This window comes from Mycena indigotica (genome assembly GCF_014461135.1).
Source record: "Mycena indigotica strain 171206Taipei chromosome Unknown Mind.scaff0012, whole genome shotgun sequence".
Lineage (NCBI taxonomy): Eukaryota > Fungi > Basidiomycota > Agaricomycetes > Agaricales > Mycenaceae > Mycena > Mycena indigotica.
In genome coordinates this window covers 2503606-2570718 of record NW_023503011.1, presented here as the reverse complement: position 1 = coordinate 2570718, position 67113 = coordinate 2503606, and the positions used below count along the sequence as shown (strand labels likewise).

The 67113-nt window shown below is 50.6% G+C and overlaps 6 protein-coding genes across 6 annotated transcripts; 2 read left to right on the top strand and 4 right to left on the bottom strand.

Moving 5' to 3' along the window:
• Window positions 1–9973: 9973 nt before the first annotated feature.
• MIND_01249000 (C2H2-type domain-containing protein) lies at window positions 9974–13153 on the bottom strand (the record flags this gene model as incomplete). Its single annotated transcript, XM_037368975.1, has 8 exons — window positions 9974–10590; window positions 10635–11266; window positions 11314–11489; window positions 11538–11676; window positions 11730–11958; window positions 12096–12213; window positions 12258–12763; window positions 12811–13153. 8 exons carry the CDS (start codon window positions 13151–13153, stop codon window positions 9974–9976), a joined length of 2760 nt encoding a protein of 919 aa, XP_037214943.1.
• Window positions 13154–16186: 3033 nt separating this feature from the next.
• Window positions 16187–17711, bottom strand: MIND_01248900 (p-loop containing nucleoside triphosphate hydrolase protein; the record flags this gene model as incomplete). Its single annotated transcript, XM_037368974.1, has 3 exons — window positions 16187–16612; window positions 16660–17033; window positions 17705–17711. 3 exons carry the CDS (start codon window positions 17709–17711, stop codon window positions 16187–16189), a joined length of 807 nt encoding a protein of 268 aa, XP_037214942.1.
• A 1116-nt stretch (window positions 17712–18827) lies between these two features.
• MIND_01248800 (DEAD domain-containing protein) lies at window positions 18828–19274 on the bottom strand (the record flags this gene model as incomplete). Its single annotated transcript, XM_037368973.1, has 2 exons — window positions 18828–18926; window positions 18975–19274. The coding sequence occupies 2 exons, from the start codon at window positions 19272–19274 to the stop codon at window positions 18828–18830; spliced, it is 399 nt and encodes a 132-aa protein (XP_037214941.1).
• A 1552-nt stretch (window positions 19275–20826) lies between these two features.
• MIND_01248700 (Thymine dioxygenase) lies at window positions 20827–22212 on the top strand (the record flags this gene model as incomplete). Its single annotated transcript, XM_037368972.1, has 9 exons — window positions 20827–21012; window positions 21061–21309; window positions 21361–21485; window positions 21540–21678; window positions 21730–21787; window positions 21836–21933; window positions 21978–21989; window positions 22039–22119; window positions 22171–22212. 9 exons carry the CDS (start codon window positions 20827–20829, stop codon window positions 22210–22212), a joined length of 990 nt encoding a protein of 329 aa, XP_037214940.1.
• A 5537-nt stretch (window positions 22213–27749) lies between these two features.
• On the top strand, window positions 27750–29054 carry MIND_01248600 (uncharacterized protein; the record flags this gene model as incomplete). Its single annotated transcript, XM_037368971.1, has 5 exons — window positions 27750–27850; window positions 27903–28104; window positions 28151–28540; window positions 28587–28644; window positions 28690–29054. 5 exons carry the CDS (start codon window positions 27750–27752, stop codon window positions 29052–29054), a joined length of 1116 nt encoding a protein of 371 aa, XP_037214939.1.
• Window positions 29055–38010: 8956 nt separating this feature from the next.
• MIND_01248400 (uncharacterized protein) lies at window positions 38011–39885 on the bottom strand (the record flags this gene model as incomplete). Its single annotated transcript, XM_037368970.1, has 6 exons — window positions 38011–38632; window positions 38840–38954; window positions 39001–39223; window positions 39281–39363; window positions 39415–39489; window positions 39525–39885. 6 exons carry the CDS (start codon window positions 39883–39885, stop codon window positions 38011–38013), a joined length of 1479 nt encoding a protein of 492 aa, XP_037214938.1.
• Window positions 39886–67113: the final 27228 nt, after the last annotated feature.

The window sequence follows — 67113 nt, the reverse complement described above, 5'->3', positions numbered from 1 at the left end:
GGAGACTTGTGCAGTACAGCAGCGAAGCGTCGGTCGAGCGCCTTCAGCGAACAAGCCCGCGGTATCTGACATTGGACCGACTGCCAGTGCATGCATGGAATGGTGGGCCGCTGGTCGAAACTATTCGGAGAACTACTAGCTGAGTTCCAGTTCAAGCTTTGTTACTTGACTTACAAGGAAGGGCTTTGCTGATGATATCCGAGGAGAAAGTCTGCCGGACGCTTGCCCCCCTCTGCACTGCTCCACATCCAGCCAGCCAGCCAACACGTTCAAGGTCCGAGATCATGGAGCCCTGGTCGCAGCCTAACTTTGACAGCACCTATTCAAAAGATATGCCGATTGATACACCTTTCTGTCTCTCTGGACGCGCCTCGTTGCGCGTGCGATGATGCCGCTCGTATCTTCTCACTCATCGATCCGACCGGGTCTCCGTGCCGACACAGCCTTGCGCTCTTTGCTTCCCCATCCCATCGATCGTCCCCTGCGCACTAGCAAGATCTTCACTAGCAATGTCTTCTACCACCAGCGACCCCAAGCAAGTGCAAGTGCACGACCCGGGCGAGCCGGCGCCGGCGGAGGTCGTCGTCCGGCGTTCGTTCTTGTACGTCGAACCTCGATAACACGGATGCGGGCTGATTTCCCTGACGCACGCCCAGCAGCGGCCTCAAGAGCTCATTCTTCGCGAAAAGCAAGAACACCGTCGTCCAGGGCGGGACGTTCATCGTCGACAATCGCACCTTCTTTACGATACCGCTGCGCAAGCCCAAGATCGGTGCGTGCTGCTGCCTGCGTCCATTATCTAGTTGATCTATGTTCATGCAGACAAGAAGTTTAATATCGAGGTATGCGGCTCCTTTGTGTCGCCTACTAGCTCATCACATATTCGCCGTCTAGGAAGTCGAACAGTCCCGCGTCGAGCTGTTCAGAGAGATAATCGTTCGGAAGCGGACGCGCTTGCATTGGGCACATTTTGATGGACATGCTGTCGTCATAAGGGTGTTCGAAGGTCCACGTCGCGCTGCGGTGAAGGTGTGTCTAGCTCCCATACGGTTATTGACACACGTTGAGCTGTGTTCTAGCGCAGGGACCGGGACATCGAACTCAATGCAGATCTCTTGTACGCCGCTTGCTCCGAATATAATATCAGTACTGACGCTATCAGCCATCCCAACCATCTGCGTATCATCGCAGCCTCGAAGAAGAATTCCTCCATGCCATTCGTGATTTATCAAGGAGGTCCCAGTTGCCTGCACAAAAAGCTGAAATGAAGTACTGATCTATTCCTAGATCTTAGAACGAATGCTGTTCATAAAGTTACACAATTCCTGCGCGGGGATCTTGGAAAGACACTAATTGCTTGCTGCACCCTGGTATGATTCCAGTATTTCCATCGTACTTAGCTGATGCTTTATTTTCTCAGGCCCTTGATATGCTGGTAGGTACATTTAGCAAAAACAATGCTGATCTTTTGAGTGATGATCTACCAGTCTGCTGTTCAATATTTATATAGTAAACCTTCTATTTTTATAGCTCTGTGCCCAGCAGTAAGTCTATTCCTTCAGTCCTTGTATTTCATACATTCAATCACTTTAGAACATTGATGTCTTATTGGATGTCTTTGGCAATATCAGACTGTCATTGACAGCAGGAGCTACTGAGCGTCATGATTTCTGGTTTCGGCGTAGAGCTGCAACAATCAGACGCAAACCTGAAATCATTATCTTTGACTCCTTGATGTATCGAGTAAGAATATTGCAAGTCTTGATGTAAAAGTTATTGAGGAAACATTTAGGTTTTTCAACAAGCACATGCTGAAGTATATGGTATGTGCTTGGTAATTCAGCAGTAGCCACACCTACATATCTCAGGTGACTGCATGGCAAAGGATGGTATCCGATTCGAGTACTTCCAAGGCTACCTTTTTTCAAAGAAATTATTCAAGCCCAGATTTCCACCAAGCAGGCTACTTCCCCGTGCGGGTCTCAGGAGAACCATTGAATGGGCTTGTACCCAACCATCGTGGTCTTTTGAAGATATAAAAAATGGCTTACATGCACAGATATCTCGATTCCGACAGAATATATCTCATGACACATTTGTATTCTCCCATCATGCATGGGTTGATGATGGACATCCTGTTCATCAGTGCCCCACATATCATCGGGAGGAACTCTATATTGCTCCCGATTTTAGACACACAGAAATGATCACAGAGGATATCCCTGCCATGAATGAACGGTGTGTTGTATGTCGTCAAGTAGTTAATTTGCCCCAGCATGCTCCACGTATGTTATCTTCTTTGACTAGGCAATGTTGAAACAATCTCCTTAGGTGATAGCTTACCTCCTATCACTGAAATTTCGATTACAACCCCTTATCTTGATGATTATTTCATATCTCATGAGAATGGCTGGACAGATGACCTGGCACATCAATATCCTTTTGGCAGGATCCCTCAAGAGGAAGAGGAGGAGGCTTGGGAGAACTATGTTTATGTGGTCAAAACACACCGGGGTCTAGAGAGTAAGGAATCTCATGCAGCATGGAGAGCAAGATGTTCAGATCCACAAAAGGTTTTTCCAAAGATTCGTTGGATAGCATAGTATATGAGAAGTCTTTGTTGATGTGGTCCTGTTAACTTGAACTTGAGCTGATAAGTAATACACAAATTTGTAAGGGTCCACCTGCTAGGGTGCCAACTGTATACTGGTTGTATGCACCTGCTGACCTAGAGCACAAAAAGCCTGAGCAGTGTCACAGGCTCTGTCCCAAGGTGATTGTTGTGAGGGTCATGACAGATTGGTGATTATGCAGGTGAAAGAGGCTGCGGGCAATAGTCAGGATGGGTCAGAGCATCCCAGGGGCGCCAGTCAGACACACCTCTGACGTGCTCACATGGTACATATTGAGACGCTGCCCTTGAATGGGGGGCATTGTCACACTTTGGGTTGTGCCCAATGCATGACCACATGCCTACTCTCTTTGTTTACCACTCCTTGAAAGGCAACACAAGGCGGTCTTGTTTGCACCTCTTTGAGCACCCAAATATCCTCCTTTGTGTGAATAGTGGGTAGAGTGGATATATATATATATTATATGATGGTGATTAAAATACCATATTGAGGTAATGATACTCTGAAAGGCCTTCCTGGTGGTACTCACATCATGGATACAGATCAAGTGGTTATAGAGATAGAAGCTTATTAGTTGGACATCGGCTAGTGATTAGACAGTTCCAATACTGCTATAGAGCTGCCACTATACATTACTTGATAAAAGTTGTCTGTGTAGTCAAAATAGAGAACTGTCATTTTGTGACGATTTGTGACATTCTTTAATGATTATGGAAATTTCCTTTTTTTTTTTGGAAATTTATCATATATATTGCTCTATATTATAACCATATGACATAGTCACTAAAACTACCAACTCAACATCTATCAACAAAGTTCCTTTTTGGGATGCTGTGTCACCCATCACATGGTGTGACTCTGGGAGACTTAGTCTGAATAGCCTACATTGTATTATTTACCTTTATTGACCCCCTGCATTTTGGACTTGGTACAAATTTTGCCTTATAGTTCGACTTTATTCACCCCCTCTCCCTAACAATTATTCACCTCAGTGCATATTCTGAAAATACTGAGCCTTGTCAATGGCACCCCGGCAGGTTGCCACTGATAACTCAGAGTGTTTTGTGGGCTAAACAGGTGGTGTATTATGGTATGCTAACTGATACTAGTGATCTCAGACAAGGCCGCCGACAAACACCAATCCATTCACGTCATGTCTTCTCCAACCACCAATCGATACACCCCCCACCCGCAAATCCCCCCTAGCCCTGGTTTTCATTGGTGCGGACATCATCAACAGGCCAGCCAATCCCTCTGCTCCCCTCATAAGCTGGCATGGCCATTCCAGCGCTGCTCAGCGCGCCAAAAGCACCCCTGCCAAGCTCCGGGCCTTATCCACATAAGTATTACAACCAACCAACCTTGCTAAGCGCCACATCAAGCAGGAACTTGGTGTCACTGGCAGCTGAGACAGATAATCCCATCTCTTGAAGTGCGGAGAGAATGGTATGCCGGACACATTCCACATCCAGCCCGGGCTTAGAGTCGGAGGATGGAGCCGTGGCCGCTGGCACACAATGGTCAATTTGAAACGGCGCCACTGGAATATGCCCTGGGGACAGGGCTTGAGCAGCACATCCTTCTTTGGCGGATGCGGAACAAGTATCGGCTGGGTGCGCCACAGCGAGGGAAATGCTGGGAGCAGCAGGCTTAGACCACATTGAGCTGGTACTGTACGCAGGGAGATGTTGGGATTCAAACGCCGCTGTCGATCGCGAATGGCTTAAAAACCCACGAGATGACTCCACTGTGGCCAACATAAACACCGTCTTAGGTGGCCACACAACAGAAACCTAGAATATTCCAATGACTGTCAACCCAGTCATTATACATGACTGCGACGCACCTATAGAGCCCACACACACAGTACACTTCGTGGCGCCACTCATCTCCAAAGCTCTCAGGACATCGTCTTGTGTTGTTTGTCTTGAAGGCACACTAGGACTGTCAGTGGCCAAATGAAATGGCATAAGAAGAAAATCCTATATGAACGACTTGCACGACGTCAAATGCAGAAGAGTTCACTGGCAAGGTTGTCCCCATCAGTCAAGAAGTCCGAGGATGTGCCAGTGTGAACTAACACAGCATTCAGGACTCCAGTGATGGGATGAAATATGTGAAAGCTGACGAGGAGTCATGGTGGTGAGTTACCAGTGCGCAGATTTACACGGGCCGGACTCACCGTAAGAGTACACCCACAATCAGCACTACTTGCCATTGGCGCCAGGTGCACTGGCACCGTCTTTCGATCGCAGGGAGCCTTCGATCCTCCTGTGAGCATGTACGAGACGGTAAGGACCGTAAGGTGTCCGCTCATGGCGGTTCAGGACAAGCTGGGAGTTTGTGGGGCATCAACGGGAATCGACAGTTTATTGTTCTTTCTCCGGGGCAAACAACGGAGTGAGATTTAAAATCACACGCGTACACACAACAAATTTGGTCGACACCCCTTCCGTTGTCACATCCACCGCTGCCAATCACTGTCGAGCCGGGTATCCAGCCCATTTCGCGTGGCTCTGTTCTCCACCTAGGGGACCACACCGGGGAAGTGATATAGTGCCGCATGCCATGCAGTGTTGTCGACCAGTCACAATGCCGGCGGGCAGAGAATCGGTGTGTGTAATTCATTCGGCGTTTGCGATGGGGAGAGGGTGCGGCAGCAAGGGTTAAAGTTGGTATCGAAGCACTCTGCTTGTGCTACCGCCGGCGGAAAGAGGAGCCAGCGGCGGGCGGGCCAGTCGCAAGACTACTGTAAGTGGAACGGCCCGTGGTGGAATCGGAAGCGGGGGGTCAATGTGAGCGGATTCAGCGGAAGGGATGCACTTGGCAGCAGGACGCCATCTCCGTGCGCGGAAGGGGTGAGTTCGCGTATGCCAGAGAGGACAAGCTCGCACGAGCCTCGGCGCGTTGTTGTTTGGGTGAGGGAGATAGAGTGTTGGAGCCGATGGGGGTATGTGAGAGGTGGGGATAATGTCAGCTTGCCGGAGACAAAGCATGGAGGGTCTGTGAATCGTTGTTTGCGGAGAGCTGGCGTTGGCAGCAAAGAGTATCTTTGCGCTGTTTGCGTATGATTACGGTGCAGGCAGGACGAGTACACGCACCATATCCGGGTGTTAGAGCTTCACAGCAGTTTGCAGTCGGTCGTCATGCATTTCCTCTGCCAACCTGCACCCACGGGATCCCCCCACATCGTGTTCCGAGGAGCGTTGGCTGTGTCCTCTCGGGTTTGAGTCGTCGACTAGGCTCGGTCCAGCCCCTACTTTCGGAAACACCTTCAGTAGGGGCTGGTACAACTTAGGCGTGGGTTGGCGTGGTGCGGGAGCAATGAGAAGTTTAGCCTTTTTTAGTAGTGTTGATCCGATGACCCGCGCGCTGTCACAGCATGAGTAATCAACATCGCGTCCCGTAACACCACGTCCCACGACGCGTTCTTCGCGATGGATGGGCCTGTGAAGATGTTTACACCCGAGAACCCGCCAACCAAGCGCAAACGACGTGCCAACGGGTCTGCACCAGCCACCACCAACGAAAATCGGCCTCCTCTTGTGTCAGTTTCCCGGAACATGCCTCTGGGGTCAACACCAGCATCAACGGCTCCACCACGCGATCCCGAGGTGCAGCAGCTGGCTGATGCCATCGACATTCTTAAGCAAAATGGCTACTCGACCGTGTTCAAGTTCTTCGACGCCTACCTTGGCTCGACAGAACAGCAACAGAAAGCCGCCGCCACGCGAATGATCAATGACCACGGAAAGCAGCTGTTGGACCACCTCTATGCACGCCGTCCAGAGCTTGTCGAGGAATGGATGTCGACGGTAACCCATGCCAAACTTGAGGCAGAGGTAAAGGACCTGGCAGAGACACTCCGCCCAAGGTATGGCGAGCGGGTAACCAACCTGCTGCACGACTTCAATCTGGACGGGCTGCTTGCTGATGCAGAACGTGTTGCGCCAACTCTGTTTGCTGGACTACGCAGTGCTGGTGCCATGCCTGCTGATCTACGTGGGCAAGATTCTCAGAAGGAGTATCGAGCGGCAAGTGTCTCCGAGTCTGCTCAGAGAGGTGTCCCAATTGACATGCCTTGCAGATTCTTGGTATGATTCTCTCGATGATCTGCTACTCCAGCAACGAGAAGGCGTCAAACATGCGACTCACAATGTCCATTTTCCTCCTGGCATCGTCTGCAACACGTGGCCTCTTTGCTGCAGGACATCATGCCGGAATCTGTTTGTCATACACTGCGACAATCCAGAAAACCAAGGACCTCGGACAGGAACGTCTCCGACATATCCTCCACATCGTCCGGACAAGCGCTGTCATGATCATTTGAGACAACCTGAATATCGCGTTCAAGGTGTCGCAGCAGTGTGCCGACTCGAAGGACCATTTCGACAATGGCACGACCGTTACAATGATTCCCATGTTTGGGGTCAAACCGGGTGACCTTCCCCTCGAGCTACTCTCCCCGTTGAAGACCGCGACACCAAATTTCGAGTTCCGACTCGACCTGGACTATCTGCCCACACCAGAGACCTCCAAGGCACTGCAAGAGGCGCACATCTGGCACCTTGTCGACATCATTATGACTCACTTTCCGCATCTGCGTGGGCGGTTTGCGTCGCTCCTGACCCAACCACCCACGGACGTCTTTATTCCCGTCCACAAGACCGAGCAGTTCCCGCTGCCAGCGATGGAAACAGACGAGTCCACCATTGATGGTACTATCCAGGCGCTTGAGACGATCTGCAAGGTGCTAGGACTCGACGAGGTGGCGGCAATTGTGAGGCATGGAGTTCTGTTTGGGGCAGGGGATCTATTGTCTCTAGAGCTGTTGCTCAAGGTTTGTCTTCATTTGCCTTGCAAAACCAGACTGAGTCCTTTGCAGGCTTCTGGTAGTCGACGCGAGAGCTCTGACATAATTGAGAACCTCAGTCGCTACATCAAAGGTAGCCTGGGCCTCTTTCATACGAAAATGGCGGGTTTCCGATGCGTTGGAAACGAGTACTGGGGCAAGCCTAATAGTGCCTCGCCGTGGTCATTATGGCGTATCAACACACTGCTCGGCCGGAAGACGATAACAGCTGGCTGGCAGGCCAAGAAGTTGCCGCCGTTTCGACCCATCACCGAGCTGGTGCTGGACATTGCCCTTCCAGCCAACATTCTGGACGCATTTCGGCTCTACTGCAACACATCTTCTATTGAAAAGTGGGCCGAGGACGTCACCTCCTTCTCTGATATCACCAATCTCGCACATACCGTCTACCGCAAGCTCTGCTCAGCACGCGAGACGGCTCGTCTCCGTGCCCTACCGGATCACCAGCGCGATGTGCCATTGGAGAATATCATACTCTTCAATCGTGACGCCCTCACTATGCGCGTTCTCCGTACTGCTGTTAAGGCCGGCCATATTGGCATGGTGGTGACTGTTCTGCACCACTGGATGGTCATGTTTCGCGGCTCAGGCAAGATGCCGAAGTATGCAGCCGCCCTCTTCCATGTGCTCATTGACCTGAAGACTATGCACCCGAAATTGCGGTCAGTCCTCGGTGTAACGCGTCCGATCGCCCACTGATACTGTCAAGGCACGCTTTCCTCATGAATTGGCTGGTTAATCTCAGCGGGAAGCCATATGGATTTAAGGAACTGGACTTGTTGCAAGAACACCAGAACTTCTGGCTCAAAGTATGACTATTTTGACGCTCGAACAAGGCTCACATATGCGTGACAGATCATCTACGCGGCGAAAGGTGTAAATCGCAGCTGGAAATGGCTTGGGATGATTTCCGTGTCCATCTTTGCGCTGCGGGACACCATCCGGACAGTCCAACAGGATTTTAACACGTCATACAACAGCAAGAAACACACCAATCCCTCTCTCGAGAAGGATCTGACCGCCGTGCGTGGATATCTCGCCCAGCACACGATTCAAACATACACTCCCCCGCCGACCGGGGAACGATTCCGCCACGCCAGCACGCGACCTGATAGCCGAGGGTGTCAAGTACGCCAACGCTGCCAATCCGCTGCGTGAATTCCGCGCAGATCGACGCAAGGCGCGTAATCTGGGCTTCCCAGCACCAGCGGTGCCACAATCGAGCGCCGCACCGGTTGCTGACGCGTACGAGAGTGAATCAGACGACTCACCTGAGCAGCAACATGGCGGCGAACTCGAGAATGAGTTTGAGGAGATTGAGTTAGAGGACTTGGCGCTGGATGAGGAAGAGTTCCCAACAACGGTGGACCCGCAGATATACGTGGATGCAGTCAGTAGTATTATTGCGACAATGGTTTAGAGCAAGCTATCTATTTCAAGTTCTTACTTTTGCGTGGCCGACCTCTCGTTTTGGTTCCGCGGGATTGATCTGCGCGGGTCACACGCGTCGCTGTTGATCCTCGACCACCACGATCACTGCTGCTCCCGCCACCACGGTTCATCGCCGTAGAGCCTCCCCGACTTGTACCCCGCCCTCGCTTCGAACCCGGAGTTGCGTAGAAGGAGGACACGGGGAACGCCTCTCTGAAGGCGGAAATCGGGTCCAAGGGCGTCAAAAGCGGCGTAGATTTCAGTCAACTTGGTGAGCAACATGCTCCCAGCCTCTGATATCGGGCGTCCCTGAACATCTCTATAGCCCAGGTGCCAACGCGTGCACCCGCGTAGCACTTCAGCTGACTCGATTCGCTCGCCGAATTGAGCAATCTGCTCAATCACATCGTCACCAAGCATTACCTCCCCAGCAATCCCCTCAATGTCTGGATACAAATGCTGCGCCAGGACGGGTCGCCATGCCTTCAGGTCTCGACGCAGCATGTAAACGAGGCGATCTGGCTGCGTTTTCTTGCGACCCCGCTTCAAATTTGGTATTCGCTCTAGCGCGATCTTTTCGATGGGAAAGAGGTCCGGGGTGCAGCGGGAGCAGCATCGTTGGTTGGGATGCCGTTGCCAGAGGGTGTTAACACCAGTCTGGAGTTGTTCTGACACTGGTGAGCCCCGCCACTCCATGTTTGTGATGCACTTGCTAACCTTTCGTCTCGTTCTCAAAGAACTCATCCCAAATCTTAGCCAAGCACTCGGATCCCGATGTAAACCGCGTCAAAAAGCGTGTTTCGTGCTCGCTACAATCATTCTTTCCCCGCCGACCCCGTTTTTTGGACCTTGACTGTTTGGAAACGGCACTATCTTCCTCCCCGTCGCTCTCATGCATCAGGAAAACTAAATTTTTCTGGGAGGTCTGGGGGGTCTGGCAGACCTGGACAATCTAGTCCCAGACTGGCCAGAAAATTACCTAGTACTAGGTGTTCCAGACATTCCCCCAGAGCAAACACCAGATAAAGAATGAACATTAAAATGCAATCTCATTAGCATGTGCATCTATATACTTATTAACATGAAATGAAAGAAAGGAATCAAGAGAGTCAGTATAGCGGAGGTCATGAGGAATATTACGTTCCCCAAACACAGGAATAAGATGGGCCGCGCAAAGAATAGTGTCCAAGTGCTCAATGGTAATGAAGTGAGACCCGTACCGGATGTCCGGTTCAACAATCCACATTCCCGTCTCTGGGTCGGGTCGGGTGCCCACCTTTTTAAACCACCGCACCAATGCACAAGGATGATAGACACCATTGTAGGTGAATGAGAAGAGCAGTCGGATACGAACAACACTCATGCCAGAAAAGCCAGGAGCATCATCTTCCACAATGAAGGCACAGTCACGACGTGGACCATGCTTTCGCCATGAGGGTGTACACCGTATACGCTCTCGTTTCATTCCACGGATACCAGAGGGATCACTCGGGGAATAGAAACTGGCAGTTGCGGAATGAAAGACGGAGAGGTGTTCGATATCGTCTAGGTTGGCGTTGGCATCAAGATTGAGGTAGGTTCGGAGGAGGTCGGAAAGCTGAGGAACATTGATATGAACACCAAGATCAACTGGATCAGAGGGGTAGGAACGCTCTATACCTTGATTAGTAATCACAAGCATGTTAGTCAGAACGGACCTCGTGTACGGGCAAGGACAACCGCACCCTCAACCCGTGGCCCATCAATGGCCTCTTCATCTGCATCGTCATCCACATTGATCTTATCCGGGAGAGCAGGAAACTGGGGACGTAGCATCCCACGCTCCTCAAAGTCGACACGGGCAGCAGCCAACTTGTCGAGCCGTTGGTTCGTAAGCAGCATTTGACCCAAGGCTTCGAACCGACTTGAGCAACGCCATGGTTTCTTGACCGCGGTTATGTGACGTGATTCAGTAATTGAAGAACAGACGCCATACGGCGCACCAAATCGTTTAATATCCCAGCAGTAGTGCAGGATAGAGTGCTGACGGGGTAATGAAAATCCCTCGGGGCGAACACCTGCTGTGCGGAAGAACTCGCGTCGCTTATGGAAGGTGGAAACCGCAGCATCAATTGAATCGAGGGTGTCTTCATCGAAGTCTTGTCGACGGACCAAATAGCAGAAATCCAGAAAGCTACTAAGCGTCTGGATAATTTCGGGCGGGACCAGACCCTTTAGTGCGGGAAGATAGACCTTCATTAGCGCTTTTGAGTCATCGCCAGTCCACTGCTTGAATCGTCGACCTTGCTTAAAGCGCCGAAGGCCGCCGAATGCCGGAACAGCAGCAATCCTATCAACCTTAGATAGTGTCCGGACTCGAGGTGTGGGAAACTTTACCGTCGATCAATCTCATCAAGGATTTTTTCTGCCTCGGCCTTCTCATGAGTCAGAGACAAATACTCCCCCACCCACTCGACCAGATGGTCCTTGAATGTGCCTTTGATCAATTGGTGAAGAAGGTCGGGCGAAAGCATCTCATGGATATCGGCTCGCAGAAACTCAGTCGTAAATGGCTACAAAGTCTAAGTGGATGACGATCAAATGGAATAGCAAGCCCGTACAATAACATCAGTGTTGATACCATAGTTTTCCCAAAGCGTCTTCGCATCACCGTCAAAGGCTGTGATTAGCTCCTCTGTACTCTCGTATGTTCGCGCTGTTGATATTGACCCATCGAGATCGTGTGCGGGAGCGGTACATCTATACATCACTGTTAATCTGGATAGACAATGACTTGAAGCAAATATACGTACTTGGTACACCAGCCTTGGACGATACCAGCTAGCAAAACTTGCTCCGGGTAGTCGGCGATGAATGGCCCGAAGTCATAAATGACACGGCGAAAGTGGCCATCGGGGCAGCGACGAACGACAGGGTTGGTCATTCCGGGCTTAAGCGATGAGAGAACGGCTGCCCAAGATGCATGGTACAGCTGGCGCTTGAACGTTCGGAAGGCTGGATCATTGTCGTACTTTCGATCGCCTGTCAGATATCAGTAAGAGCGAGGACAAAAAAAAAGCAGCGTCAGACTTTTGGGGATTGCAAGAAAAATGAAAGGGACAACCCCATTGCGATGCCCTCGACGGAGAGTACTGTGCTCGTTACCAAGGCCCATATACCCTGGATGGTATTCGACATTGCCGGTGGACACCGAGACAGTCGTCTTGTCCGCGCCAAAAGAACAGCGGGCAGATCATCGCTCCCCGCAGTTGAGTTATCTGCCTTGTAAATTTCGTCCTGGAGAGATTTAATACAATGGAAGTCATGAAAAGATTGCTCACCGAATGCGACCATGCGAAGTTGGCAGACATGAAGTCTGACCAGCGCCGTTTATTCTCTGGGTTGATCTCGATGTAGGGAGCATAGTCGAAGAGCCCGTTGAAGTCCGGGTTATCAAGGAGATTCTTGACAACAACTTTGGGGTCGCGGTACCATATTTCATAAGAGCGTCGGGCCCACTCGGGAGCATCAGCGGCAGTGGAGACAGGGTCGGTGACGAGGCACTTCCAAGGAGCGTCGCCCAACGTTGTTGCGTCAATCGTTTCATAGAGATGGTCGGCATTCGCGAATGGAGCAGGTTCGTCGGACTTGAGCTTATCCAACGCCCAAATCTCCAGCAGCTCGTCGATGTTGGAGCCTGAGATCTGAGCCTTGCGGAAAGCGAAGTCCGCAAGGCGGAACTGGACTAGGTCTTCGTACGGGTCCCATTCGTCCAGCGCAAGATCGTGTCGTGGCTGTGGTGGTTCCCCTGCGGGAAGATATACACCATTCTCATCGCACGGACGGCCTATCAAGCATGAGAAGTCGTCTTGGTCAGAGGCAGCTACAACGCACCAGTAAGAAATGGGTGATAGATACGGCGCCAGTGGTTCTCAGGCCCATTTCCCTCTGCAACGCTAGCAGGTGGGGTCGAAGAATGTGGCTCCCAAGCAGGCATTGGGCTGTCGCGCAAGGGAGATGGTTGTGAGCTCGATCCATTGCTAGGGGAAGGATTGTCGAAGGGCATTGTCGATGGCCCAGCGATTTCGGTCGGATTGTCGTGATAAGCACGAACGTGGCGAGTAAGGCCTGACGCGGTCTTGAATGTCCGCCCGCAGCCAGGAAACTGGCACGGTAAGTCCGGGATAGTCTTGCGATTGCCCCGCCGAGGCGATTTGGGCTTTGAAGCTCGAGGCATGTGTTGGTGGGTGGACTAGACAGGCTGGGGCTACGCCCCAGCTTCAAATATTGTTTCACAATTTTTTGCAGACTGAATATGCCAATTTTATTCATGAGTTTATGAAATATCAAGGTCTACATGCCCTCTATACTGATATTACAGCCAAGAACAACATCACAAATAGCCTTAGATTGGACTTGTTTATGGTACTTGATGTAAAATCTTGATTTTACAGCTTTATGTCCCAATTAGACTTTACAGCTTTTCTTACCAAATTAGGGTTTCAACAGCAGTGGTCCCAAAAGTGGAAATGTGGAGTAAATAAATTGCTAAAACTGATGCCAAACATGTGCATACATTCACACGACATCTGCTTAATATAAGAGTAATGACTTTGCAGAGACAGTGGCAAAAGCTTAAGGGGATTTAGCCGCAATGCTCCACAATTGGAGGGTATATCCGTACCGTATAGCCGGATAGGAGCCACCTGAAACAGCCTGAAACGAGTCCGATCGGCGCAAGAGGGTGCAGTGCTGCGGCACGTGTGCCAATAACAACCATCTCCTTTCCTCTTGCCCCCATGGACCAGCGTAAACGCCGTTCTGCTTCAGACCACCGCCCTGGCAAGATTGTCACCGATAACCGTCAGAAGCGACGGACCCCAGAGGAGATGGAGCAGCAGCGCCTCCAAAAGGAAGCAGACAAGGCCGACAAGGAAAAACGCGCCCAAGAAAAGCACGACAAACGCATTCGAGACGCGGCCGCTGCAGAAAAACGCGTTCGCCAACAGCAGCAAGCCTTGGCCACGTCCTCCAATCGGCCTGATCTTGCCCCAAACCACCAGACTCTGGTCCAAACCCACGCAAAGCAACAAAGCGAGGAGGAAGCGGCAAGTCGAATTTCTCCTCATTTCTTCTGCTTTTACATATGCTTTCCAGTCCCGCAACCCCAAGCACGCAGGCCAGGATGACGACGGAGGCAGCGATGAAGACGCTGCTGTTGTTAACCAGGTTTGTCATTGTGATTTTGACGAGCCAGACTAACTTTTCTTAGCCCAACAACCTTCCCAAATGCATTGCAGGTGACGAGAGCGAAGGCAGCTTGAGCGGAGACGGCGATGGCGACGACGAATACATTGACCCTGGCAGCCATTTGTCCGACGGCTCCGAGAGTGAGGGAAGTGCGATGGCGACTGAGGTCGACGATGGCGAGTACGAACGCGAGCTGGCGAGGTTGCAGGCAAAATTTGGGAAGAGCAAGAAGACGAAGACAGCTGTCGAGAAGGCGTCGGAGAGGAAGAAGGCCAAAAGCAAGGCGAAGGAGAAGGTCAGTCGAGTTTAACCACAGAACGATAACTCACCCGCAAAACTTAGGCCCCTCTCCGAGCTGCAATCAACGCTATCGACCAGCCCCAGCCCAAACCGGTCGCAAAACGCAAGGCGACCCATGCGTCCAGCTCCGACGGCCCCAGGTAGCTGTCCACCATCACAGATTTGCCTCTGACGATTGCCCAGGTCCAAAAAAACGCGAAAAGTGGCGTGGCTGCGAACTGGAGACAAGTCGCAGGCGTTGTAACTCCCCAATCCGGCGCATCTTCCGACCCGTGGCAAGGTGTGCTTGACCAAGGCAGACGCACGTCAACAACGTCTGTCTCTTCTGGTGCCGGCCTGCGAAGCGCAGACGATGAGATCGATGATATTCCTGAGGGAGATACTGAAAGCCTACAGGTTGCAGTGGAAGCAACTCAGCAAGGCCAAGTGGGTGCGACGACATCGAAGATAAGAGTCTAGTTGTTGTCGGTGGGAAAATCTATTGACGTGACATTGACAAGGCTGGCATCGTTCTTCGACAAGCATCTTCCGCTCCCGATGGCGAGGTCAAAGTCAAGAAAGGGCCCAAGCCCCGCTATACCAAGGAGGACTTGCCGCTCCATAGTGGTGAGGACAAGAAGGAATTCCGTGAATCTGTCGTCGGTTTTGTCATCGACTGGGCGGGGACTTTGGCACAACCATTCACCACTGCTGGCCATCCGGACTACAGGGGAAATGTCAAAGACGCATGGGAGACAGTCTTCTCCCAGGATGCCGCGTCTCCATATGCCATTACCAAGGCCGTTTATCATGTCGTATGTGTTCGTTTGCGGAACAAACTCATAATACTGACTATTTGGCAGGTTAGCGGGAATCTCGACAACTGGCGAAGCGATATTGGCAAGGAGGCTATTCGAGTAGCTGGAGCACTGCTGCAAGATGTCGAGCGAGATGATCAGGGTCAACCGCTGCCAAATCAGCCACTGGTCACCAAAGCACTTATCGCGCAGCGTGCGGAAGATCAGCTGGCCAACGCAAACTTTCTCTATGCTGGAGGAGCTGCCCATGTACGTTGTCCCCCATGCAACAACGTGATCTGACAGCGATAGACGGGGATATATCGCTCCAAGTACATTCTCATTCCATTTGCACGTCAGCACCTCCGACTCGCCATCCAGCCTCGCACCCACGCCAACTTTGGCTTCCCGGCTGGTGCTCTTGCTGTATGCGCTGCTGCAGTGCGCCATCCTGACCCCATTTGCTCCAAAACTAATATATTTTAGGCCCAACGCGCACTCGAGATGTGGCGGACAGGCGAGTTGATCACGAAGATTGATATTGGAGGCGGCCGCCACAAGAAGCTGCTGTTTTCAAGCAACGACTGGGCCAAACGAGCAACAAAATACTACAACGGCATCATCACCATCCAATCAGAGCAAAAGCGGCGGCTGATCCTCGAACTCGCCGAGCCATATACGAGGACGAAGGCCACTGCCAGCCTTGCCGATATCCCCTCTAGCGACCCTGACATGGATAACATGGATGACGGGCCAGGGAGCTTTGACCCACGGGAGCGATTGGACATTTCCGAGGATGAGGACGATGGGTAGAGGCTTAGTTTACTTGTTATTACGCTATTATACTGCCAATAATGAAGCTTACCCAACCCAACTACCCTCTGGATAAATGTCTGGTATCTCTCTAGAGGTGACTCTGGCACCAGCCAATCGTCTGGGAGCCTCTAGAATTGGGCATGTCTTCTGGGACCAGATGCTCTCTGGCAGACCTGGCAGACCTGGAGGACCTGGCACCAGGTCTGCCAGAGAAAAAGAGTTTTCCTGATGTGGCCCTGCCGCACCCCACCTTCATTCACTAGCACCCGCTGCCCACCCTCGTTAACCTCGACACCCTCCTGCTCTGTCTCTGCCGGTGCCTCCTCGGCGATATTCATCGCCTCTGCTTGCGTCGCAGCAGCCTCGACAGCAGCAATGATCTCGGCTTCCAAGGTCTTTGCACCTTTGTTAATCGAGTTTTTGCTGATGATCAGAATAGGCTCGCCCATCCTGGAGAGGTCTCGCGCAGCACGACCGGCCCGCTGCACCAGTGCGCAGAACGAGGGTGGTAGTTCCCATAGAACAACCCGTTCAATGTTACGCATATCACATCCCTTTCTACAGTAAGTGATCTATATTCCAGCCAGCATACAACGCTTACCATTCCAACAGCATCCGTGCAACACAGAATGCGAACACGGCCCTCAGCCAACATGAACTCAAGCTCCCGCTTTCGCTTTGGACCCACTTTGGCGTGGTAGAACGCCACGCAAGTCCCATCAGTCAGATTCTCAATGCCCTCGTCTGCGGCCCACTGGGTGAGTCGGTCGCGTGCCCGTTCCGCCTTCAATCGTTCATTGAAGTAAATTAGCGTCATTGGGATATCCGTGGCTGTCTTTGCGTCCTTCGGGATTGTGAAACGCAGGTCAGCCATCGAGTATTCCTCATGTTTTGTGGCCCGCGTAGACAGTGCAATATTCGGGCGTGCATTGGAGACGGCAATGCGGCGCGTTGCTGCGCGGGGAGCCCCAGGACCTGCCGCACCTCATCGAGCACATTGGATGGCCAGGTTGCCGAGGCCAGGAGAATTGGAACATGGGCAGGAACAAGTCCACAAAGTGCGCCGAGTTCGAGGTAATCAGGTCGAAAGCTGCCGCCCCATGTGCTGATGCAGTGTGCCTCATCCAGATTCACGACGCGACACCGGTTGCTAAGCTTGTTCATAACTTGTGACTTGTATTCCTTTGTTTTAAAGAGCTCTGGGGAGATGAGGATGTGTCGGTAAGCACCTGACGCTGCCGTCTGTTGCGATATTGTGTAAGGGGAGCATGTGATGTGACAGCTGTGACTGATCACGTGACTGGTCCGTGCGCAGATAGCCCTGTACTTAAGTAGTTGGCCGTGGGGCTGTTCCCCGGCTTTGGTATCAACTAGGCACCTGGACCCTCATCCCCTGACAGCATACCAAAGCCTCTATATCGACTCTGGCACTCTTCTAGCCCCAGTTGATCCTCTCTATCTCCTATATTCGTCCTCACCCTACTGTGCTTGCCTTCTCTCCTCAAACGACTCCCTGGCGTCTCTGTTGACCTGTATTCGTACTGCCTGCTTCTGCAGAGCGAAATTACTCGCCTCACCAACCGTCTCGACCGTCTTGAGTATGGTACGCCTGCTCCACCCCCTGCTCCCCCTTCCCCTGGTCCTACATTCCATGGTGTCTGGGACGGCAGTCGCTGGGTTCTTCCAACGATCCCGGCCCCTACCCCCTGCCGTCATTGCTGCGGCCCACACTTCCATACCACTTGCCGAAACCTTCCCCCCTACTGCGCCCGACACTGTCACGCGCTTCTCTTGTACGCTTGTGGTGCCTGACTCGGCTGTCGGGCATATCGTGGGTCGCGGCGGCAAGGGTCTCCACCAAGCTCACGACACTTCCGGTGCTCAGTTGCGCGTATACTCTGATCGCGCTGCGCCTGGCAGCGCCGGGTCTCTATCCGGGGAACCGACCAGCAAATCGGTGAAGCGCTTATCGCGCTTGGGAAACGGTTCATGCGCAAGCGTGTCCGTGCGAAGAAGCAACGTCAGCCACCGTCTGCTGAGGGACCTGCCCCCCCTCCTCCTGCCGCGCCTGTGCCTGTACCACGTGCCACGAAGATGGATGTCGACCGTGCCCCTCTGCACCGCTCGTCCACCGTGATCCACGCCCAGTCTCAGGTGCCCCGCGCCACCACTGCGGTTCGACCTGCCACTCATCCGAGGGCCTCGGCCGCTGGTGGGCCAGCTGGGCATTCGCGACTGTCTTCCCCCCTCTTCCCGTCTTCTCTACCCCGCCAACCTGCCGCCGCCACTACCCCACCTATGCAGGCCGCGGCACCATCTCTTCCTACCCCCCAGCCTTACCCTACTCCCCTTCGCACCCTCGGTGGTTATGGCCACTCCGTCGGGCGCTGACCAGCGCGTCACCTACCCCCGATCGGCTCTCCTATGCAGATCGACGTAGCTCACGCCCGGCCGTAAACCGGCAGACTGCCCGACGAGGGGGCGTACCTGCGCATCATCGCGCGTCATAGGCGACAACCTCTATTTCCCTGGCGATCCCGAATATGAGTTCGCAGAACCCTACACTCCGCCTATCCGTCGAGGCGACGGATCTTGAGGAGGGGTTGGTGTAAGGGGAGCATGTGATGTGACAGCTGTGACTGATCACGTGACTGGTCCGTGCGCAGATAGCCCTGTACTTAAGTAGTTGGCCGTGGGGCTGTTCCCCCGGCTTTGGTATCAACTAGGCACCTGGACCCTCATCCCCTGACATATTGATTCTTCTTGCATTCAGGTCATGATTGCACGCACCTCATATAGTTTTGCACGTCCAATGGCTTTGATGCTCTCTTGACAGATAGCCAATGTAGGAATCTTTGTATCTTTTGTCTGAGAATGTCCTTTAATGCCTGTGTGGACTCAAAATAACATGCTCACCTGGTCAAGCATGAGGGCTGTTAACGGCATGACGGTAATGGCAATGTCTCTCTGGTCAAAGAGCAGTGCTAAAATGAAGCACAGTGACTTCCCACATCCTGTCCCAACGTCCAGGATGAGGTTCTCGCCGCACAGAATGGCCACTGCTGCATCGAGCTGCCATTGGAACGGCGTCACCCCCAGTATCTCCTCTGCCATATTTTTCAGCTCTGCCACGTCAACAGAGTCGTGGGTGTATCTCTTGAGCTTCGGACTGGCAGTAGGCGTTGCAGCTGGGTCGAGTGGTGGCGTCTCGGGCATGGAGGACGCGTCGGGCGGTCGCGCAGCGCAAATTAGCTCAAGTAATCATGTCTATGTAATGATCACATGTATTTCCTAAAAAGGCTAAAGTTTTATTGCTCCCGCACCCTGCCAACCGTCACCTAAGATTTCCCAGTCTCTACTGAGATCAATTCCACCTCCACCTCTCCCAGAATTGAGCGGGAAGTAGTGACTGGGTGCGAGTCTAGTCGTCGACGTGGCCAGCGGAATTGAGCGGAAGAGACATGCGATGATGCCGTTACGCGTGACAGCACAGCACACTGACGAAACGTGATCCTGGTCGGCAATCACACGTCCTTCTTTCCTCCGCTCTTCCATCTTGTTCGCGTCACCTTCATCTTGTTCGCGTCACCTTCTGCTCGACTCGTACAACGCGAGCTGCTGCTTCCTCGGCTACATAGTCTCGACGACCTCCCGTCGACTAGCCCGCTCGCCTTTCCATCGACCACTCCGACGAGATTCCACGCCGAGCAATGGAAAACACGCGAGCTTGCGAGAACGGCTTCAGGCCTCGCTGGAAGATAACGCTGGATTGACATCGGTGCGTTGTCACATTCCCATGCGGTGCTGAGACTATGACGATATCGCCAGCGATGCGAAGAACTTTCCGCTGCGCTGGAAGGGATACATGTCATGTACAACCGCGACTGGCGCAGACGACCAGCGAGCTTCGCGGGGAAAACACGAGCTTGCAGTTGAAGTTGTTGCTATGTTGGACTAGCTGCACCGTTAAACTCTTCCGCTTATGCTGACCAGGCGGCGCACGAAGACCAAACGATCGTAAGTGCTTCTACTATTTGTCTGACCATTGTAATGACTGAGGATTCTTCTAGCCAGCTGTCGGCCGTGAGCGCCAACTCTACCTCGATTTCACGGCCGCTCTTCCTCCACCACCGTCCACGCGCCCCGATCTCAGCCTTCTTGACCCAGTTCTCTCGAAAGTGCGCGCATGGGTCCGCATGTCAACGGTGCAAGCTGAGGCAAGTTCCCACACTAGTCCCGCCTCCCTCTGGCGCTAACCCCGTTCTCAGCGCTCGCGGGAGTTCAGGCTGCTGGCCGGGCGCCCCGTGTGGTGCTCTGCGGACAAGACACGCATGTACTAGTACTCTCCCCCGCAGGTGTATCTCTCTAAACAACAGCATGGCGCTAGGGCACCGCCGGAGTGGCAGGTGAACCACGAGTTTTCCGGGCGCGTCGGGAAGGAGGTGGAGCTGTGAATGTGAGAGGAGATTGTGGTGGTGCAGTGCGCGAAAGGAAAGCATTGTCGCTTCATATAGGGACATCGAAGCCATCAGTGATGCCGATCACATCACCTTACCTCATCTGAAAATTTTTCTCTGTCCTCCACCACGACGATGATTCGACGAGAAGGCGAACCACTCTCGGCTTCTTCATCCATAATCGCAAGGCTTGCGGTGCCTTCCATGCCAACACTAGACGGGCATCCGGATTAGAGAAGCACCCTGAGAATGTGGCTCCACGCCCACGCCGCTTTGCCTCCGACGCTCATCTATCCCCAGCGTAGTCTCTCATGTCCAGCATCCCCGTCGTCGACTTTGCGCCGTTTCTCGCTTCCAAAACGACTCCCAACGACGAGTCGGAGCAGCAGAAGCAAGCGGTCGCAGCCGCCATCCTCGACTCATTCAAGCGCATTGGATTCGTGTACCTCGTCAACCACGGGATGGCGCAGTCCGAGATCGACGAGATGTTTGCAGTGGTGCGTTGGCCTCACTACCCTCGCTTCCTCGCTAACGCAGCGCCGCAGAGCAAGTCATTCTTCGCATTACCGCTTGAAACGAAGCTCCTCGCGCCACGACCGGCAGCGAAGACACACCACCGCGGGTACTCTGAGCTCGGCCGCGAGAAGGTCACGCAGCCGGGCGACACAGACGCATATGTGCCCGACACAAAGGAGAGCTTCGAGTGTGGGGCGGACAATGACGCCATGCCAAACGTGTGGCCGCCAGAAGAGGCGCTGCCGGGCTTCAGAGCAGCGTGTGATGCGTTCTATGCGGTACGTCGCTAGCGCTCGATTGCTCGTTCGTCCGCGATTGATGCTGCCCAGCGCTGCTATGAACTCGAGCAGAACATCCTCCGCGCCATCGCGCTTGGTTTTCGTCTCCCAGAAGACTACTTCCTTGCGAGTCATCCGCCCCAGCAGAACCAGCTGCGGCTTCTGCACTATCCGCCGTGCGTGCTTGTCCGTCCACCGCAGCCTCATTCGCTGATTTCCTTCTTCGCCAGCGTATCCCAAGCCAGCCTCGAAGAGGGCACTGCCCGCCGGATGGTTGCGCACACAGACTTCATTACAATCACGCTGCTGTTCCAGGACGATGTCGGAGGGTTGGAAGTCGAAGACCCCGCTCAGCCAGGGGTGTACATCGTACGGTCTGCCATAGCTTCCAAGTCGGAATGTCTGCTGATCTGCTGAAAGGCCGCGCAGCCGATTCCCGGCGCGGTGATCGTCAATGCCGGCGACCTCCTGAAGCGCTGTGCGTCATTTGTACCGTCTAGCCTTTTCTAACCCACACGTCCCGCAGGGTCAAATGATGTGATCAAGAGCACCAAGCACCGCGTGCGCGCGCCGCCGACAGCTGCGAAAGACGGCGTAACGCCTGCGCGGTACTCGATTCCATACGTGAGTATCTTTCCCTCAATTTTCTTGACTGATCTTCGAGCTAGTTCTGCGGACCTGTGCGTTGTCCGCTAGCTTTAACCTGGTCAGCGTGTTCATTTACCTCAGCTTCCTGACACCGTCGTCGATTGCATGCCCGGCACTTTCGACCCCTCGCAGCTGGAGACGAAGAGATATGCGCCGATTACGGCCAGTCTCCGCTTTCATTATGTTAACACTTGGACTGATTTTCAATTGTAGGCAGGAGATTATGTCATGCACCGCCTCGCGGATTCATATTGATTGGGCCACAGAAGCATGAACCGTCGAGGCTACTGATATTGCAAAAAAAATCTTGAGGCTTCTACGAACTTGTATGCATTGAAGCGGAATAAGCATATGATATTCTAGGCCTATAACTGATATGGATGCAGCGGACTGTACTTGATCTGGACGGTACCAATTATTACTTTAGACTGACAATTATAAAAAAAAAGGAACAAATTTCTTATGGAATTAACCAGTGAGATTGCTTATTGTGTCAAACAGTCAAAGTTTGGAAGAGACCATCTTGTTTTGCCTTTTGGGGTGCCAGGAACTCTACAGATGGCCAGGACTGGTGGTGACCTTTGCTAGGTCAGAGATTGTGTTGAGACTGTCAGAAATTTAATTGCCTTATGGAGACAGCCAACTGCACAGCCACATGAATATGGGACCACACCTTGTCAGTTCAACTTGATATTGTCCTGTGCACCCCCTGTAACCCCAAAATTGTCACCCAAACTTCCCAACTTTTATAGCAAAATAAGCTGATTTAGCCACGATTGAGTACTCCTTACAATAGGGTGTTTCACGACCCGCTTTTCGGGTGTTTTTTGAATCAAATTTTTGTTGTCTTTTTGCCAAGAGTGTCACAAAAAACGAGCAAAAAAAACGCGTGAACGTGAAACCCCACTTGTAAAAAATGGCCATTGTTTTTCTGTCCTGAGCCAAATGGCAGGCCCCGTCTCATTGTCTCTTTCCTCACCCCACCATCATGCCCACGCTGCCCATTCGCCAGCGCCTCCTCCGCTCTGCTGCAACCTACGCGGACCACCTAGGTGCTCAACGCTATGAGCGCCTAGCCATCGTGGCTGACCTGAATGACCCCATGCCACCGTTGTTGGAGGGAGACTCAGAGGACGAGGCCGATGATGAGGACGAGGAGATAAGTTCGGTTTCATCGGTTTCATCCATGGAGATGGACAGGTCCGGGTCCGAGTCTGCCAACCCATCGACCAACGAGGAGGAACAGATTGAGCACCAGTACATGTCACAGTATGCTGCTCTTCGTGAACACGTCAACTTGCTTGCCTCCACGCGCGTCCTCTTTCCCCACACCGTTTCCAAACGGTCCCAACTCGACCTCGTACTCCGTCTTTTCAAGAATGACGACCCTCCATGCTTCCGACGCAACCTGCGCGTCCTCCCGGACACCTTCAACCGCCTGCGGGCCAAAATTGACGGCCATTCCATCTTCCACGGCGGCAACAACCCCCAGCTTCCCGTCGAGCACCAGCTAGCCATCACCCTCTTGTGTTTCTCGCAATACATGACCAGGCAATCCAGTGGCTGGACGCGAGGGCGAAAGAGGAGGACACTTGTCCCGTTGTCAGACAAGCCAGGCCACCATGGCGAGGCATACTTCGACCGCAAGTCCAACTACTCGCTCAACGTTCAGGTGTGTCGCCATTATTGCTCACTTCTTGTTCATTACTCTAACACAATGTAGCTCATCAACCTCCCCAATTTGCGCATCGTCAACTACGTTATTGGCCCTGTCGGCATGCTCGCTCCAGGAGAATGGATTTGGGCTGATTCGGCATATGTGCTGGTCCCATGGTGCATCACACCATACAAGAAGCCCGCGGCGCTTGAGCCGGAGAACCGAAGATTTAATTACCATGTCTCCGCAGTGTGTGCGTTATCGTTGACATCAAGAATCTGGACTAATTCAATTTACAGGTCCGCATTCGCTCTGAGCACGCTGTGGGCTTTCGGTGTCCCGGAGGTATTCGATGGTGCGGCTGAGCCACACTGGGTTCTCGGACCAGGGGATGCCAGCCTTGCGCTCCTTGTCCACGACAGCACCGTTGCTGTCATCGGCAATAGCTTTCTTCTTGCGCTGAGCCATATGGTAGGAGGAGGAGACAAGCAGCGCGTTGTCAGGTGGAAAATTTTACATCTGGGGGACTGGCAACGGCAAAGAGCCAAAAAACAAGCTCAAAAATTGAAGGTCATTTTTCAAAAGCAGCTCAGGAGCTCCTTTTGAAAAACGACTGAAAAATGATATATATATATATTTTGTGACAAAAAACATCATCAAAAATCTACATCGAAAAACACCCAAAAAACAGGTCGTGAAACACCCTAATGAGTGGCCATTTTTGGCACCCTATTTCTCCACAAAAATTTCGCTTGGCTCACTCTTCTTTTGCAAAACCTCAATATGATTTGTGTTTGAATCTCTGGTATATGTGAAGAAGAAACAAGTTCATTGGTCCAGACTTGATAAGTAATTTCATGAGATCTTAGTCATTAATCAGGGTCCTTAGAATTTGGTTTATCATTTTTGAAGCTTACCATTTGGACATACTTAGGCTATTGTTTATCATTTTTTCATAATGAAGATATTTATGATGTTGTTTTCCAGAGAACACAGAGTCACACTGGGGTTTCTGCCCCAAAATCCAAAGTAGGATTTATTTTTGATAAATAGTAGACAAATATATATTTTAATGACTTGGAAAGATACCAAATAAAACTTCAGGAAAGTAGACTTGATTTGTAAGAAATTGGGCATATATTGATTCATCAGATTGGACTTATCAGCTGATATAAGACCATATCGGTTAAAAGTCTGGGACAGCACCAAAGTGTACCTGATATATCAAAAAACTAAGTAACAAACTGTGTCTATATATATCACAAATCATTCTGATATACAATAATAATAATAATGTGACACTAACTTTTTAACAAATATTTGGGCTCAAATGAGGCACTTACTGTTTAGAAAACATGGTCAGACAGGGCTAGTTACAATATATGCTATATTGGATACCCCGATACAGAACCTGATTTCTTGTAAATCAGATATATATTTTGGAACTGTTATTGCATATCAATCAAAGTAGCAACAAAGGCTATTGTTTTGGACCATTATTTCATTTATGTCAATTCCCATTCAAGGGGCTATCTTTTTGGCTGAAACCCCGGTATGAGTATGGCGGTCCAAGTGGGAAAGGAATAAATTTTCCACACACTTTGTAAAAAATTCCAGTTTTTCACAACCTTTTGAATAGTTTTTTGCTGATTTTTTTTTAAATTTATTTTAAACTATTTTCCGCAACTTTATTTGCTAAACTTGACAAAAAGTTGCGGATCACAGCCATTCAACATCACTCTGAATGTGGTTGATTCTAGTATTACCGGTTATTCATCATCAGCACGCATTGCTTCCCTTCAGCTAGCCTGAGAGTCTGGAATTCGTGATTTCATTGGACAACTCAATACGGAAATTAAAGTACAACTGAATCAAGGCTAGCAGGTCAGCGCTCCATTGCTGTTGGTGAAGCAATTGTCTAGAAACAACAACAGCGTTAATGCTTTAGCGCAGTGGACCGCAACTCACTAAGGTCAAAGTTGTCGACCTCGTGGCTGCCTCCATTGTTCGTGTTGCAATGAGCCGAAATCAGAACGGCGCTGCCCGACTGGAACAGGTTGAAGAAGACGCAGGACGAGCCCGCGCCGCCGCTACGACACCCATAGTCAGCACACGCTCTATCTTGTTCAGTTAACATTGCCACATACTTGCGGAGACAGCCGAGGTTCCCGTTGCTGTTGAGTACGCAGCTGCTGAGCGATGCGCGCGTGAACTGGGAGCCGCCGTTGCTGGTGCGACACACGGCGGTGACGTCTGCGGTGTTGGACACGATCGACCAGCTGCCGCAAGAGGCGCCGGCACCGTTAAGCGGCGTGGGCTCGACGCCGCTGGTAGTGTTGTGAGCAACGGCGGGCGTGGTTACTGCTGTCGCGAGTCCGGGGGCGAGGGCGATGGCCGAGATAATGAAGGTGGAGAGGCTGAGGCTGAACTGCATCGTAGTGGTTGAGCTTTTGGTATGAAGAGGGGATTGTGCGTGCTTTTATACGCGCTGAGCGAGATGACGAGGCGAAGCGCTATGCGGGAGGGAGTGTGAGAACGAGAGAGTACTCTTCGAGGAGCCATTGCAGCGATGGCTACTATACATCCTTGAGAGCAGCATGAATGAGGCCAATACACACGCTCCCGGGAGAAATCCGTATGCATCGCGATTGCGAAGGCTCGATTATTCGCTTTACAGCAACGTTAGGCCCAAGCTCATACACACTTGACCAACGTGCCAGGGACCACGCGCCGTCCCTCTTGATTCGAGCTCCGCCCAGGCCTGGCCGAATCTTCCAAAGAGTTGAAGTAGGTAGCGATAGTAGAAACGAGCCTACCTTGTTTTGCCTTTCGAGGTGCCGGGAACCCTACATAAGTCCGGTCACAATAAGCTGTAGTCGCTTGTACTGAGGTGAGTCGACGTACCGCCATTGCTGGAAAATAATGCCCTAAATTGGAGTCGGGGATCGTTCTCGGGCATAGCTATGGGCAAGTTCTGACCCACCGCTCTCCGAGCGTGGCCCGTTCGTGATGTCCACCATCCGGCAGGAGGACCACTTCGCGTTCAAGTAAGTGAAGCTACGCGGCACTTGTGACACGGCGAGACTGTTGGTGGATGAGTACTTCTGCGTACACCGAGAACGGCTTCGACGTGCGGAGAAAAGGGGGACGGGGACGTCTATTGGGTTGTTCTGCGGCGAGGCAATCCTGTAGCACGAGCCGCTCGAGCATGACGAAGGCGTTGTGCGCGCCGCATGACACTATTGTAGATAGAGTGGTGGCCTTTGCTAGATCAGAGAAGCCGTCAGGGGCGAGAAGCGGCGCACCAGAACATATTCTGCATTGTTCTAGCTTCCACCGGAGCCCTGGACCTGCGACGTGTCGAGGCCTATTAGCGCCCATACCGTATACGCATCATCCACGTGGAGCAGAAGACGGAGTGATGCATCCGTCACAACGTTACAAAAAAAACGGATGTCGGCCGATGCAGGAGGCATCACGTGTGTCGATCTCGGCTCCGACAGCGGGATTGATCGGTGATGGTTGTCAAGCGGCCACGCATGCCCTTTTCACGCCACGACGACGACGAGAGCGACGGCCGCCGTCTTGGCCACCGCCGCACTTACAACTGCATCTGCAACGAGTGGCGATTCGCGCGCGACGACGAAAGTCGAACAGCGACGGAGCGAATCCCAGCATGCGCAGTTACTTACTGTCGTGGCGACGGTGGGAACGAGGGCCCGGGGAAAGAATTCGTTGGGGCAGAAGAGGGGTTGGGGTCGCTCGGGTGGGTCTTTGCGCCGTGAATTCAGCGGATCTTCGCCCAAGAGAGAAGAAGGACGGGATGGCGGCTCCCATCATGCCCGACTCACCGGCTCCGACGCTAAGTAGTCGACGTCTCCACAGCAGACCAATTCGCGCCGCCCAAAACGCCGTGCGTTGGCTTCGATAAGGTAAGGAGCGGGAATCGTGGTGACCGCGGCTGGCGAAACACATGCGCCCTCTGTTTGTTGCCGGCCAAGGGCTTCTTGATTTGCCCTTCTGCTCCCGCGCCAAGATCTGCAGCGACCGCAATTTAACACCATGTGGAACCCTGTATTAGCGTTTTCCCTTTCCTCCTGCCCGCTCTCTCCCCCCTCCCATCCTCCCGGCAAGGATGTCCGCTGCGTCGATGGCGTCGATGCCCTACACCATGGCGGCGGCGACGCTCGATAACACACTTGGCGCGGTCTTCCTGGGTGTTGTCATCTCCTGCATGTGCGTGGCGCTGCATCCACACTGCCTTACCTCACTGACCCTGCCTCCACAGATTATACGGCATCTCCGTGCTGCAGGTGTACCTGTACTACCACTTCTACCCGTCCGATTCCCTCCTCCACAAGTGCTCTGTCACCTTCCTTTTCTTCCTCGACAGCCTGCACCTCGCGCTCACCGTGTCTGCGGCCTACCACTATGCAGTCACGGGCTTCGGCCATGAAGCGGGGCTGCAAGAAGTCGTCTGGCAAATAAAGGTCCGTGCGCCGTTTATGTTTGACGCCCCGTTTGACCCTGGCGTAGCTCGGCGTCGCTGTCAACGTCGTCGTCATCCTCCTCGTGCAGTCCCTGTACGCATACCGGGTGGTGCTGCTGAGCGGCTACCACCAGGGCGTGCTCGGCTACCTCGTTTGTGCCGTCGTCATATCCGGCTTCGCCGTCGGCATCGTCCTGGCGTACGAGACGTACACTGTGAATACGTGGGCAGACACAGCAGACATAGCCTGGGCCATTTATGCGTGTTTCAGCGCGAGCACGACGATCGACGTTGTGCTTAGCGGCGCAATGTGCTATTACCTCAAGAAGAGCCAGGGCGCGGAGCGAGTGCTCAATAGCAGAATATCCACGCTGATGCAGTATACGCTTAGCTGCGGGGTGTTCACCAGCGCGTGCTCCGTTGCGTGTCTCTTCTCGGTGCGTTGCCAAAGCCATCGTCTTGTGCCATCCTAACCCAGAGCAGTTCATCCTGATGTCGAACAACCTCATCTTCATCTCCCTCACCTTCATCCTCACCCGCCGTGCGTCCCTTGCCTAACCCATGCCCCCGCTGACCCCCACCGCAGTTTACGCCAACTCCTTCATGGCGATGCTCAACGCGCGTGCGCGGCGGCGGCCCACCCAGGCCCCGGCGCCCTCCGGCCCGCACCCGTCCACGCCCTACCACCTGCACTCCCCGAGCCCGAGCGTCGTGCTCGACGGCACGTACGTCCAGCGCCGCGTGAGCATCACGCGTGAGGCGGACTCGTTCGACGGCGAGAGCAAGACGGACGTCGAGCACAGCCCGCTGTCGACGCACAGCAAGCACACCTGGGACATGCTCGCGCCGCCGATCACCGCGCCGAGGAGGCCGGCAAGGCCGCCTGCGGGCCAGACGCTGAGCATGGGCCCGACGCAGGGCCGGCCGGACACGTATAATCGCGGGTGGTGAGGGCCCCCCCGGCGCGCCGTTTAGCTTTTCCAAAAGCCTGCGAGTGAGCCCGAGCCGCGGCCACGGTCGGTCGCTCGCCGGGCAGTTGTTGTACCATTACCATACCTCACGTTCGTTCTCCCAGTACCCACTGAAAGTAATACATTTGTGTCGGACATTTGATCTGCGCGCCGTTCGACGCGGCGTTGGAACTCCGGCCGAGTTCCGGAACATTCGCTGATCGTCGTCGGCCTTGCCATAGTGCTGCCGTTCACCGCATGCTATTTGCTTTGCTGCCTTTGCAGGTGCTTTGAATGTGCGGTCATTCTCCCACTGCTGCGCAAGCAAAGCGCGATCCGTCTCCGGCATTGACCAACAATGCACATCGTGACTCAGCCAACAAGCGCGGAGCGGGTACAAAAGGCGAAGACTTTTGCAAGCCTGTTTCCCCACTCCCGCTGCACAAATACCCCCCGCGTTCCTTCCACATTTTTCACCCTCAATTCACCCACAGATGGCTGACCGCTCCTCCTTCGTGAGTGCTCTGGCCCTGTCGACGTCTCCGACCGTGACTTCAAGTTGCTGACTTCGCCTTCCAGCATACCACCCCGCTCGCACCCATCGAGAACACGCCACTCGGCCCCCAAAGCTGCGTCCATGCAGGCAAAGGACGCGCCCACCCGTGCGTCACCTCTAATGCTTTCCTATGCCACTCACACTCTCTATCAGCGAGCCCAAGCACGCATTCACCGCGACTCCGGCCCACGGCGGGGCCCCTGTCAACCCCGCAACCCCTCGGGCCCCGTCCAGCCAAACCAATCCCCACGGCGTCACGGTGCGATATACACCGCTGGTCCGTCCACGGCCCACGCCTCCGTCCGATCCCTGGTCCACAGTCCGTTTCACGCCCGGGCCAGGACCCGCGCCCGGACCGGGCTTCGAGGCGGACTTCGCGCGTATGGCCAAAGCGATGGGGTATTATCCCGCGCCCGGCGAGCCCAGCAATGGCCGCCTTCCATCCACTCATTAACATGCCTGTCCGCAACCCCTGGCAGGATTCGACACGATGACGATCTTTGGACTGGTCACTGTAATTAATGATTCGCACGCTTATGTATTCCTGTATTCCTAAGTACCTCCACATTAATAATGCACAGCTGTTTGTTCTTATCGCAATGCTACAAATCCAATCCACTGGCGGTATAACAAAACAATCCCGGAAAAAGACTTCCCTGCTCTCACTCCACCCTCCTACGCGTCCTTGCGCCGCCAACACCAGCATTCAGATCCTCCCCAGCCTCGCTCGCACTCCGCTTCACGCCGATCACAGCCGCCTTCGTCCGCAGCGTCTCATACAGCTCCGCGTCAAACCCGACACACTGCAGCCCAAAACACTCCGCTCCGCGCGGTTCGCCATCGGGCAGAACCTCAGCGAGGACGTCCGCCAGCCGACCCCGCGACATGTCACCGTCGACCTCAACGTTCATCGCGCGCAAGAAGTGGTATATCGACTGCAGCGCATCGTCAGTCCACGCCACGCGAAACGAGCAAATGGAAAACACACGACGTCGTTTGGGACTGGGGACCCCGGCCCGTGCGCCGACCGCAGACTATGCACCATGTACACGCCCGCATAGTACACTTCATCGTCCCGCCTGTCTTCGCTCGCGCTGTCCTCCAGCGGCACGAACAAGTGCACCTCCTTACCTACCCTCCGCGCCATCTCTTTGTTTGGCATCCACTGCGGCGGTGGCCCTGTTGTGCCAGGCGAATAGCGGAGATAAACTTGCGGGGCAAAGGCCAGCGCGTGTGTCTGGTCCGGGGAGCACCACACTGTGCGGCCAGCGAGCAGGAAGAAGTCGCTGTCGCTCAAACCCTGAAATGTGGTTTAGATTTAGAAAGGTACTTGGCTTGGGAGGGAGCTTTCCTGTCGCTTCGCGATTCGGTGCCAATTGCGCACTTTCGGCAGTACTCGGTGTAGCTCATGCAAGGCTGGACGCGCGGGAGCGGCCGGAGGAAGAGAGGCCATGAAGTCGAGATATAATTGTCGCTCGGGGTCTGGGAGGGTTGGGATCGAGCAATTTTCCGTTGCTTCATGCACGTTCGTATTTGAATCCGGCGTCTAGCAGGGTTGAGACTGCATACCGTCAAGACAAATATGACGCACCACTCGAATATCCTGCAAATTCCCGACACTTAGCTCGCTATTTGTCTGTTTCTTCTGGTCATGTAGATCTTGCGCCTCTTTCGTGGCCACGACTCGGAGTAGCTCGTCATATCGCTGCACACTCAGTCAGTTCACCCGCGATCATTGCGAGAACTCAGGATCGCACCGACTGCAACTCCGTTCGCTGCTCCATTAAATCATGCACTCGCCCTCTCAAGCTCTCTATCGTGGCTTCCTGCTGTCCCAAGCGCTCGGTATCACGGCCCTACCCTCGTCTTCAGCAAATGTGAAACGGAGGAAGCAGTCGAAAGCATACACAGTTCACCGTCTTGCGGCAAGACCGCACCTCGTCATCTCGCCCCCTGCGCAAACGCATCTCGCGCCGCTGCACCGCGTCCCACAGCACGCCGACGAGGCGCTCGCCCACCATCGTCTTGACACTCTCGCTCAGCTCCATTTTCTGGCCCAGCCACGAGGGATGAGCGGTTGGAAACACGGGGGGACGGTGGAACACACCTCGCCGCCACGTTTGCTAGCGGCGAGCCCGTCCTGCGTGAGACCCAGCGCGCGCGAGAGGGCGAGAAGTGGGGAGTCGTCTATGACCATGGCAGCAAGGTAAGAGTCAAGAATCGCCGAGGAGGAACTCGTTTCGAAGAGACGGTGTGTCGCTGTGCGGTCAAGAAAGGTCGCGGCGGCAGATGGAAGAACGAAGGAGAGAAGTGAAGCGCGCGTGATTGCCGGCGAGGATCACGTTTCGTCGGCCGATGCTCACATGACTGCGGACAAATAATATTGCTTGAGTTGAACTATCTGCGGACTTGCTGCGGACTCCGAGTGCGCGAAATTGTGGACAGCACTTTTCACGCCTGTGCGCGATTTGGACCTGGGGTGGGCTGAGGGGTGGGCCTGCCTTATATATGGAAGAGCAGCTTGGCTTCAATGACCCTGCTCTTCCTGTTGTGGGTTCTGGGGGAGACAGTGAAAGTGGATCAGTCTGGTCTGTGCTTCATTAAATTGGCGGAGATAGGATATGCTATGGTAAGCCAAAGGGTAGCAAGGTTGGTTCAACACCTTCCAAGCTGAGCTCAACCTTTTGGTCATAGTGTGTCTGTCAGTGGTTTGCTAGTAGCTGTCTTGTTGTGGCATTTTCTCTTTGGTCTGGCAGTCTTCCTTCCTAAAAGACTGCCACTAAGCTGTTGGGAGAGTAGTGACCTCCCATACAGCCACTACACCTGATTGGCAACTCAGTAAAATTGCTAAAAAAAGTCAGAATAACAAAAGTCTTCTTATAAAGTGGATCATCTGGTGGATTGTACTCTTCCTGCATTCACAACTCATGTTGACTTCTCTTTCTGTACTATGGGTATTTTTTTCTTTTTTTCCCACACTTTAGGGCCGGCCCCATAAATGACTTATATATAAATAAAATATACTGCTGGCCCTAAAGTCTTTAGGGCCGGCCTTGTAAATGACTTGAAATAATATTATTATATTATATAATAATATAAGACTGGCCCTAAAGTAAATGACTGAATAATAACTGGCTGACTGAATTCATTGTAATGACTTTAGGGCCAGTCTCACTTAACTGCCAGGTGGGAGTTGGCAGACAAAGTTGTAGATATCGCAAATTGAACATTAGGTTCAGTTTTGACCTAAGCTTAATTGTTAATGGTTGGCTCACAAATTGGCAAAGAGTGAAAAATCACGAGTGTCTTTCTGAGTGGAATTCCGCGGACTCCACTTTAGGGCCGGCTCAATTAATGAAAGTTGTAGATATTCAAAATTCATCACTAGGTTCAGTTTTGACCTAAGCCTAATTGTTAATGGTTAGCCCAGAAAACACAGAAATGTGAAAAATCACAAGTGTCTTTTAAGGTGGAGGTCCGCGGATTCCACTTTAGGGCTGGTTCAAGCCAGGTCTAATAGGTGGACATCCGCGGATTTCCACTTTAGGGCCGGGCTCAATTAAGCAAAGTTGTAGATATTCAAAATTTGTGACTTGGTTCAGTTTCGACCTAAGCCTGATTGTTACTAAAGTTTAAAAAATCACGAGTGTCTTTTCAAGTGGAAATCCGCGGAAGTCCGCTTTAGGGCCGGTTCAAACCCCAAGTTGAACTTGACTTTTTTTCCAGTTTTGAAATAGTGTTAGGCTTATAACTTGGCCAGTTCTTATCCGTTTTGGATGATTTATATACCATTAGAAAGCTATTGCAAATCTCTACAATCTGGATCTGAGGACTAGGGTTCACTAAACTATGTGCTAATGCTATTCATTCAGTTCAGTTGTGTCTGATGGACTGGCTCAAAGTGGGCAGAAATCCACTTTATGGCCAGTTTACCTGACAAGTCTGACTTAACTATATGGGCAGTATATTGTATCAAAGGTTTTACAACAACTCTTCCCAAAAACAGAATTTAGGTACAACTTTGATTTTACCCTAAATTCAATGATACAACTCATTTTTACAGGTGCAACTTGCAACTTTTTATGCACAACTTCATGACAACTATTCCTCTCATCAGCAAGTTCATAGGAAGATGCTGCAACTTAGAACTACTTGTTACAACTTTTAACATGCAACTTGTAACTTTACCCATGCATGTGCACCTTGCAACTCAGCATCTGCAATTTGTAACTTCTGTGGAACTTATATAGCATTTAGAAGCATCCCAGTACACAATCAGATATATACTAAGATTCCCCTCACCCCGAAGGGATCATCGAAGCCGATCCAATCGTCTCCCAAAGGCCGAAGTTAGGGTATGAGGCAAAACAAACAAACCCTGCTCGACACATCCACCACCAGGAAATGCACAACTGCACTTATGCCAGTCCGCCTTTACGGCTCGCTGGTTGCGTCGTGTGGGGCTGGGAGACTCTCCAGGGCAGCAATTAGCAACTGACAATCTCTTATAATGTAACTTTCAATAAGTATGATGCAACTTTTTGACTTGATTCTGGTGGAAGCAGAAACCAGGAATTTCTGAAAGATGGTTTCAGATAACTATATATAATAATATTCAATCATATCCATCAATTTGATCTACAATCATGGTAATTTTAGGCTAATTTCCTAGCAATGGCTAGACTAGTTGTGGGCTGGTAGGCAATAGTCTCTCACCTGAATGCCAGGGAAAATATATGAAAATATCTCGTGCACTTTTGAGGAAGCTATCTACCTCTTGAATTGAATATGTTATTACAATTGATTAAATAAATGAGCTTCTGTAATTATCACTCTAAGTTCCGACATTGCTCTGCATATAGTATTAGGCTTGGACTCCTAGCTTATTTTTTTACTAAGTATTATACTGTTTTTTTTTAGTATAACACTTGGATTTATTGTAGCAGTATTGTAGTTGTAGAAAAGAAGTTACAGCCAACAACTTTCAAGTTTGTGTTGGTTGTTTAAAAGTTGCAGTCAACATGTTTGAAGTTGTAGTAATAGTAGACAAAAGTTGCTAACGAACAAATTGAGGTTGTAGTTATAAAAATAAAAAATACAGCTAACAACTTGTAATAATTGGGAGGTTGCAAGTGTCCTAAGGAAATTGTGTTCATGGTTTTGGAGGTTGTTCTCCATTAAAACATGTTGAGACTGATAAATCAGAGTTGTATTCAAAAAAGCGCAGAAAAAAAGTTGAAAGTTGTAAAATACTTATGATACAGTATACCACCCATATAACTACCAGGTGGAATAATTCAACTTTTAAGTTGAGCAAGATATGATAATATACTTTATACATTGTCAATGGTTGCAAATCACTAGGTGGAAATCTGAAACCATTGTCATTTTGGCCCTATAAAATATTATTAGGCTTGTAACTTGTCTGCTTAGGATGATTTATGTATTGACTATTCCATCTCTTGAAACTGCACCTTCTACCATCTGGGCAGGCAGTGCACCATTGCTGGATAGCTTCCTAGGAGCACTTCTCATCGGCACCCTCTCAGCCAACCACGAATCACTTGTTGATGCCTTGTGCACAGTGTGAGCCTGCACAAATCGCAAGACACACTCTTCTGAGTACTGTATTGCGGAAGGCAGCGGCATGGCCGGGAAGATGGTGGCGGAGGCACGGGTGGTGAGAGAGGCCTCACGGAAGCGTGGGAGTGGAGCTGGCCAACACCCATCCGAGGCGACAACAATACAGCCAGAAAAATTGCTCTTGACCAGTGCTTCCGCAGCCGCACAAAGGCCATCAACGTCTGATATAAATTCATCAACGACATCATCAAAAAAAAGGCAAAATATCCCTCCCACGTGTGTCTACACACAACAATGTTGCCAACACTCTCACTAAATCTCTGGCAAAACCTGACTTCAACCGCTATTATGCTGCCTTGGGGATCATGGAATAACAAGTCAGGGGTGCGAGCATGGGAGGTGGCATTGCAGAGCTGCTCTCATTCATCACTGCTGAACATCCTTCTTGTTTTTCGAGTCAGCCAACTGGAGATGCCTCCGACCTTGATGGGGTCCATTTCAACATAGTTGTAGGGGATGACTCTGAGGTACTCGATTGATGATTTTTCAAAGTCGCACTTCTCTGCTCGAAGGTACAACTTGTGCTCTTGGAGTCGCCGTAAGACCTCCTGAACAATCTGTTGGTGTTTCCAAAGGTCGGAATGGGCAATCGAGATGTTGTCGAGGCAGATCATGATGTCTCTGGAAAGGATGAGGTCCTGAAAAATGTCATTCATCATCATTTGGAACGTCGCAGGGGAGTTTGTCAGGCTGAAATACATCACCAAGGGCTCAAACAGGCCTCGGTTGGTCCGGAAAGCCGCTTTCCACTCGTCACCTTCCTTGATCTGGACGTTGTTGAAGCCCCAACGGACATCGAGTTTGGTGAAGTAATGAGCATCTTTGAGCCAGTTGATGAGGTCATTGATCAACAGGATACCGGTTTTTGACAGTCATCACATTGAGGGCCCAGTAGTCCTGGACAAAGCGGAGTCCGCCATCGGGATAGAAGGAGCTGTAGAAGATGTGGTCGCCATCTTTGAGCTGGTCGTTATCCGAGTCCGAGTCCGGGGTCAGAGCAGGCAAACCAGAGTTGTGACCAGAATCAGAATCGTCTTCGTCATCAGGACCAGAGAGGTCCATGGCAAGCAAAAGCTTCAGTGCACTTGCGGTGGACTCTAGCTCCAATGGGAGGTAGAGGGAATTCACCACAGGGGCAGCAGCAACAGTGTACTGCTTGGGTAATGTCTTTTCCCAGGCAGTGAGACAACAGGCAAAGTTGGAGTCGGAATCGAAGAGGGGGCAGGAGAGGGTATGTCTTTTGTTTTGGGCTCATTGTAGGGCAAGGAACTGCATTTATCATACAAGGAGGCAGAATGATTTATGGATGCAAACGAGGGCACACCAGTCACTTGTTGCGGGGGACAAAATCCTCTCCGGCCATTGACTCTGCAGCCGTTTCCGGCAGGGCAGCTGTGTCGGAGTAGTGGGTGATCAACTCCGCTAACATCTTGTCGCCGAGTCCTATATATATTGAAATTTATGATTTGTTCCTATTTTCTGCCTCTTACAACTTTACAAGCCCAGTTTATTTCCTTAAAGATCAATTTCCATAACTTCTTGAGAAAACATATAGTGCTGATTACATAAGCATCAACTTACAAGATTAAGGGAAAGAATCTTCAGGATAAAAGTAGAGTCTGAAGTGCTCTGTACTTTTGTTGCTTTCTGTATTTCCTCTACATAGAGCATTTTATTGGAATCTTTAATTTCTCCACTAGTAAATAGCCCAATCAAATATCTTTGCTTATAGTAATCATAACATGTCGATTACGTAAGCAGATGGGTATGTCAATTTTTGTTTTGGCTACAGTTTTATTAGTAGTCGCCAATCTATTTTATCCATAACTGCAAGATTTTCGGCACAACTTGCAAAAATTTCACTCTGTAAATGAAACATACACTTTCCAGTTGATTGGCAAATGAAATCAGTGCCACCCACGACCCATGAATCGCGAGGAGGGACCAGGTCTGTCTCTAGCAAAACTGGCAAGCGAAAGCTCACAGGCAAGATCGCTGGAGTTCGCTTCCCACACGCGTCTCGCAACTGCGTGAATATCTTCCAAGCTTAGTCTCGCACAAAATGGAGCGACATACTTTATAACTTGAACGACGCTCCGGGGCTGTCCGGAAAGACAGCACTGTCTCCCCACTCAGGTTTACCCGTCGCAAATAGGAAAACGTTTGCGAGACAAATAGAGTGGGGGATAATTCAGCCGCGCACAGACTCGGACGCGCGGTGACGCAGACGCTGAAAACACATGCGTTGAGCCACAGGGTTTAGCGGCAGTCTGAAAAAACTCACAGAATCAAGAAAACCAACCTGTGCAAGCGGAATGTGCTGTCCGCGCACGGCCCAAGACGCGAAGGACGTGGCTGGCCCTGTTGCCGGCCAGATGGCGCCAAAGTTTCAGCCATCGCAGATCGGCTAGGAAGACAGCGCAAATCAATACCTGTGGCCGAAACGGGCAAGGGCGGAGCTGATTTCAGCATAGAATGCGACTAGAAAGCTCCGCGTAGAGTGGCAGCATATTGTTTGACGTGTTTGTGGCGTCTCAGACGCGTTACGGCGGTGATTTTGCGAATAACAGGCGGCAGACGGGCCGGACACCGCAGGCCGCAACAAACAGCGGTCGGGCCGCGCAGGGCGAGCCACTGGCCCGTTCCTCCCGGAAATTTCAGGGAATAAAGAGGCACATCGTCCCTCGCATCGCTGACAATCCAGGCGGAACGCCCGAGAAACGCACCCAGCGCTCTGGAGTCTCGGCGAAGATGCGACCTAGACCGAGCATGGCGGACGCAGGCTCGACTCCTGAGATTTAAGCCAGAATGGAGCGTCTCGGCGGCAATTGAACACGCGGCAGACCGGCCACAACACCACAAACCCCAACAGACAACGGTCGGGCCGCGCAGGGACAACCACGCGCCCGTTCCGCCCAGGAAGTTCAGGAAATGAAGGGGCGGACCATGCCTCATATCCCTGAGAGTTCCAGGCGGAACACGCATAAACTCGACGCAGCGCCCTCGAGTCTCGGAGGTCAGGTGGCCTAGAGCGAGTACCGCGGCTGCATACCGCCGCAGGCGCATAGGACGCGCCAAACATGTTGAGATAACTCCTCTGCGTCTTCCCCCGCGGTGGCAGAGGCCTTGTGGGGGCGAAACGGCCGGTTTCGAGGCAAACTCGGCGCGTTGCCGGCTCGAATCCAGCCGGTGGATTGCCACCAAAGTCCAGTTTCCCAACGAGGACGTCGTCCTCTCTTCTCGAGCCCAGTTCTGCGTCAATCTGCTGTCGCGATCGCGCGTCACGGCCAATTATTGCGAGATTCAAGTCCAAGATGGGCAGAAACGGCGGGGAGGAGAATTGCGAATGGTGGGAGTGGGATTGTGCATCGTGTTGGACGCTGGTTGCACTTTCAGGGCAGGAAGAAGAACAAATAAGAGTGCAAAACCAATTTCAAGTTGCGCTGGCCCGGACACAGCAGCGAGATCGCTGCAAAAGTCCAAGGGAAGAGTGACGCGCTGCGCGCGTCGCGAGGTTCGCGCCAGTAGACCGCCGTGATGGCGCGCTTTCGTGAAATTCGGCCCCCAAACTCCCGAGTTGTACGTACAACTTCTTGGCCCAGAGTTTGAGCAAGCCGTGGTCGTCCGGGGCCGCGATGAGCGCTGGAGAGGCGAAAGGGAAGGGGAGTGGGCAGGACAAGGATGGCTTTGGAGCGAAGGTCACTTATATTTGTTTGAATTAAGCCTTTGAAGTCAGCGGAAGACTCACCGAGACGGGACGGCGCGATGCAAGACGAGGACGACTCGGTTGTTTTGCTTGGGATTGCACATAGCGTCGCCGGCCACAGCTTCCTATCCAGACCAAACGCGCGCGAAACCGGCCGGGACGCGGCTACCTTCGAAAAGCGCCGGCGGGACCGCGCAGAGCCAGGCGCCGGCCCGTTCTGCCTGGTTTTTTGAGAAAGCGGAGGGACCCATTCGTGCTCTCTGCCCTGATAATCTCAGTCGGAAGGAACAAGAACTCGGCCCGCCGTCCTCGGGTTTCGCACAACAGAGTCCGCTTCGCCCAGACCCAGCCGGTGCCTTGTTCCCCCTGAAGATTTCAGGAACGAGAGGTCCAGGGTGGCGCCGCCTGCGCTGAACATTTCAGCCAGAACGAGCCGCAAATGCACCCGGCGCTCACCGATCTCGTGCACACCGCGGCTAGCCTCGACGACAGCCGCCAGAGACTGCTGTTGACCGCGGAGACGCGCCGAGACTGCTGTCCTCAGTCTCTGAAGTCTCCCCACATACATGGACCACGCGGCCGGGGGCGACTTCTGGGCGATGCAGCCAGGCTTCGCGCCTTGCGCTGGCCCGATGCAGCCAGAAGATCGCCGGCGCAAAGGTCCACCGCAATCGGAGCGGGTTTCGCAGCAGTCGACCGCTCCGATGGCGCGTTTTCGTGAGCTTTGGCCCCAGAACTCCCGACTCTTGTAAGTGCAGCTTTCTTCGCCCAGCATTCGTTGCTGGCTTGGTCGTCCGGGGCCACGAACAGGGCGGGAGAGACGAAAGGGAATCCACAGGAAGGGCCCCAGTTGGCGCCAGGGCTGGCTTCAAGTTTGAAGCCGTCTTGCTGTTGAGTGAGAGTGGCGACGGCGGCGCAGCAGTGCATCGTCTTGGGGGTTTTGACGGCGGGTTGCCGTTCAGGGCTCCAAGCAGCGGAGTGGGAGTGGTGGTGGTTGATAAAAAAGAAGCACTGATAGGCATCCGGCGTGCGGGGCCGACGGCCGAGGAGCGTTCCCACACAGCCTCAGGAAGTTTTTTTCCCCTTCGCCCACGACCCACCGCGCAAACGCGTTTGCCTGCATGGACCGACGAGGCGGGGGGAGACGGGGCTGGTGATAGCGTTGTTAGTGGGCTTGGCGGGTGGACTGCCGGACGCGCCTACCCGTGCGTCACCTCCAATGTCCCTCTTATGCCACTCACGCCCCCCATCAGCGATCCCAAGCACGCATTCGCCGCGACTCGTTTCACGCCCGGACCAGGACCCGCGCCTTCGACCAGTCGCACGCTCCTGTACATTTGATGACATACACATATACAAAATCTTCACGCCGTTCACGTCCTCGCGCAGCACGTTCCGTCAGTCCACGCCCCGCGAAACGAGCAAATGGAAAACACACGACGTCGTTTGGGACTGGGGACCCCGGCCCGTGCGCCGACCGCAGACTATGCACCATGTACACGCCTGCATAGTACACTTCATCGTCCCGCCTGTCTTCGCTCGCGCTGTCCTCCAGCGGCACGAACAAGTGCACCTCCCTACCTACCCTCCGCGCCATCTCTTTGTTTGGCATCCACTGCGGCGGTGCCCCTGTTGTGCCAGGCGAATAGCGGAGATAAACTTGCGGGGCAAAGGCCAGCGCGTGTGTCTGGTCCGGGGAGCACCACACCGTGCGGCCAGCGAGCAGGAAGAAGTCGCTGCCGCTTAAATCCTGAAGTGTGGTTTAGGTTTAGAAAGGTACTTGGCTTGGGCGGGAGCTTTCCTGTCGCTTCGCGATTCGGTGCCAATTGCGCACTTTCGGCAGTACTCGGTGTAGCTCATGCAAGGCTGGACGCGCGGGAGCCGCCGGAGGAAGAGAGGCCATGAAGTCGAGATATAATCGTCGCTCGGGGTCTGGTATTGAGCAATTTTCCGTTGCTTCATGCACGTCCGTATTTGAATCCGGCGTCTAGCAGGGTTGAGACTGCATACCGTCAAGACAAATATGACGCACCACTCGAATATCCTGCAAATTCCCGACACTTAGCTCGCTATTTGTCTGTTTCTTCTGGTCATGTAGATCTTGCGCCTCTTTCGTGGCCACGACTCGGAGTAGCTCGTCATATCGCTGCACACTCAGTCAGTTCACCCGCGATCATTGCGAGAACTCAGGATCGCACCGACTGCAACTCCGTTCGCTGCTCCATTAAATCATGCACTCGCCCCCTCAAGCTCTCTGTCGTGGCTTCCTGCCGTTCTAAGCGCTCGGTATCACGGCCCTACCCTCGTCTTCAGCAAATGTGAAACGGAGGAAGCAGTCGAAAGCATACACAGTTCACCGTCTTGCGGCAAGACCGCACCTCGTCGTCTCGCCCCCCGCGCAAACGCATCTCCCGTCGCTGCACCGCGTCCCACAGGACGCCGACGAGGCGCTCGCCCACCATCGTCTTGACACTCTCGCTCAGCTCCATTTTCTGGCCCAGCCACGAGGGATGAGCGGTTAGAACCACGGGGGACGGTGGAACGCACCTCGCCGCCACGTTTGCTAGCGGCGAGCCCGTCCTGCGTGAGACCCAGCGCACGCGAGAGGGCGAGAAGTGGGGAGTCGTCTATGACCATGGCAACAAGGTAAGAGTCAAGACACCTGTTTCGAAGAGACGGTGTGTCGCTGTGCGGTCAAGAAAGGTCGCGGCGGCAGATGGAAGAATGAAGGAGAGAAGTGAAGCGCGCGTGATTGCCGGCGAGGATCACGTTTCGTCGGCCGATGCTCACATGACTGCGGACAAATAATATTGCTTGAGTTGAACTATCTGCGGACTTGCTGCGGACTCCGAGTGCGCGAAATTGTGGACAGCACTTTTCACGCCTGTGCGCGATTTGGACCTGGGGTGGGCTGAGGGGTGGGCCTGCCTTATATATGGAAGAGCAGCTTGGCTTCAATGACCCTGCTCTTCCTGTTGTGGGTTCTGGGGGAGACAGTGAAAGTGGATCAGTCTGGTCTGTGCTTCATTAAATTGGCGGAGATAGGATATGCTATGGTAAGCCAAAGGGTAGCAAGGTTGGTTCAACACCTTCCAAGCTGAGCTCAACCTTTTGGTCATAGTGTGTTTGTCAGTGGTTTGCTAGTAGCTGTCTTGTTGTGGCATTTTCTCTTTGGTCTGGCAGTCTTCCTTCCTAAAAGACTGCCACTAAGCTGCTGGGAGAGTAGTGACCTCCCATACAGCCACTACACCTGATTGGCAACTCAGTAAAATTGCTAAAAAAAGTCAGAATAACAAAAGTCTTCTTATAAAGTGGATCATCTGGTGGATTGTGCTCTTCCTGCATTCACAACTCATGTTGACTTCTCTTTCTGTACTATGGGTATTTTTTTCTTTTTTTCCCACACTTTAGGGCCGGCCCCATAAATGACTTATATATAAATAAAATAATATAAAAGACTGGCCCTAAAGTAAAGACTGACTGAGTTCATTGTAATGACTTTAGGGCCAGTCTCACTTAACTGCCAGGTGGGAGTTGGCAGACAAAGTTGTAGATATCGCAAATTGAACATTAGGTTCAGTTTTGACCTAAGCTTAATTGTTAATGGTTGGCTCACAAATTGGCAAAGAGTGAAAAATCACGAGTGTCTTTCTGAGTGGAATTCCGCGGACTCCACTTTAGGGCCGGCTCAATTAATGAAAGTTGTAGATATTCAAAATTCATCACTAGGTTCAGTTTTGACCTAAGCCTAATTGTTAATGGTTGGACCAGAAAACACAGAAAAGTGAAAAATCACAAGTGTCTTTTAAGGTGGAGGTCCGCGGATTCCACTTTAGGGCTGGTTCAAGCCAGGTCTAATAGGTGGACATCCGCGGATTTCCACTTTAGGGCCGGGCTCAATTAAGCAAAGTTGTAGATATTCAAAATTTGTGACTTGGTTCAGTTTCGACCTAAGCCTGATTGTTACTAGTTAGTCCAAAAAATGCAAAAGTTTAAAAAATCACGAGTGTCTTTTCAAGTGGAAATCCGCGGAAGTCCGCTTTAGGGCCGGTTCAAACCCCAAGTTGAACTTGACTTTTTTTCCAGTTTTGAAATAGTGTTAGGCTTATAACTTGGCCAGTTCTTATCCGTTTTGGATGATTTATATACCATTAGAAAGCTATTGCAAATCTCTACAATCTGGATCTGAGGACTAGGGTTCACTAAACTATGTGCTAATGCTATTCATTCAGTTCAGTTGTGTCTGATGGACTGGCTCAAAGTGGGCAGAAATCCACTTTATGGCCAGTTTACCTGACAAGTCTGACTTAACTATATGGGCAGTATATTGTATCAAAGGTTTTACAACAACTCTTCCCAAAAACAGAATTTAGGTACAACTTTGATTTTACCCTAAATTCAATGATACAACTCATTTTTACAGGTGCAACTTGCAACTTTTTATGCACAACTTCATGACAACTATTCCTCTCATCAGCAAGTTCATAGGAAGATGCTGCAACTTAGAACTACTTGTTACAACTTTTAACATGCAACTTGTAACTTTACCCATGCATGTGCACCTTGCAACTCAGCATCTGCAATTTGTAACTTCTGTGGAACTTATATAGCATTTAGAAGCATCCCAGTACACAATCAGATATATACTAAGATTCCCCTCACCCCGAAGGGATCATCGGCCTGATCCAATCGTCTCCCAAAGGCCGAAGTTAGGGTATGAGGCAAAACAAACAAACCCTGCTCGACACATCCACCACCAGGAAATGCACAACTGCACTTATGCCAGTCCGCCTTTACGGCTCGCTGGTTGCGTCGTGTGGGGCTGGGAGACTCTCCAGGGCAGCAATTAGCAACTGACAATCTCTTATAATGTAACTTTCAATAAGTATGATGCAACTTTTTGACTTGATTCTGGTGGAAGCAGAAACCAGGAATTTCTGAAAGATGGTTTCAGATAACTATATATAATAATATTCAATCATATCCATCAATTTGATCTACAATCATGGTAATTTTAGGCTAATTTCCTAGCAATGGCTAGACTAGTTGTGGGCTGGTAGGCAATAGTCTCTCACCTGAATGCCAGGGAAAATATATGAAAATATCTCGTGCACTTTTGAGGAAGCTATCTACCTCTTGAATTGAATATGTTATTACAATTGATTAAATAAATGAGCTTCTGTAATTATCACTCTAAGTTCCGACATTGCTCTGCATATAGTATTAGGCTTGGACTCCTAGCTTATTTTTTTACTAAGTATTATACTGTTTTTTTTTAGTATAACACTTGGATTTATTGTAGCAGTATTGTAGTTGTAGAAAAGAAGTTACAGCCAACAACTTTCAAGTTTGTGTTGGTTGTTTAAAAGTTGCAGTCAACATGTTTGAAGTTGTAGTAATAGTAGACAAAAGTTGCTAACGAACAAATTGAGGTTGTAGTTATAAAAATAAAAAATACAGCTAACAACTTGTAATAATTGGGAGGTTGCAAGTGTCCTAAGGAAATTATGTTCATGGTTTTGGAGGTTGTTCTCCATTAAAACATGTTGAGACTGATAAATCAGAGTTGTATTCAAAAAAGCGCAGAAAAAAAGTTGAAAGTTGTAAAATACTTATGATACAGTATACCACCCATATAACTACCAGGTGGAATAATTCAACTTTTAAGTTGAGCAAGATATGATAATATACTTTATACATTGTCAATGGTTGCAAATCACTAGGTGGAAATCTGAAACCATTGTCATTTTGGCCCTATAAAATATTATTAGGCTTGTAACTTGTCTGCTTAGGATGATTTATGTATTGACTATTCCATCTCTTGAAACTGCACCTTCTACCATCTGGGCAGGCAGTGCACCATTGCTGGATAGCTTCCTAGGAGCACTTCTCATCGGCACCCTCTCAGCCAACCACGAATCACTTGTTGATGCCTTGTGCACAGTGTGAGCCTGCACAAATCGCAAGACACACTCTTCTGAGTACTGTATTGCGGAAGGCAGCGGCATGGCCGGGAAGATGGTGGCGGAGGCACGGGTGGTGAGAGAGGCCTCACGGAAGCGTGGGAGTGGAGCTGGCCAACACCCATCCGAGGCGACAACAATACAGCCAGAAAAATTGCTCTTGACCAGTGCTTCCGCAGCCGCACAAAGGCCATCAACGTCTGATATAAATTCATCAACGACATCATCAAAAAAAAGGCAAAATATCCCTCCCACGTGTGTCTACACACAACAATGTTGCCAACACTCTCACTAAATCTCTGGCAAAACCTGACTTCAACCGCTATTATGCTGCCTTGGGGATCATGGAATAACAAGTCAGGGGTGCGAGCATGGGAGGTGGCATTGCAGAGCTGCTCTCATTCATCACTGCTGAACATCCTTCTTGTTTTTCGGAGTCAGCCAACTGGAGATGCCTCCGACCTTGATGGGGTCCATTTCAACATAGTTGTAGGGGATGACTCTGAGGTACTCGATTGATGATTTTTCAAAGTCGCACTTCTCTGCTCGAAGGTACAACTTGTGCTCTTGGAGTCGCCGTAAGACCTCCTGAACAATCTGTTGGTGTTTCCAAAGGTCGGAATGGGCAATCAAGATGTTGTCGAGGCAGATCATGATGTCTCTGGAAAGGATGAGGTCCTGAAAAATGTCATTCATCATCGTTTGGAACGTCGCAGGGGAGTTTGTCAGGCTGAAATACATCACCAAGGGCTCAAACAGGCCTCGGTTGGTCCGGAAAGCCGCTTTCCACTCGTCACCTTCCTTGATCTGGACGTTGTTGAAGCCCCAACGGACATCGAGTTTGGTGAAGTAATGAGCATCTTTGAGCCAGTTGATGAGGTCGTTGATCAACAGGATACCGGTTTTTGACAGTCATCACATTGAGGGCCCAGTAGTCCTGGACAAAGCGGAGTCCGCCATCGGGATAGAAGGAGCTGTAGAAGATGTGGTCGCCATCTTTGAGCTGGTCGTTATCCGAGTCCGAGTCCGAGTCCGAGTCTGAGTCCGAGTCCGAGTCCGAGTCCGAGTCCGAGTCCGGGGTCAGAGCAGGCAAACCAGAGTTGTGACCAGAATCAGAATCGTCTTCGTCATCAGGACCAGAGAGGTCCATGGCAAGCAAAAGCTTCAGTGCACTTGCGGTGGACTCTAGCTCCAATGGGAGGTAGAGGGAATTCACCACAGGGGCAGCAGCAACAGTGTACTGCTTGGGTAATGTCTTTTCCCAGGCAGTGAGACAACAGGCAAAGTTGGAGTCGGAATCGAAGAGGGGGCAGGAGAGGGTATGTCTTTTGTTTTGGGCTCATTGTAGGGCAAGGAACTGCATTTATCATACAAGGAGGCAGAATGATTTATGGATGCAAACGAGGGCACACCAGTCACTTGTTGCGGGGGACAAAATCCTCTCCGGCCATTGACTCTGCAGCCGTTTCCGGCAGGGCAGCTGTGTCGGAGTAGTGGGTGATCAACTCCGCTAACATCTTGTCGCCGAGTCCTATATATATTGAAATTTATGATTTGTTCCTATTTTCTGCCTCTTACAACTTTACAAGCCCAGTTTATTTCCTTAAAGATCAATTTCCACAACTTCTTGAGAAAACATATAGTGCTGATTACATAAGCATCAACTTACAAGATTAAGGGAAAGAATCTTCAGGATAAAAGTAGAGTCTGAAGTGCTCTGTACTTCTGTTGCTTTCTGTATTTCCTCTACATAGAGCATTTTATTGGGATCTTTAATTTCTCCACTAGTAAATAGCCCAATCAAATATCTTTGCTTATAGTAATCATAACATGTCGATTACGTAAGCAGATGGGTATGTCAATTTTTGTTTTGGCTACAGTTTTATTAGTAGTCGCCAATCTATTTTATCCATAACTGCAAGATTTTCGGCACAACTTGCAAAAATTTCACTCTGTAAATGAAACATACACTTTCCAGTTGATTGGCAAATGAAATCAGTGCCACCCACGACCCATGAATCGCGAGGAGGGACCAGGTCTGTCTCTAGCAAAACTGGCAAGCGAAAGCTCACAGGCAAGATCGCTGGAGTTCGCTTCCCACACGCGTCTCGCAACTGCGTGAATATCTTCCAAGCTTAGTCTCGCACAAAATGGAGCGACATACTTTATAACTTGAACGACGCTCCGGGGCTGTCCGGAAAGACAGCACTGTCTCCCCACTCAGGTTTACCCGTCGCAAATAGGAAAACGTTAGCGAGACAAATAGAGTGGGGGATAATTCAGCCGCGCACAGCCTCGGACGCGCGGTGACGCAGACGCTGAAAACACCTGCGTTGAGCCACAGGGTTTAGCGGCAGTCTGAAAAAACTCACAGAATCAAGAAAACCAACCTGTGCAAGCGGAATGTGCTGTCCGCGCACGGCCCAAGACGCGAAGGACGTGGCTGGCCCTGTTGCCGGCCAGATGGCGCCAAAGTTGCAGCCATCGCAGATCGGCTAGGAAGACAGCGCAAATCAATACCTGTGGCCGAAACGGGCAAGGGCGGAGCTGATTTCAGCATAGAATGCGACTAGAAAGCTCCGCGTAGAGTGGCAGCATATTGTTTGACGTGTTTGTGGCGTCTCAGACGCGTTACGGCGGTGATTTTGCGAATAACAGGCGGCAGACGGGCCGGACACCGCAGGCCGCAACAAACAGCGGTCGGGCCGCGCAGGGCGAGCCACTGGCCCGTTCCTCCCGGAAATTTCAGGGAATAAAGAGGCACATCGTCCCTCGCATCACTGACAATCCAGGCGGAACGCCCGAGAAACGCACCCAGCGCTCTGGAGTCTCGGCGAAGATGCGACCTAGACCGAGCATGGCGGACGCAGGCTCGACTCCTGCGAGATTTAAGCCAGAATGGAGCGTCTCGGCGGCAATTGAACACGCGGCAGACCGGCCGCAACACCACAAACCCCAACAGACAACGGTCGGGCCGCGCAGGGACAACCACTCGCCCTTTCCGCCCAGGAAATTCAGGAAATGAAGAGGCGGACCATGCCTCATATCCCTGAGAGTTCCAGGCGGAACACGCAAGAACTCGACGCAGCGCCCTCGAGTCTCGGAGGTCAGGTGGCCTAGAGCGAGTACCGCCGCTGCATACCGCCGCAGGCGCATAGGACGCGCCAAACATGTTGAGATAACTCCTCTGCGTCTTCCCCCGCGGTGGCAGAGGCCTTGTGGGGGCGAAACGGCCGGTTTCGAGGCAAACTCGGCGCGTTGCCGGCTCGAATCCAGCCGGTGGATTGCCACCAAAGTCCAGTTTCCCAACGAGGACGTCGTCCGCTCTTCTCGAGCCCAGTTCTGCGTCAATCTGCTGTCGCGATCGCGCGTCACGGCCAATTATTGCGAGATTCAAGTCCAAGATGGGCAGAAACGGCGGGGAGGAGAATTGCGAATGGTGGGAGTGGGATTGTGCATCGTGTTGGACGCTGGTTGCACTTTCAGGGCAGGAAGAAGAACAAATAAGAGTGCAAAACCAATTTCAAGTTGCGCTGGCCCGGACACAGCAGCGAGATCGCCGCAAAAGTCCAAGGGAAGAGTGACGCGCTGCGCGCGTCGCGAGGTTCGCGCCAGTAGACCGCCGTGATGGCGCGCTTTCGTGAAATTCGGCCCCCAAACTCCCGAGGTGTACGTGCAACTTCTTGGCCCAGAGTTTGAGCAAGCCGTGGTCGTCCGGGGCCGCGATGAGCGCAGGAGAGACGAAAGGGAAGGGGAGTGGGCAGGACAAGGATGGCTTTGGAGCGAAGGTCACTTATATTTGTTTGAATTAAGCCTTTGAAGTCAGCGGAAGACTCACCGAGACGGGACGGCGCGATGCAAGACGAGGACGACTCGGTTGTTTGCTTGGGATTGCACATAGCGTCACCGGCCACAGCTTCCTATCCAGACCAAACGCGCGCGAAACCGGCCGGGACGCGGCTACCTTCGAAAAGCGCCGGCGGGACCGCGCAGAGCCAGGCGCCGGCCCGTTCCGCCTGGTTTTTTGAGAAAGCGGAGGGACCCATTCGTGCTCTCTGCCCTGATAATCTCAGTCGGAAGGAACAAGAACTCGGCCCGCCGTCCTCGGGTTTCGCACAACAGAGTCCGCTTCGCCCAGACCCAGCCGGTGCCTTGTTCCCCCTGAAGATTTCAGGAACGAGAGGTCCAGGGTGGCGCCGCCTGCGCTGAACATTTCAGCCAGAACGAGCCGCAAATGCACCCGGCGCTCACCGATCTCGTGCACACCGCGGCTAGCCTCGACGACAGCCGCCAGAGACTGCTGTAGACCGCGGAGACGCGCCGAGACTGCTGTACTCAGTCTCTGAAGTCTCCCCACATACATGGACCATGCGGCCGGGGGCGACTTCTGGGCGATGCAGCCAGGCTTCGCGCCTTGCGCTGGCCCGAAATCGTAGCGGGCTTCGCGGCAGTCGACCGCTCCGATGGCGCGTTTTCGTGAGCTTTGGCCCCAGAACTCCCGACTCTTGTAAGTGCAGCTTTCTTCGCCCAGCATTCGTTGCTGGCTTGGTCGTCCGGGGCCACGAACAGGGCGGGAGAGACGAAAGGGAATCCACAGGAAGGGCCCCAGTTGGCGCCAGGGCTGGCTTCAAGTTTGAAGCCGTCTTGCTGTTGAGTGAGAGTGGCGACGGCGGCGCAGCAGTGCATCGTCTTGGGGGTTTTGACGGCGGGTTGCCGTTCAGGGCTCCAAGCAGCGGAGTGGGAGTGGTGGTGGTTGATAAAAAAGAAGCACTGATAGGCATCCGGCGTGCGGCCCAGGAGCGTTCCCACACAGCCTCAGGAAGTTTTTTTCCCCTTCGCCCACGACCCACCGCGCAAACGCGTTTGCCTGCATGGACCGACGAGGCGGGGGGAGACGGGGCTGGTGATAGCGTTGTTAGTGGGCTTGGCGGGTGGACTGCCGGACGCGCCTACCCGTGCGTCACCTCCAATGTCCCTCTTATGCCACTCACGCCCTCCATCAGCGATCCCAAGCACGCATTCGCCGCGACTCGGGCGGCTGCCACCCCAGCACGCCCACGCGCCCTTGCGCGGATGGCCGAAGCGATGCCTGACCAGTCGCACGCTCCTGTACATTTGATGACATACACATATACAAAATCTTCACGCCGTTCACGTCCTCGCGCAGCACGTTCCGTCAGTCCACGCCACGCGAAACGAGCAAATGGAAAACACACGACGTCGTTTGGGACTGGGGACCCCGGCCCGTGCGCCGACCGCAGACTATGCACCATGTACACGCCCGCATAGTACACTTCATCGTCCCGCCTGTCTTCGCTCGTGCTGTCCTCCAGCGGCACGAACAAGTGCACCTCCTTACCTACCCTCCGCGCCATCTCTTTGTTTGGCATCCACTGCGGCGGTGCCCCTGTTGTGCCAGGCGAATAGCGGAGATAAACTTGCGGGGCAAAGGCCAGCGCGTGTGTCTGGTCCGGGGAGCACCACACTGTGCGGCCAGCGAGCAGGAAGAAGTCGCTGTCGCTCAAACCCTGAAATGTGGTTTAGATTTAGAAAGGTACTTGGCTTGGGAGGGAGCTTTCCTGTCGCTTCGCGATTCGGTGCCAATTGCGCACTTTCGGCAGTACTCGGTGTAGCTCATGCAAGGCTGGACGCGCGGGAGCGGCCGGAGGAAGAGAGGCCATGAAGTCGAGATATAATTGTCGCTCGGGGTCTGGGAGGGTTGGGATCGAGCAATTTTCCGTTGCTTCATGCACGTTCGTATTTGAATCATGATCCGGCGTCTAGCAGGGTTGAGACTGCATACCGTCAAAACAAATATGACGCACCACTCGAATATCCTGCAAATTCCCGACACTTAGCTCGCTATTTGTCTGTTTCTTCTGGTCATGTAGATCTTGCGCCTCTTTCGTGGCCACGACTCGGAGTAGCTCGTCATATCGCTGCACACTCAGTCAGTTCACCCGCGATTGCGAGAACTCAGGATCGCACCGACTGCAACTCCGTTCGCTGCTCCATCAAGTCCTGCACCCGCCCCCTCAAGCTCTCTGTCGTGGCTTCCTGCCGTTCTAAGCGCTCGGTATCACGGCCCTACGCTCGTCTTCAGCAAATGTGAAACGGAGGAAGCAGTCGAAAGCATACACAGTTCACCGTCTTGCGGCAAGACCGCACGTCGTCGTCTCGCCCCCCGCGCAAACGCATCTCCCGTCGCTGCACCGCGTCCCACAGCACGCCGACGAGGCGCTCGCCCACCACCGTCTTGACACTCTCGCTCAGCTCCATTTTCTGTCCCAGCCACGAGGGATGAGCGGTTAGAAACACAGAGGACGGTGGAACGCACCTCGCCGCCACGTTTGCTAGCGGCGAGCCCGTCCTGCGTGAGACCCAGCGCGCGCGAGAGGGCGAGAAGTGGGGAGTCGTCTATGACCATGGCAACAAGGTAAGAGTCAAGACACCTGTTTCGAAGAGACGGTGTGTCGCTGTGCGGTCAAGAAAGGTCGCGGCGGCAGATGGAAGAACGAAGGAGAGAAGTGAAGCGCGCGTGATTGCCGGCGAGGATCACGTTTCGTCGGCCGATGCTCACATGACTGCGGACAAATAATATTGCTTGAGTTGAACTATCTGCGGACTTGCTGCGGACTCCGAGTGCGCGAAATTGTGGACAGCACTTTTCACGCCTGTGCGCGATTTGGACCTGGGGTGGGCTGAGGGGTGGGCCTGCCTTATATATGGAAGAGCAGCTTGGCTTCAATGACCCTGCTCTTCCTGTTGTGGGTTCTGGGGGAGACAGTAAAAGTGGATCAGTCTGGTCTGTGCTTCATTAAATTGGCGGAGATAGGATATGCTATGGTAAGCCAAAGGGTAGCAAGGTTGGTTCAACACCTTCCAAGCTGAGCTCAACCTTTTGGTCATAGTGTGTTTGTCAGTGGTTTGCTAGTAGCTGTCTTGTTGTGGCATTTTCTCTTTGGTCTGGCAGTCTTCCTTCCTAAAAGACTGCCACTAAGCTGCTGGGAGAGTAGTGACCTCCCATACAGCCACTACACCTGATTGGCAACTCAGTAAAATTGCTAAAAAAAGTCAGAATAACAAAAGTCTTCTTATAAAGTGGATCATCTGGTAGATTGTACTCTTCCTGCATTCACAACTCATGTTGACTTCTCTTTCTGTACTATGGGTATTTTTTTCTTTTTTTCCCACACTTTAGGGCCGGCCCCATAAATGACTTATATATAAATAAAATAATATAAAAGACTGGCCCTAAAGTAAAGACTGACTGAATTCATTGTAATGACTTTAGGGCCAGTCTCACTTAACTGCCAGGTGGGAGTTGGCAGACAAAGTTGTAGATATCGCAAATCGAACATTAGGTTCAGTTTTGACCTAAGCTTAATTGTTAATGGTTGGCTCACAAATTGGCAAAGAGTGAAAAATCACGAATGTCTTTCTGAGTGGAATTCCGCGGACTCCACTTTAGGGCCGGCTCAATTAATGAAAGTTGTAGATATTCAAAATTCATTACTAGGTTCAGTTTTGACCTAAGCTTAATTGTTAACGGTTAGCCCAGAAAACACAGAAATGTGAAAAATCACAAGTGTCTTTTAAGGTGGAAGTCCGCGGATTCCAGTTTAGGGCCGGCTCAATTGAGCAAAGTTGTAGATATTCAAAATTTGTGACTTGGTTCAATTTTCGACCTAAGCCTGATTGTTACTAGTTAGTCCAAAAAATGCAAAAGTTTAAAAATCACGAGTGTCTTTTCAAGTGGAAATTCGCGGAAGTCCGCTTTAGGGCCGGTTCAAACCCCAAGTTTAACTTGAGTTTTTTTTTTCAGTTTTGAAATAGTGTTAGGCTTATAACTTGGCCAGTTCTTATCCGTTTTGGATATTAGAAAGCTATTGCAAATCTCTACAATCTAGGATTAAGGACTAGGGTTCACTAAAACTATGCTTGTGATGGATAGCATTCACACCGGGCGCAATGGCAATGGCAGCCCGGAGATGGGAGTCTGATTGACAGCCCATGTGGCAGACCATATGGCAGACCCAACGGGAGTTCCAATGCCAGGGTTTCTTTGTTCAAACTCTTTGTTCAAAATATATTATACACTTCTGATGTGAACATGCCAGTACATCTTGAATACAGCTGCGACCATTTTACAAAACCACAGGAGAAAAAACACTGTGACGCTGAACATATGCAACCCGGACCGAATTGGGCCTCACCTCACTCAGACCTGCGTGCTTAGTATCTCAGGAACTGTTGGTGCTACGCGGGCACCTACCTGTCGCCCTCGCAGCCACCTATGTACAACGTCTCGCGATCCAGAGCAGGCCAACTCTGAGTCTCTCAAGCCATGGCCCGGAGAAGCACCGAGTACATCGCCGCGGCGAACACTGGGATAACCGCTGACCTGCTTGCCTTGAGAGTTGGAGGAATTTAAGCACCACATTGGCGCTATCTGCGCTGGGAATTTCAGCCGGAACGACGAAGAATTAGGCCCAGCCCTTACCTATTTCATGGAGAACGTGGTCAATGGCGACGATAGCTAGGGTCGCGCGCTTAGATGCGCTAAAACGCGCCGAAACAGTTGGTGTACATCGGTGCTGCCCGGGACTGAACCTTCGGCCAAATCAGCCAATGACTGGGACCGCGGTGCCCCATTTTAGGGGGGGAATTGGCGGGCTAAGGGCGGCCGACTCAGGCCGCCACATGGGCGCCGAGCCATGTAGACCACCTTGGGAAGGTCCTTCAAGTCCTTCCAAACGTGGTCGATTGGTTCCGAGGCCTATTTGAGGCCAAACAGGCGAGTTGAGCCTAAGCTCGGGACGCGAGCGGGGGAGAATGAGGCAAGTGAGCGGCTGGAGACACCCGCTGGCCCGTTCGCGCTGAGATCTTCAGCGTTTGGAAGGACACCCCGTCCGCGCCAAACGCTGCAGTTTGGCACGAAACGGCGAAGGATTCGGCGTGGGGTAAGCGGGGGAAGTCGGAAATTGTACGTGGCGGCGGGTGGAAACGCGTGGGCCGATTACCACAGTTTGCGAGGCGATGGAAGTGACTAGAGGGCCCAATTGATAGGGCGCGGTTTGGCGGAATTCGGCCGGGAACTGCGCCCAGGGTAGCTGAGGTAATTTTGAGCCCATGTGGGACATTGTGTCGGCCGCCGAGCGCTAACGGCGCGCTCAGCGGTCTCGGTCGTCGAGATGCGGGAAGGGGAACGGTATCCCAGATGCTCCTCGAAAGATGGAGGGGAACTGCCAAGGATTGGCTGTAGGAGGGCAGGCACAGTATTTGGTGAGCTGGCTGAAACTGCGCAGTTTTCACGACTCACCTTCCCTCCCCAGCTCTCCATTCGGGCCGCTACATTCCCCCCACATTATTTCCCCACATTCCCCCCCACATTGCAGTCCTTCTATGCACACGCCGTTGTCCGAGGTGGTGAGTGGTTGGCGTGAGAGGTCGCTGTGAGTCACATCTGGAGCCGGGTCACGCGGAAATCAGCCTGTCAAGCGCGGATGATGTCTGGATATTGTCATCTGTAATTCTCGCATGCCGCGAGACCTAGAGTGGCAACAAATTGAATAAAATAGTGTTTTACAACAGACAAAGAAAGTCTCTTTGTTCAGCTGGCTCCCAGTCAAACCGCCGTTGGGTCTGCCATAAAGGCTGTCAGTAATGCTGTCATTGGACCTGTCATCAGGCTCCCATCTCCTGGCCGCCATTGCCATTGCGCCAAGTGTCAACACCCACCTGTTTAGCCTACAACCAACTGTATATTATCAGTGGTAACCCGGCGGGTTGCCACTGATAAGGTACAGTGCTGCCAGCACTTCCCAAGTGGTGAATAATTGCCCATTAGAGGGGTGAATAAAGATGACTATTTTGGGGACTTGGAGCATTTTTTTAGCCAAACACTACTAAGTCCGTGTTATCAGTGCAATATGAGGTGGTGAATAAAGGTCAATTTTTTTTTTGCAATTATTCACCACTTGGGAAGTGCTGGCAGCACTGTACCTTATCAGTGGCAACCCGCCGGGTTACCACTGATAATATACAGTTGGTTGTGGGCTAAACAGGTGTCAACACCCAGCTTTGCTATTCATTCAGTTCAGTTGTGTCTGATGGACTGGCTCAAAGTGGGCAGAAATCCACTTTAGGGCCAGTTTACCTGACAAGTCTGACTTAACTATATGGGCAGTATATTGTATCAAAGGTTTTACAACAACTCTTCCCAAAAACAGAATTTAGGTACAACTTTGATTTTACCCTAAATTCAATGATACAACTTATTTTTACAGGTGCAACTTGCAACTTTTTATGCACAACTTCATGACAACTATTCCTCTCATCAGCAAGTTCATAGGAAGATGCTGCAACTTAGAACTACTTGTTACAACTTTTAACATGCAACTTGTAACTTTACCCATGCATGTGCACCTTGCAACTCAGCATCTGCAATTTGTAACTTCTGTGGAACTTATATAGCATTTAGAAGCATCCCAGTACACAATCAGATATATACTAAGATTCCCCTCACCCTGAAGGGATCATCGAAGCCGATCCAATCGTCTCCCAAAGGCCGAAGTTAGGGTATGAGGCAAAACAAACAAACCCTGCTCAACACATCCACCACCAGGAAATGCACAACTGCACTTATGCCAGTCCGCCTTTACGGCTCGCTGGTTGCGTCGTGTGGGGCTGGGAGACTCTCCAGGGCAGCAATTAGCAACTGACAATCTCTTATAATGTAACTTTCAATAAGTATGATGCAACTTTTTGACTTGATTCTGGTGGAAGCAGAAACCAGGAATTTCTGAAAGATGGTTTCAGATAACTATATATAATAATATTCAATCATATCCATCAATTTGATCTACAATCATAGTAATTTTAGGCTAATTTCCTAGCAATGGCTAGACTAGTTGTGGGCTGGTAGGCAATAGTCTCTCACCTGAATGCCAGGGAAAATATATGAAAATATCTCGTGCACTTTTGAGGAAGCTATCTACCTCTTGAATTGAATATGTTATTACAATTGATTAAATAAATGAGCTTCTGTAATTATCACTCTAAGTTCCGACATTGCTCTGCATATAGTATTAGGCTTGGACTCCTAGCTTATTTTTTTTACTAAGTATTATACTGTTTTTTTTTAGTATAACACTTGGATTTATTGTAGCAGTATTGTAGTTGTAGAAAAGAAGTTGCAGCCAACAACTTTCAAGTTTGTGTTGGTTGTTTAAAAGTTGCAGTCAACATGTTTGAAGTTGTAGTAATAGTAGACAAAAGTTGCTAACAAACAAATTGAGGTTGTAGTTATAAAAATAAAAAATACAGCTAACAACTTGTAATAATTGGGAGGTTGCAAGTGTCCTAAGGAAATTGTGTTCATGGTTTTGGAGGTTGTTCTCCATTAAAACATGTTGAGACTGATAAATGAGAGTTGTATTCAAAAAAGCGCAGAAAAAAAGTTGAAAGTTGTAAAATACTTATGATACAGTATACCACCCATATATTCATTTCAAAACATGTATGAAATACTTTTTTTACAGTATGTCTATGGGCAATATACTGTAACATTAATAAACAACATCTTCAGGAAAATGACATACATAATTTTGAGACAACTTCAATTATTGACAACTTTTTTTTTGATACAAGTGGCACTTATATCAAGACAACTTTACACCACATCAGGACAACTTTTATATAGGACAACTTAGGTTGAGGACAACTTGGCAAAGGTATTAGACAACTTAGAAAGTGACTGATTTAAGGCAAGGGTAACTTTTCTGGCAGGTGGGTATAACTTTCCCTTGACCTAAGACAACTATTTTTAGTCAATTTTCAGTTCAAGGACAACAACTCATTTCTCTCAGTCAAGTTGGACCAAAAGACAAATTAGTGATTGCTTACTGAATAAGTATCAGGCAAAACTGATTTTTTGACAAGATATACTGGGAGAGAGATTGCTCTACATAGGGCTTCACAGGTTCTGGTAGAATGAAGTGGCTAATAGAACAGCCTGACTATAAACATCTATGTCATGGTTTCCATCCTCTGCATCCAAGTCAAAATCTCATAGAGGTTATTGAGAAAAATACCAGCACTTTATTCCTTCTCAATTATAAGGAAACACTGCCAAATTACATATATTTCTGTTTTTCATACCAAAATAAATTTAAGATGTATTGGCAATACGCAAGTCAAGTTGTGTCAGGATGGTCACCACATGGCATTACATGTGGCATCATTAGTCAGCATTTGCGCAGCCTGTGAAACTAAGTTGTACCTGCCCCAATGAAGCTGCATCTTGTATTTCCAAACTTGTACTTTGATTATTTAAAGTTGGCTTGTTCCAGAATCAGAGTTGTACCTTGTCTGTGCCGAGTTGTCCTTAGCCCAAGTTGTTCCAGATAGAAGGTGCCTTGTTAGAATACTAAGTTGCCCACAAGTGCCAATTACTTGTTTAATAAAATTTTGAAGTTGTCTTGAAATTACCTATGTTTTTATTTCAAACTTGTTGTTTATTAATGTTACAGTATATTGCCCATATATGTCCCCCATACGGTATACTGTATCAAAAGTTTTTCACAACTTTCAACTCTTTTATGGGCAATATACTGTAACATTAATAAACAACATCTTCTGAAAAATGACATGAGTAATTTTGAGACAACTTTAATCATTAACAACTTTTTTTGATACAAGTGACACTTATATCAAGACAACTTTACACCAGATCAGGACAACTTTCATATATGACAACTTAGGTTGAGGACAACTTGGCAAAAGTATCAGACAACTTTAGAAAGTGACAACTTTAGTTTCAGGCATGTTGATTTAGATAAGGGCAACTTTTCTGGAAGGTGGGTACAGCTTTCCCTTGGCCCAAGAAAACTATTTCAAGTTTTAGGACAACAGCTCATTTCTCCCAGCCAAGTTGTACCCAAAGACAAATTAGTAATTGCTTACTGAATAATTGTAAGGCAAAACTGATTTTAGATAAATTAATATATACTGGGAGAGTGAGAGGGATTGCTCCAGGTTCTGGTAGAATGAAGTGGAACAGCCTATATCTTACCAAATGCATCAAATGAAGCACCTTGCAAGGCTGTGCAAGTGTTGTGTCCCCACTGTGCACCGGCAAGTGCCATGACCTTACTGTGCAAGTGCTGTGGTCCACGTCCCTTACTGGCAAATTACTAGCACAGGTCTGGAAGTGATTTTTCAGACTAAAATAAATTTAAAGTTGTGGTAGGATGGACACCATATGGTATCACAAGTGGCATCATTAGTCAGCATTTATTCTGCCTGTTAAATGGGCATAGTTCTACAAGGACTAAGTGATACCCTGTCCCAATAAAGTTGTATCTTCTATTTCCAAAGTTGTACTTTGATCATTGGAAGTTGTCTCATTCCAGAATCAGAGTTGTACCTTATCTCTGCCAAGTTGTCCTTAGCCCAAGTTGTTCCAGATGGAAGGTGCCTTGTCAGAATACTAAGCTGCCCACAAGTGCCAATTACTTGTTCAACAGAAGTTTGAAGTTGTCTTAAAATTATCCATGTTTTTATTTCAAACTTGTTGTTTATTAATGTTACAGTATATTGCCCATACTCTTTTTTTCAGACTTTTTAGGGACAACTCCAGGCAAGGTGTTTCCAGCTAAAACAACTGCCAGAGGGATTAATACAACTTGTGATTTACAACAAGATCTTTGATTTTCTCAACTACAATCTCAACTTTTCATATAGCAACTTCTTTCCAGAGCAACTACAACTTTGAATTTGTTAGTTGCAGGTTTTCAATATGCAGAACAACTTCAAAGTGATTGGCTGCAAAATCTTTTGCCACAACTACAACTTTCATATTATATATTGCAATCAAGCCAAGTCTTATGTCAGTAGAGACAGTAATTTATCCTCCATATGTCTGATTACAGGAATTAAAAGCCAGGGAATTTCCAGAATTAATTTCTACAGCCTAGGTATATGTCAGACTGCGGGTCGGGCCGTGCAAGGACTTCTCCTAAGAACGCGTGCCCGGAACAGAACAGACAGATAGTCGGGCCCGCAAGTACGGCAGGCGGGGTAGATCGAAACCGAAAGGGCCCGTGAACTCGGTCCCTTGTTGCTGTCGGTGGTCAAAGCTTTGAATCGGGTCGTGTCGGGCCCGAGGGGTCGATAATGCCTCCTCGCACGGAGTAAGGTAGTTCTTCAGACGATCTAAGCGATAGAGTACAGGGTACACTATCGCGCCTTATATACGCAGGCCTGCAAAGGGGGTGATCGGACGCCCTGGCCTCTCCTGCTCCTCCTCGCCCCCGTTCCTGGCCGCAGAGGGGACGATCGTACATCCCTTGCGGGCCAGGCACTACTCCTAACCTCCTAGCACTCCTCCCCAGTCCCCTTGTGTCGAGTTAGGCTCGGCGACGGCTCGATGTGTCGTTCTCGGTCACGTGCTTCCCACGTGTGCGTTCCTCCTACCAGGGCGCATGTTCCCCGTCGTCACATGCTGCATGCTACGGGCCCGCGATGGCCCGACACCAGCGCCGGCGCAGACGGGCCGGGTCTTATTCGTGACAGTATAAGGGTGCACTTGCTCTAGATAGTTGACTATATACTACTAGACAGGCTGGGGCTACGCCCCAGCTTCAAATGTTGTTTCACAATTTTTTGCAGACTGCATGTGCCAATTTTATTCATGAGCTTATGAAATATCAAGATCTGCATGCCCTCTATACTGATATTACAGCCAAGAACAACATCACAAATAGCCTTAGATTGGACTTGTTTATGGTACTTGATGTAAAATCTTGATTTTACAGCTTTGTGTCCCAATTAGACTTTACAGCTTTTCTTACCAAATTAGGGTTTCAACAGCAGTGGTCCCAAAAGTGGAAATGTGGAGTAAATAAATTGCCAAAGCTGATGCCAAACATGTGCATACATTCACACGACATCTGCTTAATATAAGAGTAATGCTGTTGCTACACCAAGAGTGATTGTTACTCTGAGTATGACTGCAACTACTAGACAGTGGTGGTGATTGGAACGGGAGGTTCATCTGACACGTTCAGAAAGAGCTGGCAGAAATTTGTCATATTTTAGGCATACTCACCTGACATCATCAATCTAACAAAAGAAATTACTAGCTAACTGAAACAGACAAACGGAGAAAATTGACTGTGCCTAGGCTCTGTGCTTGTTTCTGAATCGTCTGATCTTTTATTAACTCCCAGGAGATTCCAATTAATGATGGAAATAAATTTAATGATGTGATTGAACTTCCATATTACATAAATGAATAAATAAAACTCTCTACTAGAAATTCCTAGCTTCTGTTAATATCAGAGTCAAGTTTTAAAGAAAGTTGCACCAGGCTTGTTGAAAGTTGCAGTATAAGAGATTGCAAGTTGCACATGCTTTTCTAAAGTTGTGAGTTCGAAGTTGCAAGTTGTTCCTGTCAAGTTGCTGCAGGGAGTAATAGTTGTCAGTCATGAAGTTGTGTATGAAAAGTTGCAAGTTGTGCACAAAAACGACCAGTTGTATCATTGAGTTTTGAATAAAATCAAAGTTGTACCTAAATTCTGACTGTTTTGGGTAGAAGTTGTACTAAAACTTTTGATACAGTATACTGCCCATATGAATACAACTTTTTGGAGATACAACTTGCCTTTTTTACAATTTTCACATTTAGATACAACTTTTCACCCTGTAGACATGTACAAGTCAACCCCAAAGACAACTTTTCTGGTGACATGTTTTACTCTAGCTGGTGACATGTGTGTACTTGATGACAACTTTTCTGGAGACATATTCAACTTCACCAAGTCCAACTTTTCTGACTATTTACAATTTTCTTCAACTTTCTTAAATACTACTTGGTTTTTCATTTTGAGTATAACTTTTTCAAGTACAACTTTCTTTCTAAGGTACAACTTTTTTTAAGAGCTACTTCAACTTAGAATGCAACAACTTTGTAAATCACAACTTTCGAAGATACATATTGTCAAGGCCTCTGGTACAACTTTTGTGGGCCTAGATACAACTTTTTTCAGGCAAGGTACAACTTCTGTTCCTCCATCACTTACCATCAGTGGCTATCAACGGCAATCAATTTTTTTTAAAATAAAATACATGATCTATTCAGAAATCATTTGGCATGGTTGTATTGTAGTACTACATTCCAATGTAAACTTGCTAGCCAACATAGGTAGAGTGATGAAGCATATGTAATCTGTTTCTCTGATTCACTGATGATATCTGATGATATCATTGATGGCTGGCCAAACAATTAAAGGTTAACTAAAAAAAGTTGTCCAATTGGCTAGTTGTATCCCACAAAAAGTTGTACTCAGAACAAGTTGTGCTTTGGAAAGTTGTATGCAATGACAGGTTGTCTTCGCCCAAGTTGGACTTGTCACAGCCAGACTCAAGTTGCCTCACCCAGAAAGAAGTTGTACCTGAGTTAGGGCCAAAGATGTCTTATTAGAAGTTGTAGTTGTCTTTGGCTAAATGAAAAGTTGTTTCTGGAAAAGTTGTGATTCTGAAAGTTATACATGCTTCCAAAAAAGTTACATTCCCTAAAGTTGCACATGCTCTCGAAAGAGTTGTCTCATGTTGGAAAGTTGTACTCAGACAAGTTGTACATGTTATTGCTAAAGTTGTATTTGACAAACATGTAGTTGTAGTCAATATGAAGTTGTACCATATTTTTTGTTGTATATGGAAGGTATACTGTATCAAAAGTTTTAGTACAACTTCTACTCAAAACAGTGAAAATTTTGGTACAACTTTGATTTTACTCAAAACTCAATGATATAACTGGTTGTTTTTGTGCACAATTCGCAAGTTTTCATGCACAACTTTATGGCTGACAACTATTACTTCCTGCAGCAACTTGACAGGAACAACTTGCAACTTTGGACATGCAACTTACAACTTTAGAAAAGCATGTGCAACTTGCAATCTCTTATACTGCAACTTCCAACAAGCCTGGTGCAACTTTCTTTAAACCTTGACTCTGATATAAACATAAGTTAGGAATTTCTGGCAGAGAGTTTTATTTATTTATTTATATAATATGAGGGTTCAATCAGATCATTAAATTTATTTCCATCATTAATTGGAATCTCCTGGGAGTCAATAAGAAACAAGCACAAAGACTATCCACAGTCAATTTACTCTGGTTGTATGTTTCAGTTATGTTTCAGTTATCTAGTAAATTCTTGATAGTGTAACAACCGAAATTCTCTGGCTTTTAATTCCTGTAATAAGACATATGGAGGATAAATTACTGTCTCTACTGACATAAGACTTGGCTTGATTACAATGTATAATAGGAAAGCTGTAGTTGTGGCCAATCACTTCGAAGTTGTTCTACATATTGAAAACCTGCAACCAACAAATTAAGAAAGATGTTGTTGTAAATCACAAGTTGTATTAATCCCTCTGGCAGTTGTTTGAGCTGGAAACACATTGCTTGAAGTTGTATATAAAAAGTCTGAAAAAAAAGAGTTGAAAGTTGTGAAAAACTTTTGATACAGTATACTGCCCATAGTTGTATTTTACCTAAGTTGTCTCTAATCTTTTCTTACAGTATGTCTCCCATAATACCGCCCATAAGATGGAAAGGCTATGACGCGTTGCACGACCAGTTATCGTAAGTACCCTGGCAAACCACGGCACATTGCCTCCGCAACCTTCGACACGATACCCTTCCGTTCTATGTGTCGGGACGCCACATTTAAAGGGGGGTGATGTCAGGGGCCCCCTTTCGGCCCCTCGGAGACGTGTCCGATTCCGGTCCGACTCTGGTTCCGACTCCAGTCCGGCCCTCCATCTCGCCCGCACAATCACCAATCCGTCAACGCCCTCCTGACGGTCGCCCTGGGACCTCGCCTGCGACACCACCCAAGCCTTCTGTGCCCGACAGCGGCAGCTACGGACAAGCAGTATATAGTCAGCTCCCTAGCAGGCGGACCCTTAGAGTTTCTTCTCTTTGGATCCTCCCCTGCTAGGTCAGCTTCATTTGTATTTGCTTACCAATGTTCACGCTTTGGATCCTCCCCTGCTAGACCTTGATCTGAAGCCTCCGGGGTTGCCCTTACAGTAGAATTGATAAATTTAATGGTTTAATATTGACACTATATTGACATTTAAAGCACATGTGATTCCTTTTTCATCAACTGGTATGTAGTCTTAAGATTGGTATCAGCAGCATGAGTATGTGGATGTGCTGAACCTAGAGTCTCTTTGCGGAGCCTCAAAACTTCTTCCTCTAGGTTCTGAGCCTTTTGAAATTCTCCCAGTTCTTTATATATCTCTGCTAAATGTGCTTGAGCCCAGATTGTATGTGGATGCTTAGGTCCTAAGATTAGGTTACGCTTTTGTAGAACTTTGATTTGCAATGCTAGTGCATCATGATACTTTTGCAGGTGCCTCCAACTGATGGCCAAGTTTTCTTGTGCATCAATAGTGTGAGGATGTTGTATGCCCAAAACATCAGTCCTAACTTTCAATACTTCTATCTCTAGGGCCTGGGCATCCAGATGTTTCCCTAGTTGCCTATATGTATCTGCTAGGTGAGCCTGTGCCCAAACAGTATGTGGATGCTTCAAGCCCAGAGTCTGAGTCCGAAACTTGAGTATTTGTGTTTGCAGAGCCTCTGCATCATTAAACCTGCCTAGTTGCCTCCAGGTGAATGCTACATTTTCTTGAGCATCAATAGTGTATGGATGTTTAATACCAAACAAGGAAGTACGAAGTTTCAAAACTTCCTCTTCAAGTACTTGTGCCTCAAGATACAAACCCAGATGTCCCAGTGTACTAGCAAGATGTGCTTGTGCCCATATTGTATGAGGATGTTTCTCTCCAAAGAGCCTAGTCCGTGACTGTAATACTTGCTCTTCCAGCAGTTTAGCATCAGAATATTTTCCTAGATATCTCCAAGTAAAGGCCAGGCTCTCCTGAGCATCAATAGTATATTGATTATCTGCTCCCAGTATTCCCATGCGCAGCTGCAGCACTTCTTCTTGTAGTTTCTGTGCATCAAGGTACTTGCCAAGTTGTGCATAGATGCCTGCTAGATTAGCCTGATTCCAAATTGTGTCTGGATGTTCAGGTCCTAGAATTTGAATAGAGAGCTTCAATATATGCTCACCAAGTGCCTGTGCATCATAATACCTGCCCAGCTGTTGATACGTGACTACCAAATGTGCTTGAGCCCATAGGGTATCTGGATGGGTGGGTCCACTCTCCCTTTCCATTCTCTTAATAACAGCTTTCCCCAGTATCTCTGCCTGTAATGAGTGACCTGATGTATGACATATGTTTCTGAATTGGATCTGAAAGTCTTGGGAAATACTGTCAGGATCCAAAAGCACTATTTGCAGATGCTGGGCTAAGACTAGCTGCTGTTGAATCTGAAGCTTGGATGTAGCTGCTGTCAGGAACAGGGCCGGCCCGGGCCCACGTGACGGTCTCCTGCCAGTCTGACAAGTGTGGGAAAGAGGGTTCAACCCCCCATGAGCGGGTGGTTGGCAACCAGGCAGGGCAGGTGGTGCCGCTGCAATAGAGAGCAGGGTAGGGACGACTCGGGGCGACTCGGGACGCCCCGCTGTCACGTCGTATGACAGCGGCGTCACAGGATACAAGTGGTCGCCTAGAGTGTCCTACCCCTGCTGAAGGGAACAAGTCCATAGTCGAAGAGTGCTGCCCAGGAGAAGCCCTATCAGTGCCCAAGGCATAGGGCAAGACATAGCCTTAGCCAGTCGAACAAGCCGTTCGGGCGGGGCGTGACGTCACGCGGTCACGCCCGACGGTTCAGGGGGTCGCGGGGCGTCGCCCCCGCAACAGGGGTTGCGGGCCCGAGACCCCTGGAGCGCTTGAGGAGGCTTGCCAGTCCAAGGGGTGACGCATCTCCTAAACTGGAGGAGTGAGCTGCTGGGGCTTCTGGAGGCCGCGCAACGGCCCGGTGTGACGCGTGACATGCGGGCCCGATCGGGCCCGCACCCTCCCATCGCCCCGTACCAGGGGAACCCGCGGTTTGAGGCCAGAGAGCAAGCAGGAAGTGACTAGGACAAGGAGTGAACATAAGAGACAAGAGCCTGGGCTGTCCAGCCCAACCAAGGGCTCAGGTCAATGAGGCAAGCGAGCCTGGAGCGTCAGGGGTTGCCTGGACACCCCTTGCACGGGGATTCGTCGCAGCAACCCCGCTCTAGGGGACCAGGCCGGAGTAGGGTTCAAAGGAAGAGACTTCAATGCTAAACCTAAGGTACAGGAGTAATACTCTGGTCTTTATATACTGTGGGCGCTAGGGGCCGATCGGGCCCGCTGAGGGTCGATCAGAAGGGAGCAGGGGATGTCTCTGGTCGTCCCTGGTCGCTCCGCTAGGAGCCCAGGGACCATTCCTCTGGAAAGGAGCCATGCCAAAGTCGACACTAAGGAGTGTTTGACAATGCAACAGTAAGGAGCTCCCTCCTGGACCCTGTGGTTGTCTAGGGCCGATTGGGCCCGCTGTCAAGGGCGTCCGGCGGCGCATCATGATCCCTGATGGCGGGTCATGATGGCTTGATGGCTGACTAAAGCGCGATCCGTGATTATGTCCCTTCTCTGGGATATTAGTGTTGTTGCTCATTGCTTTGAGCTTGTGAATTATGAGGGCTTGTCAAGCCCTAGGGCTCTAAGGGTGGTGAGGGCCCGATGGGCCGTATAGGGCCCGTTGGCCCGACCCGAACCCTGACATCACCCCCCCACTAGGCGAAACTCGTCCCGAGTTTTATCGTCCGATTTCTGTATTCAATTCCGATTTGTTGAGAAAAAAATTTCGTCATTCGCATGTAGATGCCTTCTCGTCGAAGGGCTTAGTCGATTCCTCTCTCGCGTCCAGGCCCCATTTCTCCCGTTCCTAGCCGCAGAGGGGACGATCGGACATCCCTTGCGGGCCAGGCGCTACTCCTAACCTCCTAGCACTCCTCCCCTATCGCCTTGTGTCGAGTTGGGCTCGGCGACGGCTCGACACGTCGTTCTCGGTCACGTGCTTCCCACGTGTGCGTTCCTCCTACTGGTGCGTATGTTCCCTGTCGTCACGTGCTGCGTGCTACGGGCCCGCGATGGCCCGACACCAGTGCCGGAGCGGACGGGCCGGGTCTTATCCGTGACATCGCCCCCTCCCTTGGAACGACTCATCTCGAGTCGGCGTGGCTTTGGTCGCCCGGTTTCTCGGGGTGTTTGGTTGTTCACATTTTCCGAACACTGGCTTCTAGTTGCATGCTGAGCACCGGCTGCGCGTTTTTAGACCATTCGTAGCTTCTCCCGTTTGCGTGATGTCAGCCCGGTCCGGTCCAGTGCGTCCGCTTTGCTATGTTCAGTCTCGTTGCCAGTCGAAGCCCAGAGGCGATGGGGTCGTTATGACGACGCCTAGCCATCCCTCTGTCCAGCCTCCAGTTTTGGGGTGTTATTGTCCCCGGTTTTTTGCTGCCAGTGTGCAGCCACCCCTTCCAGGGGTCATCGCTGTTTTGTTGCAGATTTGGCCCGTCAGTTCGTCAGGGCCCGTCAGGCCGATTCGGGCCGATGTGGGCCGAATCGGGCCGATTCAGGTCGTCGATCCCATCATCCTAGTGGTATGAGGGTTTGAACATCAATTCGCACGGTTTTGGGTTTGTCTGGTTGAAGGCCAGCGCCTTTGAACAAAATTTCCCACGGTTGGGAAATGGGTCACGTTTCGGGCAGATGGGACGGGTCTCTTGCTAGTGAAAAGAGCCTGGGTCTGCTTCTTCCCCCAGCGCTCCCAGAGTGGTTTTCCACTCTCCTTGGCTGCTATAGAGGTTGGGACGGACTCAACGTTTCCCGTGCCTCAAGCGCCGTTCACCGGAGTGGACGCCCCATGGCAGATAGAAGTTGCGGCCCAGAAGTCGACATCTGGGGGAGCCGATATTCCTTACCTCGGCGCCAGGGTACGAGAATTCGAAAGAAGAGGGTATAGGGAAAGAATTTGCCAAGTAAGGGCGAGAGAAACAAAGGTTCGTGTCGGGACCAATGGGTTGTCGGGCCTGTGGATTGACAGGCCAGACTTTGGGTCGGTCCGTGCAAGGTCCATGATAAGAACACACGCCCAGGACAGAACAGACGGATCGTCGGGCCCGCAAGCAGAGCGAGCGGGGTAGATTTGAACCGAAAGGGCCCGTGAACTCGGTCC